This window comes from Saimiri boliviensis, chromosome 21 (assembly GCF_048565385.1).
Source record: "Saimiri boliviensis isolate mSaiBol1 chromosome 21, mSaiBol1.pri, whole genome shotgun sequence".
Classification (NCBI taxonomy): Eukaryota; Metazoa; Chordata; class Mammalia; order Primates; family Cebidae; genus Saimiri; species Saimiri boliviensis.
The window spans coordinates 4,715,908-4,785,899 of NC_133469.1; the positions used below are offsets into that span (position 1 = coordinate 4,715,908).

Here is a 69,992-nt window from a genome sequence, read left to right on the forward strand (position 1 = left end):
TGTTCGTTAGGTAGCACTAATTAACTGTAACAGGTGAGAAGATCAGAACCTCCTGGTACTTAAAGGCAGCCACACAGCCCCTCGAAGCAAGGTTGTCCCAACCTGCAAGTCAGTCCCAAGAGCGGTTGTCCCCACTGCCCTCTGCATCCCCCAGCCCAGCCTGGCCCGTAAGCAGTGCCTGGGACGTGAAGTCGCTGGAGCACTCCCAAGCCACTCCCCACACCGGGGAGGAGCCTCCCCTCCCCAGGGTCACAGCGGGCTTTGCAGCTTGGATGACTGTGGACCCAGAAGCTCTGGGGAGTGATCCAGGTTCTCTGTGTCATGACTATCCCTCTGTGCCTCAGTTTCCCTACCCATGGACTAGGGCACAAAACTCATAATCTCTCTGACCCCTCTCAGCTCCTACCCCGCTTCCCGGAGGCCTTGCCCATTCTCACATGTGTCTCCTCCACGTCCTCTTACTCACATGACTCTGCCTGCCATGAAAGCAGGAGTCATGACTGCAATCTCACCGCTGAATGTTCCGAACCTGGCACCCAGCCTAGGCTGAAGGACGGATGCCACTGGTGTTTTCTGAATGGATCAGTGAGTCAGTCGATAAATGGAGTGAATGAATGAGCGAAAGAAAGAGCTCTTTCTTTACTCACTTGAGCCATTTATTTCCCCACCCATACAATAAAGATTCCCTTATTGCAGCCCCAAGAGTCTCCCCTTGCATGCCTCACATGACGGGGAACTCACCACCTTTCAAGATAGCCTATTTCCTGTTAGGGCAACTCTGATCAGAGAGTACTTCCCTGAGCTGGCCTTGTCCCTGGCCCCTCCCCAGGAGAGAGGAAAGAAGAGGGAAGCAGAGGAAGGAGCCCTCAGTGCCCATGGTCCGCAGAGCTTGCACCTGGTGAGTTCTGAGGGCAGTTGGAGGGGCTCCAGAGCTCCAGAAACCCCTTGACTCTCTCTGTGCCGGGCCCAGCTAAAGTCCCAGGGTGGGCGGGGGCAAGGCACTGTCCTGCTCTGCCCAGGGCCCAGCTGGGGCAGGGCCAGCGCACCAGGAGGTCCACAGGGGCAGAGAAAGCAACCGGGCGGGAGCGGAGCTGGGGCAGGACAGGTGGTCTGTGCTGTTTCCATGGCTCTGGGGCCTCTGCCTGCCTCACTGGCCGGGGAAAAACAAGCCAGGCACTGAGCAAACAGCGCCTGTGACTGCCCCGGACAAAGGCTGGGCTGTTTAGGCAACCCGGCGGCCAAATGGGCCTCCCTGGCGGAACATCGGTTTAGACTAGGCCCGTCGGGGCTGAGCTGCCAGGCCCCACAGCCTGTCCCTTGGGTCTCTGGGGAACAAGCTAGGGCTGGCAGGGCGGGGGGGGGTGGGGGGGACAAGGAGTGCAGGGGAGGGGCTGAGAGGGCCGGGCCAGGCACTACCCCCATTCTGCCCCCTGGGCACGCAGCTCCCTTGCCCAGCCACTCAGGAGAATGAAACAGCACAAGCTCAGTAGATAAAGGACGCAGGTGTCTCTGTCCAGCCACGGTGACTGGAGCTCAGTGGCCACATACCCCGTGGGCCTCCCATCCTCCCAAGGGGCTCCCCTAAAGAGTGGCCAGTCCTGTGCCCACGTGTGAAGGATATTTTTACTGCTACTGTGGACAGATGCTGTCTTTGGCCCCGAGCCAGGCAAACCCAGAATGCCAGAGTGCAGTGCGGGAGGCGGTCCTCCCTGGGAGGGAAGGGGCTGGGCACAAAAGCCCTCTACAGGGGCAACTCAGAGGGCTGCCCTCCTGGCTCTGGCTCCTGAGACAGAGCACAGGCCCAGGTGGTGGCTGGCTCCACTAGCAGAGTTCACTGGACTGGCCGAGGCCCCCCCGCCCCCCCGCCCCCCACGTGAGTGCCGTGGCGCTGACATGAATCTTTGCTCTAGGCTGTCTTCTGGGGAGACCCAGAGTGGAACAGGCCTCTCCCAGTACATGGCTCACAATGGCGTCTGCCGTCCTGGAACTCAGAGGCAGAGAAGACGGGGACCCTGTCATCCCAATCATTGTGACTCTGCAGCGTGGGAAGCCGAGGGGCACGGAGGGTACAAGGACCCGGAGCTGAGGGACTGGGCTGGCCTGCAGGGGAGAGGCTGTGATTTTAAGGAGAAAGGAGATAGAGAAGGGGGCCCAGGGCAAGAGGTGCTGTCTACAGAGCAGCCCCTGGGGCCTGCAGAAGCCCCTTGTCTGTGTCTCCATGGGCTCCCAGGCAGCGGGGTTCCCAGCACCCTTCCCCCTGCCCCCTCCCCACTTGAGGCTGGATATACTCGCCCGCCTGCAGGGGAATTCGTGGGGTCTCAGCCCCGCAGCCCAGGGGCAGCAGCGTGCTCTGCTGAGCTGGCAGCCACGTGGGCCCCCAGAAGCTCGATCCAGCAGGAAGTCAGTTAGCACTGTCCTAGAGTCAACGCTGGGGACGGAGGGGAAGGACACAGGGGTGGGCAGGGGCAGCAGTTGGACCCTGTGCGTGCTCTGCCGCTCGAAGGGACAGAGCTGGTCTGAGTTAAGAATGGGCCGGGCCTTGTGCTCGGGATCGGACGGGGCTGACCCAGGGGAGCCAGGACCTTCGGGCCAACCCTGAAGGGGCCACAGGTGAGGGCTGTGTGCCCAGGAGGGAGTTCCGGGATGCCGGGCGGAAGCCGGGAACCCCACAGGTGGGCACTGCCTCAGGGCCTCCCCCTTGTCCATGGCCCCGGGTGCCCTGCACCCCACACTCGGCCTCCTTCTGGAGGTCTGTGCCCATCCCCACCGCCCTGCCCTCATCTGCCCCAACCCGCCACGCCTTGGGGCATTCTCTTGGGGCTTCCTAGCTCCACCGCGCTGCGCCCACCTCTGCCCTCATCACCCAGGAGGCCTTCCCCCGGCCTCAGGCTCCACAGCCTTTCACCAGCCTCCTGGCCGCTGGCAGTGAAATTTACAGGGGCTCCCTCCGGGCCAGGGGTGCTTCTGTCTCCTCCAAGGCAGCGTCCCCGGCCCTGCGCGGGGCCCTGGGTGAACAAACACATGGCCTGAATGAATGAAGGAATGAATGAGTGCGTGAGGGACACATGAACACATGAATGAGGGACTGGCACTGGGGGTCCGCGAACAGCTTTCCGGCTCGCACTGAAGCTGGTGAAGGCGTTTCGTCCCGGTCCAAGCGTGGAGGCCTCTCCGGAAACCGCCCCTGCCAGCCCCACGAGGGCGGACCGCCGAGCTCCGAGGCCACGGGACCCGAGCAGAAAAAGGCGCTGAAGTCACGGGGGAGGAACGAACGGGCCCCGCCCGGGAAGGAGAAGAGCCGCTCGGGAGCGCTCCCAGGAGAGGTCGCTGGGGGGCGGCCCCGAGCGCCTCCGGCCCGAGATCCCCCGAAGCGCGGCCCGCGGTGAGTCGGAACCCGGACCTCCCCCAGGACGCCCTCCAGGCGCCGCCGGGCCCAGCGGATCGTCGCCGTCCAGGTGCGGGGCGGGCTGTGCGAACGGTGTGCCAACGTCAGGCCCGGAGCCCGGGCCGGCCGCCGCGGTGCCCCCTGGCTTCCCGGGGCGCATGCCTCACCTCCGCGCCCCCAAACGCGCCGCGTTCCGGCCCCCGCCGCGCTCCCGCCCGCCCCCTCGGCCCTCTGGGGATCCTCCCTCCGTCCCCGCGTCTCCCGCCGCCCCCTTCCCTGCGGCGGCTCCGGCTCGGGCTGCGCGGGGAACCCCGCCCTTGGCGCCACGCCCGCCCCACCCGCGGCCACCTTCCCGCGCGCCCTCCCACGCCGCGCCTTCCGCAGGGCCTCCACCCCGGCCGGCCCCCGGCACAGGCCTCGGCCCCTCCACGCGGGGTTCGTCGCCACCCTCCACCGACATGGCGGCAGCCAGCTCCGCGCCTGGCGGCCCCGCCCACCCCGCGTCCCGCGTCCCGCGTCCCGCGGGGCACCCACGGCGCGGTTCCTGTCCCGCCTCTCTTCTCGTGACCTCCCCCGGCTCCAGACTCTCACATGTTTACGCCTTCAGCCCTGCCCAGCCCCGGCCCCACGTCCCCTCCAATATTTCTTTCTTCTTTCCTTTTTTCTTTTTTTTTTTTTTTTTTTTTTTTTTTTTTTTTTTTTTTTTTTTTTTTTGAGACGCTGTCTCACTCTTGTCGCCCAGGCTGCCTGGCAGTGGCGTGATCTCGGCTCACCGCAACCTTCGCCTCCCGGCTTCAAGCGATTCTGTTGCCTCAGCCTCCCAAGTAGCTGGGATAACACGCACGAGCCGCCACGCCCAGCCAACTTTGTGTTTTTAGTAGAGACCCGGTTTCAGCGTGTTGGTCAGCCTGGTCTCAAACTCCTGATCTCAAGTGATCCACCCGACTCACCCTCCCAAAGTGCTGGATTACAGGCGGGCCGTGTGGGGTCTGGGGGTGGGGGGGGGGGGTGGTCCTCTCCAGTATTTCTGAGGCCAGCTGCCCAGAGAGGAGGACTGGGTGGAGAGGATGGGGCCAGAAGCAGCAGGCCTGGACTACGGGACTGGCACCAGGCACGCGCCTCCGCTGGCTCTGGCTAGCCTACGTCCACCCAGCTGCAGGACCTCCACCCCCAGCCTCCTGCAGCAGCCCCACGTCTCCATGGGGTCACCCTGCTGGGATCAAGAACACCTCTCCCAGTGTCCCGACCCATGGGAGCTGAGCCGCAGCACCGGCCACTTCTGGACAGAGGCTGCCTCATGACTTCTGACCTCTGTCTCTTGGGTTGGCATGAGAGAGACTGGACTCCTGCAGGCCTCAGGACAGAGGCAGATGTCAGCCTCCAGAGATGTCACTGCCAGAACCCCAGATGCCCCAAGCCATCTGCACTCCCCCATGCAGTTTCTCTGCTGCAATAACACATACCCAGGTCTGAGCCCTCTCACCTGGGCCACCGCCAACGTCCCCTAAGGCCCTACACCCCGCCCCCAGGAGCCCCGAAGATCTTTCCTTTTAAAGATATTCAGACCTCACAGATAAGGCTGCCCAGGCCAGCCCCTCCCCAGTTCCCAGGCCCTACCCTGACAATGGCCACAGCTTCAGAGCAGCTGAAACCTGCTGTGAGTGAAAAATGAGAAACTGTTGTTTTAATTTTACTTTCTCTGATGACTAATGAGGTTATTTCTTCTCTGTGTAAAAACTTCACTGGTGTTTAATTGGATTTTTGTCTTTTTTGTTCATGTACGGCAGCTCCTTTTGGTTTTTGCCTGTCTTTTTTTTCCCCCTTGGAGATGGAGTCTTGCTCTGTTGCTCAGGCTAGAGTCTAGTGTCGTGATCTCGGCTCACCACAACCTCCACCTCTCAGGTTCAAGCGATTCTCCTGCCTCAGCCTCCTGAGTAGCTGCAATTACAGGCACCTGCTAGCACACCTGGCCAATTTTTGTATTTTTAGTAGAGTTAGGGTTTCACCATCTTGGGCAGGCTGGTCTCAAACTCCTGACCTCGTGACCTACCCGCCTCAGCCTCCCAAAGTGCTGGGATTCCAGGCATGAGCCGCCCAACCTGGCCAGGAGTTCTTTTTGTGCTTACATGTATTATGAATTCAAATTCTCATAGATAAAAATTAATGTTTAGAAGCAAAATCATGATTCTCATGCAAATGAAAATTGAACACACCTAAGATTTTATTTAATTCATTAGTAAGGAAACCAGTAAGATGTTAAAACCAGTTCAAAGGAGAATTGGAAAGACAGACATGTAGGCAGCAAAGAAAGCTGGAACTTACTTGCTTATTAGTGCTAACTGCTTACTATTGTACAGGGCAGTATAGCCTGGGATTATCTTTTCTACGGGACAGAATTCAATTCACTCTCTATGGAGCAAAATTCATTTGCATTCTACGGGCAGGCTCATTGGCCTTATAATTGGTTTTCGATAACTTAACTTCTCCCCGATAGAGCTGTAAAATAGCTTAGTCTGGCCAGGTGCTGTGGCTCGCGCCTGTAATCCCAGCACTTTGGGAAGCTGAGGAGGGCAGATCACGAAGTCAAAAGATCGAGACCATCCTGGCCAACGTGGTGAAACCCCATCTCTACTAAAAAAAATACAAAAATTAGGTGGGCGTGGTGGCGGTGCCTGTAGTCCCAGCTACTCGGGAGACTGAGGCAGGAGAATTGCTTGAACCCGGGAGGTGGAGGTTGCAGTGAGCCAGGGTCTCGCCACTGCATTCCAGCCTGGCTCCCGGTGACGGAGCAAGACTGTCTCAAGAAAAAAAAAAATAGCTTAGTCCATAGCGTAGCAGTTGAAGAAGGACCCCATAGAATCAGATCATTCCAGTGGGGTCACTAGACAGATGCCACTCAGCACACTACTGAAAGGACACCCACGCTCCCGTAAGCCCATTTCCAAGTCTATGACACTTTTCTCCTCTGTGTCACATCTTTTCACTTTGTTGGCTGTTGTCATGAAGTGATGTTATCATTGATCAGTGGTTTCATCTGTGATTTGTGCTGTTTGCTTCTCATTTGCAACCCGTATAGAAACACTCAATTTTTTGCAAGTTCACTTAAAGTATTGCTTTTCTTTCTTTATTTCCTTTCTCTTTCTCTCTCTCTCTCTTCCTCTCTCTCTCTCTCTCTCTCTCTCTCTCTCTCTCTCTCTGTTTGTTGAGATGGAGTCACCCAGGCTACAGTGCAATGGTGTGATCTCAGCTCACTGCAACCTCCACCTCCCAGGTTCTAGTGATTCTCCTGCCTCAGCCTCCTGAGTCCTGAGTAGCTGGAATTACAGGTGTGTGCCACCATGCCGAGCTAATTTTTGTATTTTTAGTACATACGAGGTTTCACCATATTGGCCAGGCTGGTCTGGAACTCTGACCTCAGGTGATCCGCCTGCCTCAGGCTCCCAAAGTGCTGGGATTATAGTGAGCCACCATGCCTGGCCTAATTCCTGTATACATCTTATAATTTGGTAGGGCAAGTTCTCACCATCTTGTTCTTCTGCTTCCAAATAGTCCCGGCTATTCTTGGACATTTTCATTCCCATATGAATTATAGAAATCCCATCTCGCTCTCTCTTTTAAAAAAGTATATTCCTGGCCGGGCTCAGTGGCTCAAGCCTGTAATCCCAGCACTTTGGGAGGCCGAGGCGGGTGGATCACGAAGTCAAGAGATCGAGACCATCCTGGTCAACATGGTGAAACCCCGTCTCTACTAAAAATACAAAAAATTAGCTGAGCATGGTGGCACGTGCCTGTAATCCCAGCTACTCAGGAGGCTGAGGCAGGAGAATTGCCTGAACCCAGGAGGCGGAGGTTGCGGTGAGCCGAGATCGCGCCATTGCACTCCAGCCTGGGTAACAAGAGCGAAACTCCGTCTCAAAAAAAAAAAAAAAAAAAAAAAAAGTATATTCCTGAGAGATTTAGCGTCAAGGTTCTTGTATATTTTAGCATTACCATAAATGGGAGATTTCAGTTTTGTTACATCTCCTAACTTGCAATTACTGGTAAATAGGAATACTGCTTATGACTGATCAGGATCTGATGTCAATCTGAGGAATTTTCTCTAGAAGCAGTAGCTTTTACTTATTTGTAGATTTATGGATTTTTTTTTTTTTTTAACTAGTAGCTTTAGATACTTTTTCCCTCTTTCCTAGATATTCGGAAAGTCCATTATGACTTACCTTCTAGTGGAATGTTGAGATTTTAATTTTCATTCTTTTATTTGTCCTAGTTGGCATTCACTGAGCACTCCCAATCTGAAGACTCACCTCTTCCTTCAGTTCTAGGGAATTCCTATTTAATATATCGCTAAATGTTAAATCTTTCCTTCTCACTAATATAAAGTCTTGGGCCTCTGATTGGATAAGTGAGGCAGCCTCTGGATTTGCACTCTGTCTTTTTTTAAGAAGCTATTCGCGTTCTGTCATAATTCCCCTTATTGGGCAAGTCATTTTTTTTCTTCCAAACCTTTCAAAATTTTTTCTTAGCCCTTGACTTTTAGAAATTTGACTGTGATTTGCCTAGGAATTATTTTACTCTGCCTGGGGTTCGTTGAGCTTTTTGGATCTCCAAGTTAATGCTTTCCATTAATACTGAGAAGTTTTCTTTTTCTTTTTTTTTTTTTTTTTTTTTAGAAAGAGAAAAAGAATAATAAGAAAAAGAATAAAGAAGAGGAAGAAAGAGAAAGAGGAAGAGGGAGAGAGAATGGGGGTATTGCTTTGTTGCCCGGGCTAGAATGCAGTCTAAATATGGGTATACCTATAATTGTCCTTAATAATGGAGACATGAAAGAAAATGAGGGAAGAGAGTAACAAACAAGGAGCCGATCAACATTTCGTTTAAACTTCTAAGTTGATATGATGTGGTACTACTGATAAGAGTGTATATTTTGTGTAAAGTGGAGAGTTCTATAAATGTTAATTACGTTTACTTGTTCCAGATCTGAGTTCAAGTCCTGGATATCGTTGTTAATTTTCTGTCTCATTGATCTGTCTAATATTAATGTTGAAGTCTCCCACTATTATTGTGTGGGAGTCTAAGTCTCTTTATAAGTCTTGTATGTCTGGGTATTCCTGTATTGGGTGTGTGTATATTTAGGACCTTTAACTCTTCTTGTTGTTGCATTGATTCTTTTATCATCATATAATGTCCTTCTTTGCTTCTTTTGATCTTTGTTGCTTTAAATACTATTTTATCAGAGGCAAAAATTGTAACTTCTGCTTTTTATTTATTTATTTTTGCTCTCTGTTTGGTTGGTAAATCTTTCTCCATCCCTTGTTTTGAGTCTTTGTGTTTCCTTGAATGTGAGATGGGTCTGGATGCAGCATACCGATGGGTTTTAGTTTTTTGTCCAAATTGCCTGTCTGTCTTTGAATTGGGGAATTTAGTCAATTTAAATTTAGAATTAATAATGATATATGTGAGTTTAATACTGCCATTTGCCCATTAGTTGATGTAAATTCTTCATTATATTGATGTTCTTTACTTTTTGGTATTTTTTAGAAAGGCTGATACTGTTTGTTCCTTTCATATGTGTAGTGGTTCTTTCAGAAGCTCTTGTAAAGCAGGCCTGGTGGTGATGAATTCTCTGAGTGCTTGCTTGTTCACAAAAAACTTTATTTTTCCTTCACTTATGAAGCTTAGTTTGGCTGGATGTGAAATTCTGGGTTGAAAGTTCTTTTCTTTAAGGATGTTGAATATTGGTCCCCACTCTCTTCTGGCTTGTAGGGTTTCTGCTGAGAGATCTGCTGTAAGTCTGATATGCTTCCCTCTGTGGGTAACCTGACCTTTCTCTCTGGCTGCCCTTAGTATTTTCTCCTTCATTTCAACCCTGTTGAATCTGACGATTATGTGCCTTGGAGTTGCTCTTCTTGAGGAATATCTCTGTGGTGTTCTCTGTATTACCTGGAGTTGAATATTATCCTGTCTTACTAAGTTGGGAAAATTTTCCTGAATAATATCCTGAAGCGTATTTTCCAGCTTGGATTCATTCTCTTCGTCACATTCAGGTACACCTATCAAGCGTAGATTAGGTCTTTTCACATAGTCCCATATTTCTTGGAGACTTTGCTCGTTCCTTTTTATCCTTTTTTCTCTAATCTTGTCTTCTTGTTTTATTTCATTGAGTTGGTCTTCGACCTCTGATATCCTTTCTTCTGCTTGATCAATTCGGCTGTTAAAACTTGTGCATACTTCACGTAGTTCTCCTATTGTGTTTTTCAGCTCCATCAATTCACTTATTTTCCTCTCTAAATTTTGTATTCTTGTTGACATTTCGTCAAACCTTTTTTCAAAGTTCTTAGTTTCTTTAGATTGTGTTAGAACAAGTTCTTTTAATTCACAGAAGTTTCTCATTATCCACGTTTTGAAGCCTGCTTCTGTAATTGGAACACACTCGTTCTCCATCAGGCCTTGTTTCATTGCTGATGAGGAACTGGGATCCCCTGCTGAGGAAGAGGCGTTCTGATCTTGGGTATTCTCAGCCTTTTTTGGCTGTTTTCTTCCCTTCGTTGTAGATTTATCCATCTGTGGTCTTTATTATTACCGTCTTTGTAATTGGGTTTCTGAGTGGACGTCCAACTTACTGATTCTCAGCGCCGAAATCTGAGCAACCCACTGCGCCGACTCAATCAGCGGCGTTAAGATTGACGGTGCTTTTCTGACTCTGCACCGAGAACCGACGCTCTGAGGCACCAGCAAAACCGCCTCGCCGGTCACAAGAGTTGCGCTGGCGACCCGTGGGGCTCCTCCGCTGGGAATCTCCTGGTGCGCGAGCAACAAGAATTCATGTGAAGATGTGGCGTCCTCTCGTTCTTTGCATTTTCACTGGGAGCTACAATCCCGAGCTGCTAGTGATCAGCCATCTTGGATCTCTCTCTCAATACTGAGAAGTTTTCAACCATTATTTCCTCAAATTTATTTTGCCCCTATGTCTCTCTCCTCTCCTTCTGGGACTCCAATTACACGTATTTGTGCTGCTTGATACTGTCCAAGAGAACACGGAATTTCTCTTCTTTTTTCTCCTTTTTTTTTTTTTTTTCTGAGATGGAGTCTTGCTCTGTCACCCAGGCTGAAGTGCAATGGCACAATCTCGGCTCACTGCAACCTCCATCTCCCAAGTTCAAGCAATTCTCCTGCCTCAGCCTTCCAAGTAGTGGGATAACAGGTGCCTGCCACCACGCCTGGCTCATTTTTGTATTTTTAGTAGAGACGGAGTTTCACCATGTTGGCCAGGCTGGTCTCGAACTCCTGACCTCAGGTGATCCACCTGCCTTGGCCTCCCAAAGTGCTGGAATTACAGGCGTGAGCCACTGCACCCAGCCTTTTTACTCCAATTCTATTTCCCTCTTTTCTTTGAGTTAAATATTTTCTGCTGATTCATCTTCAAGGTTACTGATCCTTTGTTTTCCTGCCATTTCCAGAACTGGGGCCCATCTAGAAATTTTTTAAATTGCATTATTGTTCGTTTCAGCTCTAGAATTCTCATTAATGTTTCCATTTGTCTGTGCAAATTCTCTGTTCGCTCATTGATATCATATTTTCCTATAATTCCTTGAACTTATTTTCCTATGAACCTTTTTTTTTTTTTTTTTAATTCTTCAAACGTATTTATAACAGAGACTTTGAAGTCTGTACCCGCTAAATCTAAATTCTGGCTCAGAGATTACACTGTTAGCTTCCTTTATGAAACACATTTTCCTGTTTCTTTGTCTAGTAATTTTTGGTTGAAAACTGGGTATTGTAGCTAATATATCATAGCAGCTTTGGAATCAGTAGTGGAATCATGGAAAATCAGCCAGGGCCAGGGACTCCAGGAATGACAGATGTGGTAGAGTAGGGAGCTGAAGCGTCCCAGAGCTCATCAGAGCTTTCACACTGCCACTTCCTCTGCCCAGTTTCCCTCACTATTCTCGTCCCCAAATTTGTTTCATCGTGCTAGACTTGGCTTAAGAATCACCCCCTTAGGGTAGTCTTTCCAATAATCCTGACCAGGTTAGGACCCCTTGTTAAACACATTTACAAGTACTATCTGCAACGGCAGCAATTATGAATTTGTTTGTATACTTTCTTCTTTCACGTCTATCTACTGTACTACACTGGAAGGGAAATGAGAACAAGGACATTGTGCGTTGTTACCACATGCCTGAGGCACAGAGGAGCTCAGGAAATATTTGTTTAGTGAATTCATGTTGCCCACTTTGCCACGAGGACGCTTTCAGAATTTGCTGTCTCACGAGAACACATAAGAATGTTCGTTCCCCGAACACTTACTGGTACTTAAAATCTTTTATAAGTATTTTCGATGATCTTTTTATACGCTTTTCCAATCTAATAGCTGAAAATTTTATCTTAGTCTAATTTGGATCCTTTTGAAATTGAACATTTTTCACATTTGTATTGGCAATTTGAAGTTTCTCTTCTGTAAGTTTCCTTCCCATGTCATTTGCAAATATTTTGTCTTATTTAGTAACAAAGAGACTTTCATATGTTACTGATATGGTCTGGTTCTGTGTCTCCACCCAAATCTCATCTTGAATTGTTATCTAAACTGTAATCCCCACGTGGTGGGGCAGGAATCTCATGGGAGGTAATTGGATTATGGGGGTGGTTCTCCTATGCTGTTCTCATATTGAGTGAGTTTTCACGATATCTGATGGTTTTATAAGGGGTTCTTCTCCCTTTGCTTTGCACCTCTCCCCTGCTGCCTCGTGAAGGAGGTGCCTGCTTTCCCTTCGCCTTCCACCATGATCGTAAGTTTCCTGAGGCCTCCCCAGCAATGTGGAACTTGAGTCCATTAAACCTCTTTCCTTTGTAAATTACCTAGCACTGGGCAGGCACAGTGGCTCACACCTGTAATCCCAGCACTTTGGAAGGCCAAGGCGGGTGGATCACTTGAAGTCAGGAGTTCAAGGCCAGCCCGGCCAACATGGTGAAACCCTGTCTCTACTAAAAATACAAAAATGAGCCAGGCGTGGTGGCGCATGCGCCTGTGGTCTCAGCTACTCTGGAGTCTGAGGCAGGAGAATCACTTGAACCTGGGAGGTGGAGTTTGCAGTGACCCGAGTCTGCACCACTGCACTCCAGCCTGGGCAACAGAGTGAGACTTCATCTCAAATAAAATAAGTAGATAAATAAATGAAGAAATTACCTGGCGTTGGATGTTTCTTTGTAGCAGTGTGAAAACGGACAAATGCAGTTATATTAGAACGATTTTGTCCAGCACACAGTCTTTCCCAATTTGATGTCTGCCTTTTCACTCTGATGATACTGTTTCCTCCTGCACATGGAGACAAACCGTATGCCCTGATGTGAGTCTCACTGCTTACAAAGAGATTTCTCAACCTCAAATTAGGTCAATATCTATGTTTACTTTCTCCTAGTGTATTTATGGTTTCTTTTCTTTTCTTTTTCTTTTTTTTTTTTTTGAGACAGAGTCTTGCTCTGTTGCCAGGCGCCAGGCTGGAGTGCAGTGGTGCAATCTCGGCTCACTGCAACCTCCGTCTCCCGGGTTCAAGCAATTCTCCTGCCTCAGCCTCCCGAGTAGCTGCGACCACAGGTGTGCATCACCACGCCCAGCTAATTTTTGTATTTTTTAGTAGAGATGGGGTTTCACCATGGTCTCGATCTCTTGACCTCGTAATCTGCCCACCTCGGCCTCCTAAAGTGCTGGGATTACAGGCATGAGCCACCGTGTCCGGCCTCATATTTTTTTACCTTAAGATTCTTAACCCATCTCAAATTTATGTTGGTACAAGAAGAGAGACATGGATCTCATTTCATTTCATCTTTTTCAATGGTTGCCTGCTGCTCCATCGATTCCTTGTTTAAAAATCTCTGTATATCCAAACAAGCTGGGCACAGCAGTACATGCCTGTAGTCCCAGCCGTGCAGGAAGCCAAGGTGGGAGGATCACTTGAGTCCAGAAATTCGAGACCAGCCTGGGCAACACAGCAAGAGCCCATCTCTAAAACGTATCTATCCCATACCTTTACCTCTTTCTAGACTTTCTATTCTATTGATCTACTTACTCCAGTGACAGCCCTGTAAGTTTTTGAAAATGTTTGCTTTATAATTCATTTGACTATCTGATATAAAATCTCACTAGAAATTATATACTTAGCTACTATTTATTGAGTCATTAATTTGAGCCCAACACTGTTTAGGTGCTGAGAGTACAGTGGTGAATGAGGCAGGCACAAGAATTCTGTTTTCGTGGAACTGTGTTCAGACACCTATTGCTCATTCCTTCAAAAGCTGGTGAACAGGCAGGGCACGGTGGCTCACGCCTGTAATCCCAGCACTTTGAGGGGCCGAGGTGGGTGGATCCCGAGGTCAAAAGACCAAGACCATCCTGGCCAACAAGGTGAAACCTTGTCTCTACTAAAAATGTATAAATTAGCTGGGTGCGGTGGCGTGCACCTACAGTCCCAGCTACTCGGGAGGCTGAGGCAGGCGAATCACCTGAACGCAGGAGGCGGAGGTTGCAGTGAGCCAAGATCGTGCCACTGTACTCCAGCCTGGTGACAGAGCGAGATTCCATCTCAAAAAAACAAAACAAAACAAAACAAACAAACAAACAAAACCAGAATCTGGTGAACAGTACGTGGCCAGTGCTCTTCAATGCCAAAGGGTGGGAGATCAACCCTGGTGTGCGGCACTGTGTCCCCCACGCTAAGAATCCGAAGGTCCAGGAACCAAGGGAAGGCTTAGGTCCAGGAGATGAGACTGACTTCTGTTACGTTTAGGGTCCCAGTTCCCACAGGGAGATTCTGCCAGCAGGTGACAAACTGCAGGTCTTGAGCCTGCAATGACCCTTTGGTCATTTCGGCTTCTTCATGCCAGTGGACCAACAGGCAAAGAAAGGAGTCACCATCCCGGTGGAGTCGTTGGCCCTGACTTTAAGAGAAGCCCCACTCAGAGCCAGATAATTCACTGCAGTGCCTCTTGGCCCTTCCAAGATGGTCACAGCAGGGACCTGGCAATGGCAGCAGCCACAACCAGCAAAGGCAAATGCAACTGAGGGCTCAGACCCCCACAAAGAGAAAGGCGAGGACCCCACAACAGCCACGCAACCTAGGCCCATGAAAGTGCTCGTCTGGAAGGGTGGCGGAGGATCCAGATGAGGTGACCCATCACGACCTCAGACCGGCTGCAGCAGTGGAGACTGCAGCTCCTCCCACTAATCATCTTGTCTTCAAACTTACAGAGCTTGCTGTGGCCGCCACCTTGAAGAGAACTCTGTGGCAGACTAGACGTCACCAAGGGCATACGCAGCACGAGGGAGGCACCAGCCACTTCAAGGTCTTCTCAACCCCAGCTCCTCCATCCCTGCCAGAGACGGTCTTCGGTGGCTTCGTCCAGCTTCGCGTGGGTGCCAGCAGCCACACAGTGCCTGGCCTTGGGCCCGTGCTGGAGATCTCTTGCATCCTGTCCGGGTGCTTCTCTGAACATGCGACTCAGGGCTCCTGGTGGAACCCACTCATGCAACCTGGGAATGCTGGAAAGTTCACGTCTACAGAGCCGCCCTGACTGAGGACAAGTTGAGCCGATGCAGAAATCTTTTCAGCTCCCGAGTGAACGGTTCTGAGACACATTTTGTGAGATCCCCCAGAAACCCCCACAGGAGCAGATATGGGGTCTCCTGCAGCCGTGACTGACTTGATGAAACGTCCTGGTATCGTGTCGCTGAGATCTCATTTCCAGCCGAAATGTCTGCAGGCAAGTCTCTGTCTCAAGCTTTGCTTCCAAGGAAACCACACTAAGGTACGTGCCATTGTGGAAAGACTGCGTACAAATAATGAACTCACAAATTTAAATAAGTATAGTAAGTGTTATGGAGAAATAATACGGGGTGGTGTGATGGGATTGTAACTCTGGATCTGTGCCATCTAATATGGTAGCCACTAGCCATATGTGACTATTTAAATATAAATGCAGGCCGGGCGCAGGGTGGTGGCTCATGCCTGTAATCCCAGCCCTGTGGGAGGCCGAGGCTGGTGGATCATTTGAAGTCAGGAGTTCAAGACCAGCCTGGGCAACATGATGAAACCCCATCTCTACTAAAAATACCAAAAATTAGCTGGGCGATAATCCCAGCTACTTGGGAGGCTGAGGCAGGAGAATCACTTGAGCCTGCAAGGCGGAGGTTGTGGTGAGCCGAGATCACGCCACTGCACTCCAGTCTGGGAGACAGAGACTCTGTCTCAAAAATAAATAAACAGGCCAGGCGCAGTGGCTCACACCTGTAATCTCAGCACTGTGGGAGACCAAGGCGGGCGGATCACCTGAGGTTGGGAGTTTGAGACCAGCCTGGTCAACATGGCAAAACCCTGTCTCTACTAAAAATACAAAAAATTAGCTGCGTGTGGTGGCGGATGCCTGTAGTCTCAGCTACTCAGGAGGCTGAGGCAGGAGAATCACTTGAACCTGGGAGGCGAAGGTGGCAGTGAGCTGAGGTAGCGCCACTGCCTGCCAGCCTGGATGACAGAACAAAACTCAATCTCAGAAATAAATAAATAAACAAACACATTAAATGCTAATTAGTTAAAATTAAATGAAATTTAATATTTAGCTCCGGGGTCACACTAGCCACATTTCGAGTGTCCAACAGTCCCATGCGTCTGGTAGCTGCCTGACTGCACAGTCCAGATCCAGAACATTTCAAGCCTCACGGCAGGGTCTGCTGCTCAGTGCTGCTGTGAGTCATCTGGCCCAGGCCTGCTGCTTTGGACTAGATTCTAAGCACAGAGTCACAGCGTCGAGATCTGGCTAATTTTACTTTCTGTCTGTAGAAAGTAGCACAGAGACCAGCACAGCAGCAGACAGTAATCAAGTTTACGGAAAGCAGGCAGGAAGGAAAAGAGGAAGAGAGACAGAGGAGACGCAGAAGCAGGAGAAAGGAGGAAGGGAGGGAGGGAGGGAGGGAGGGAATAAGGAGAAAGGAGGCTCCCAGCCCATCCACATGGAGCAGTTTGCAGTTGGGCCTCGGGCCTGGCAGGTCAAAACCGCCAGGGTGTGGAGGCGGGCAGAGTCTAGGATGCTAGCGTTTACTAAGCACTTACTATGTGCCCGGCACCATCCTAATTCTTAATTCCCTGCAGTTTTCACATTGTACCCTATAGTTGTTATTCCATTTCACAGAGGAGGAGACTGAGGCCGGAGAGGTGACACAACTTGTTCAGCGATATGGGACCCTGAGTAGCGAGCCAGGGTCAAGCCAGGCAGGCGGCTCCAGGCCTGGTTCCTTCCCCTCACACCACTGAGGTCAAAGGTGGGAGGATGCGGTGAAACAGGAGCCGAGTGTCCGCATTCCCTTCCTTCCCTCCTGGGCCCAGAAACCTCTAAGACCTTGCCAATACTCTCTGGCCAGCCCCCATCAGCCCTGCCAGCTGTCCACTGAGCCAGCCCCTCTGCCCAGTGCCCAGCCCCGGGACGGTGGCAGCCAAAGGGGGCAGGTCACACTGCTGCCAGCTGGAGCCCAGGCGGCCGAACCACGCAGGAGCCCTGCCTCTCATGTCAGCACCACCAAAGCATCCTCATTAACTGCCCCCCGGGTGACACAGCCCAGCTCTTCTGCATGCGATGTGTGGGGGACTCACCGAGCCCCAGGTGTTCGCAAGCAGCCGGGATGGAAAGTCTGACTCGCTCCTTCCCAAGCGTGGGATGGCTTTTCCATTGCTAATTTCTGAGGAATCCGGTGAAGTAGTGGAAAGATCGAGAAGGCGGGAGACTGGGTCTCACCCTGGCCCATCCTGGCTTTAGACAAGAAGCACAGAGCCTCAGTCTCCCCTTCTGTTCACCAGAAACCAGGGCTCTGTCCAGCTCCGACTCTCCGAAGTGCCCAGGCGTGAGTGAGGCTGACGACGTGACAGTCGCCTTGGGGCTGCAGCCTTTAAAGCTTCTGTTTGTTTTCCAAACACGTCTTTGGGAGTGAGGATCCGTCAGTCATGACTTACACATTTCGTTTCAGAAGTTATATTTCACTAGCAGGAGTACAAAGACTTGCGAACTGGATCTCCCTCCCCAGTCGCCCTCAGGATGTCCCAGCCTTGCCCCTGAAGCAGTCAGACGTCCAGTAAAGTGAGGGCTCGGGCGCTGGTCTGTGGACTGAGTGTGCGTCAGGTCTGCTGTCCTCCCTGGGAAACTCGCACTGTTACTATTCCCATTTTATAGTGATTCTACCTCCCTGCCAGAATTAGAGCAACCTTTCACCATCACTTCCTCTAGGAAGCCTTCCCTGACTCCCAGGTCTGAGCCAAGCTCCTTCCCAGGTGTCCTGCAGACCCTGGAGTGCACTGGCCAGTGTGTCCGGCCACGTGGAGGCTCCCCTTCCTCTTGGTTTTGCCCACGCTGAGAGCGGCAGCCCTGCCATGTAGGGCCCAGCTGCCACTCAGCCGGCCCCCGATGGCTGCACCCTGTATGCTTCCCACCCTGATATTAGGGCCCTTGGCGAGGACCCGATGCCATGCAGCTCACAGGCCTCTGGCTTTTGGGGCCAGAATCAAACTGCCCATCTCTTGTGCAACCAGCTGCTCCTTAAAGGCACTCAAATCTTGGGACTGAGAAATTAGTGGACTCCTAGCCTGCAGCTCCTCAGGAGTTCAAGGCAGGCCTTTTTTTTTTTTTTTTTTTTTTTGAGACGGAGTTTCGCCCTTGCTACCCAGGCTGGAGTGCAATGGCACCATCTCGGCTCACCGCAACCTCCGCCTCCTGGGTTCAGGCAATTCTCCTGCCTCAACCTCCCAAGTAGCTGGGATTACAGGCACGCGCCACCATGCCCAGCTAATTTTTAGTATTTTTAGTAGAGACGGGGTTTCACCATGTTGACCAGGATGGTCTCGATCTCTTGACCTTGTGATCCACCCACCTCGGCCTCCCAAAGTGCTGGGATTACAGGCTTGAGCCACCGCGCCCGGCCAAGGCAGGCATTTTTAAAAAAACTCAACTTACCTTCTTCCCCCATCTCATTTTCCCACCCTGACATTTCCTTTAGCTGGACTGACTTCTATGTTTTATTTTAATGTTGGTGTTTCTAGTCCTGCTGGCCACCCGTGAGGCAGAATGTCTATGAATGCAAAAAAAAATAGGACAATTTGCCCAAGGAAGAGATTTCTTTAAAGTGAATTCTGAGTGTCCTTCCTCTTTCAGAATGTTCCTTCTCCCTGAGTGCTCCCTACCCTGGGATGCTCCCTCTGCCTGAGTGCTCCCTCTCTCTGAGTGCTCCCTCTCTCTGAGTGCTCCCTCTCTCTGAGTGCACCCTGTACTCTCTCCTTTGGATGTTCCCTCTCCCTGCAGTGCTCCCTCTTGTTTGAGTGCTCCCTCTCCATGAGTGTTCCCTCTCTGAGTACACCCTCTCTCTGAGTGCACCCTGCTCCCTCTCCCTGCATTGCTCCCTCTCGTTTGAGTGCTCCCTCTCCCTGAGCACGCCCTGTCCCTGTAGTGCTCTCTCTCCCTGGAGTGCTCCCTGCACCCTTTTGCTCCCTGTCTCTGGAGTGCTCTCTCTCCCTGAGCACACCCTCTCCCTCACTGCTCCCTCTTCCTCAGTGCTCTCTCTCTCTGCAGTGCTCCCTCTCCTTTAGTGCTCCCTCTGCCTGAATGTTCCTTCTCCCTGAGTGCTCCCTCTCCCTGCAGTGCTCCCTGCACCCTCTTGCTCCCTTTCCCTGGAGTGTTCTCTCTCCCTGAGCATGCCCTCTCCCTGAGTGCTCCCTCTCCCTGAGTGCTCCCTCTCCCTGCGGTGCTCCCTCTCCCTGCGGTGCTCCCTCTCCCTGCAGTGCTCCCTCTCCCTGCAGTGCTCCGTCTCCCTGCAGTGCTCCCTGCACCCTTTTGCTCCCTGTCTCTGGAGTGTTCTCTCTCCCTGAGCACGCCCTCTCCCTCACTGCTCCCTCTTCCTCAGTGCTCCCTCTCTCTGCAGTGCTCCGTCTCTCTGCAGTGCTCCCTGTCTCTGCAGTGCTCCCTCTCCCTTCAGTGCTCCCTCTGCCTGAATGTTCCTTCTCCCTCAGTGCTCCCTCTCCCTGCAGTGCTCCTTCTGCCTGGAGTGCTCCCTCTGCCTGCAACTTGGCCTGAAGTGCTCTCCACTGTCTTCTCCTGATGAGAAGCTACTCATCCTCCTTGAGGCTCAACTCAGGCAGCCGCCTCCCAGGAAGCCTTCCTGGCCTCCACTGCCTCCTCTGTTCTCCCACACACCACACCCACCCCTCGTGCCTCCTTTCTCACCACACTCACCACTGTGTTTTTATCTTCCATCCCCACCTCTCCTGCCTCTAGCCAGGCTCTGAGCCCCCAAATGGCAGACGAGGGTCTCATGCCTTTGGGGAGGCAGGGCCGTGTACCAGTGTGTAGCCCAAAGGAGGCCTCTGGGAGTCAGCTGCTGAAAGCCAGTAATGCCAGCCACCCTGGCTGGGAAGGATCCAGCCCTGTACCCCATCCCCATCCTTGAAGGAGTGATCTTATTCATTTATATCTGGGGAAGCTAGAAGGATCTTAGAGAGCGTTTCCACAACCTCCTCTTTTAACTAAGGCCCAGGCAGGGAACGTCGTGCCCAATGTCACTGTCTCTAAACCTCTTCCTCCTGTCCTGAGCCCTTGCCATGGCAGAGCTGAGCTCCCCAGCACCTTGGCAGAAATGAAGCTGAGTGCATGCTCCCCACCCACACAGGTGTGCGCAGCCGCAGGAACCCTCACTGCCTCCGCAAGATGGGCAGGCAGTGCTCACGGACCCCTGGTCACGTGAGGATACCGAGTCTCCGGAGGACAAGTGATGAGCCTCTAGTCAGCTGCGAGGCTGGGACATCAGACTGTGGGTTGTGGCTGTCTCCTGTCACAAATGTACCCAATCCAGGTTCACAGAAGGTGCTGGAATCGCCTGCCTACCTGGCATGTGTGCTTTTTCTGTCTTGTCTGTTCAGACCATGTTTAAGCAGGTGGGGATGGATGCCGCAGGGCCCACATGTGGGCCTGGCACCTTTCTGGGCTAGTTTAGCAGCTCTTGGTGATGTCCTTTCCCTTTGCCAATCCACTGACGGGCCCCGGAAGACCCTGTTGACAAGCTGTTGTCCCTGTGACTGAGACATCCAGCAGCAGAGACTGTGGCACAGCTCAGGAGAACAGTACCATGCAGCTTTTATTTATTTATTTATTTATTTATTTTGAGGTGGAGTATCACTCTGTCACCCAGGCTGGAGTGCAGTGGTGTGATCTTGGTTCGCTGCAACCTCCGCATCCCTGATTCAAGTAATTCTCCTGCCTCAGCCTCCTGAGTTGCTGGGATTACAGGTGCATGCCACAGCGCCCAGCTAATTGTTGTATTTTTAGTAGAGACAGGGTTTGTTGGCCAGGCTGGTCTCGAACTTCTGACCTCGTGGTCTGCCTGCCTCTGCTTCCCAAAGTGCTGGGACTACAGGTGTGAGTCGGCCATCCAGCTTTTAAAAGGGACGTTGGTAAGCAGTGGATGACAAATGTTATTTTCCAGGAAAAAGTCAAGACGCTGAATTAAAAGTTCATCCCGAGCTGTGAGGAAGAATTTGCCCCACGCACGGAGAGAGAGGAGGCCAGGGAGCCCGTCTCCAGGTAACAGAGCTCTCCCTGGGTGGGATGGTTGTTGGTGGCAGCCTTTATTTCCTTACTGATCATTTACAGGATTTTAAAAAATCAATCTAATAAAAGAAAAATAAGAAGGGGCAGGAAGGAGAGAGAGGCAGTCACCTACAAGAGTCTAAGACCTTTTGGACCTGCTCACAAAGGGACGCCCTCCAGGAGGGTCGCCAGGGCCGCGGGGTCCGGGGCTAGGCCGGGGGTCGAGCTCAGCCCAGGCCAACACGCGGACACACGCGCACACCCGGACACACCCGCACACGCACGCTCCCGTGGGCCGCGCCGGGGGCCGCATTGGCGTTCCCAGCCCGCGGCGACGCGCGGGGACAGTGGCGCATTGTTCCCTGGACACGCCGGGCGGTGCAGCGCCCTTGGGGCTTGGCGCGGCCCCGCCGCGATTTGCATGCGCTCCAGTCACAAAGGTTCAAGGTCAGGAGCACCGGGCGGCCCAGCCCCGCCTGGCCCAGGCGCTATTCTTCGTCCCGGCGGCGGGAATTCCTCGCCGCCCGCGCCCGGGCCGCCCCTGCGCGTGAATGGCCGAGCGCCGCCACCGTCTGAGGCGCTTTGTGTCTTGGCCCGACCAGCTGGGCCCGCGAGGGACGTGCCAGCTCGGCCGGCGGCGCCCCCGCGCCAGCGCCCCTGCGCCAGCGCCCCTCGCCCATGCTAATCAGCCTGGCAGCGCGTCTGGGCGGGCCGCCCGGCCCGGCCTGGGAGCCCCTCACCTTCCCTGTCGGGAGCCCCCTCCTGCCAGGCCTCTTCCCCCAGCTCCCCCTGATACCAGGAGACCCCACTTACTCTGCCAGGGTCCCCCCACAACCCTAGCTGCCAGGTGCTTCCACCCCACCCCACCTCCACCCCTCCTGCCAGGAGAGTCCCTCTCCAGCTGCAGGGAGTGCCCTCTGCCCTGCCAGAAAGGTGGGCACATCTTGCAGGAATGGCTGGCTGGGGAGCCTGGAGCCTACCACCCTGCTGGGGCTCTGACAGGACTCTCAGTGGGGCCTGGGGCATCTTCTCTCAGCCTCAGTTTCCCCTGAACAAGGCAGGTTGCCTTCTGTGATCTCTAGAGGCACTTCCTGAGCTGGGGTCTCTCAGCAGGTGCCAGGAGGGTGGTGGTAAAGACGGCACTCCCCCAGATCCCGCCTGCTCTGCCGTTATCCAGCCTGCTGGCCTGGGAACAGTCAACCGCAAGCGCTGAATCTGGGGTTGCCATCTCCCATCTCCAGAGATGCCTTGAGGACTAACGGAGCTGAGCGTTCCAAGTTGGGGTTGGCCGGATTGGCCCGCCGAGAGTGCTGCTCTCATCCTCCTTCCCACAGCGAGGCCCTGCTCAGGCAATATTATCATCCGCCCACTAGACGGGGAGCTTCTGGTGGGCAGGGACTCCTGAATTCCCACAGCACAGCAGTACCCAGGACGCATTGAATGACCTCACAGTTGGATAGGTGAATGCCCATCAGTGTGGGTTACTCTGCTCGGTGGCGGATGGCCACAGGCCACCGTATTTGGCATTTCCAGTACTTGAAAAGAGGCTCGGAGCCTTTCTTGGGAGGTGGGAGCAGGCTTCTCCTGGAAGATCCCCACTGGGTGTCTGGGCTCCATCTTCCAACAGGAACATCCCCACCCCCAGGCCTCTGGGGAAGCAAGGAAGCTGTCTTTCTGCAGAAAGCTGTGCGCAGGTGCCCAGAGCCTGGCCAGCATGCCCATCAGCAGGTCTAGAGGCTGGGGCTGCAGACGTGGGGCCTCTCGGCATGAGGCTGCCAAGGACCCGTAACTTCCTGTAGCATCTGGTCTCCTGGCACGTGTGAAGTCAGCAGCCCCACCTGATACCAGAGACAGTCCCCGGTGTTGGGGGCATCATACTCTGGGGCGCATTCCACTCAGAGCACAAGGCGCTGGCCCCATAGGCGGGCAGCCCCAGCCAGTCTCAGGCCCAAGAAGGAGGGACCAGGTGAGGCTGTGAAATGGGGCACCGGAGGAGGGCAGCCAGCCTCAGACAGACGCTCAGACAGCAGAAAATCCAGCCTGGGGGTTCGAGGTCTTTCCCCCGTCCTCTCTCAGAGTGCAACACAGGTTCTAAACAGGGAGTAGTGACCCGGCAACTCTGCCTGGTGGGTCTCCCTTTCCCTCCAAACCTTAAATATGAAGTAGACATAATTACATGTACCTTACTGCTCTAAGAATCTCTTAGGGCCAAACGCAGTCCATCACGCCTGTAATCCCAGCACTTTGGGAGGCTGAGACAGGCAGATCACTTGAGCTCAGAACTTCCAGACCAGCCTGGGCAACATTAGTATGAGGCCTTGCCTCTACAAAAATAATAATAACAGTAATGAGGCCAGGCGCGGTGGCTCACGCCTGTAATCCCAGCACTTTGGGAGGCTGAGGTGGGCGGATGACCTGAGGTCAGGAGTTTGAGACCAGCCTGGCCAACATGGTGAAACCCTGTCTCTACTAAAAATACAAAATTAGCCGGGCGTGGTGGTGCACGGCTGTAGTCCCAGCTACTTGGGAGGCTGAGGAGGGAGGATTGCTTGGGCCCAGGAGGTTGAGGCTGCAGTAAGCCATGATGCAGCCCCTGCACTCAGCCTGAACAAGACCCTGTCTCAAAAAAAAAAAAGACTCACTTAGAACCCTGGATGTCACCCTCGCTAGCAGTGTGTTGCTGGCTTCAGTTTCCTCTGCGTCCCTAACCCAGTCCCTGCCTGGCTGGCCACATACCACCCCAGCTGGTTTCCAGCCACCTCAGCTTTGTCCTGCACGAGGAATGCCTTCTCTGCCTACCCCTCCCTTCTCCGCCTACCCCCCCCCCTTCTCCAGTCACCCCTTGCCAGGAAGCTCATACTGCAAGGCTTGTTTCAGATACCACCTCCTCCAGGAAGCTGCCCCTGATCCTCTCCTCCTCCCTTTCCCACCTGCCTAGGTTTTTGATGCCATGATAAGGAATTGGCTGCAGATCCTACGGCAATAGGGAGCCACTGCAGGTTCTAAACAGGGAGCAGTGATCCGGTGACGCTCCCTGGTGGCCTCAGCAGGGAGCATGCACACAGGGGTTCTCAGACATCCGGAATTCATAGGCTGGTCAAATTTCAAAGGAGTATTGCAGACCTGCTGAAGATTGCCAACTTTCTATTTTTCCATGTTAGAGCCTTTAGAAAAATAATTATAATTTCCCTTTTTGAAAGAATATCTTTAAACCAAAAAAACAAAGTAGGAAGACAATCTCAGGACAAAGGCCATTCCTTTGTGCTGGATAAACAGAGCCTCATGGAAAACTTGCCACGTGGCCCTCATATTTGATGGTTGGAAAACAGCTAGCCGTGGTATCCGACCTTACGGTTGGAGCCATGATCAGGGCTGGGCCTCCATATAGGTAGAGGAGTCTCAGCGTCCCTTCCTGTCCAGACCACAGGTTTCCTGAACCCGCCTAGACCAGGTGGTCTCCTTCCTGGTCCCCTGGCTGCTCTGGGGCCCTCTAACCTGGCGGTTCTCAGAGGTCAACCCAGATGAGTATCGGGCTGGCCAGTGTGATGAGCGCCCACCATGGGGAGACCCCTGGGGCAGCCTGGAGGCTCACTGCAGCCTCGACCTCCTGGGCCCAAGCCATCCTGACTCCAAGACGCAAGGACGTTTATGAGAGTAGATGAGAGGGGGCAAGGCACAGATGCCCCCTGTCTGTCCCCACACGTGAGGCCGAGAACGAATGTGTGTGTGCTCACAAGCCTGGGGCCACCCTCGGAGGAGGGACTGCATGGTGCGTGAGCAGCCCAACTGGAACGTCTGCACTGAGCCTTGCGGAGTGTTCTAGAAGGAGACTCGTCCTCCCTTCCCAGGGCAGGCTGCACTGTGGATGTTCTGCTGATCAGGCGGTGGGTACCATCCGTAATTAGCACTGAAATCCTGGGCTCAGCATCAGCGCTGCGAGGCTCAGGGCAAGGACTGAGGATCAGCACTGAAGAGAGGCCTGAGGCTGATTCGAGGCAGGTTACAGGACCTACACCCGCTCTATTAGGTGACAGTAGACGCGACACTGTCATCCTGTTTCCAGCTTTCCTTTGCCCTTTAATCCTTCTTTGTCAAGAACAAATTGCAAGCCATCCTGTTTCCGAAGGATCACGTTTGAAAGGGGATGGTCTGGATGAACCTCCGCCCAGCGCTGGTCCCCGTATCAGGGTTGGCCGCTCGCGTTAACCAGGCTGTGTTAGCCCGGACTTGCTCTTCCAAACATGATGTGACTCAGCACTCACATCAGGCCCTGGGCTAGGCACTGAGGACACTCAAGACACAGTCCCTGCTGTCTTGTAACCATAGGCAAGAAGAGCCTATTCCCCAGGAATGGCTTGTCATAGCAAAGGGATCCCTCCCGGAAAGCTTCCCGGAGGAGGTGGTAGCTGAGTGGAGACTTGCACACGGTAAATGCTCATTAGTGTCAGCTGCTGTTGTTATTCCCAGTAGGAATAAGAGGGGAGAAGCTCTTATCACCATGAGGGTGGGAAGCGCATCCCCTTCAGATGGAACAGCGTTTGAGAAAAGGCAAGGAGTTGTCTCCTAGCCAAGTGGGGCGTGGGGCAGGGAGTCGTGATCAGTGATCAGGAAGTGGGGGAGGGGGTGGCAAGGCTGGAGAGAGGAGCAGGGGGCCAACCATGCTTTGGTTCTTAAAAGAGTTTTGTTTTGTTTTTAAGGTGGGGACAGGAGCTGCGGATTTGAGAAACCACTCTGGCAGCGGCTGGGGGGAGGGAAAGTGTGGCCACGGAGAGGGGAGGGGTGCAGGCTGACTCACGGGGGGTTTTAGGAAGGACAGCCAGGACTTGTACATCTAGTGGCCTTAGGGCCCTGGCTTATGCTCAGGAGGGACAGATGCAGAAGGGGTGCCCCAGCTCAGCCTTGGTTTGGGGCTGAGGCCCTGTGTGACTGGGCTGGGTGGGGTGGCCACCGGTGTATCCTGCAGGACACCCCCATGCTGCCGTGACGGAGGGGCCTGACGGTGGGAGGCTGCAGGCGGATCCTGATAGTGGCCGCTTCATACGGGGTCCTGCTTCCCCTCAAAGATGCATGGAGGACCGTGGAGCCTGTAACTGTGGAGCCACTCTCCACGCCAGAGTGAAGAGGCGGGGCACCTGGTGAAAATGTGCAGGGCATGTCACACCCACACCTGAGAAAAATGTCCCAGTCCTGGCGGCACCAGCAAACAAGCAGTTAAAAGGATTCCGTGGCTACCAGGGTCACAGAGTGGAGCCTTCCCCAGAGTCAGGAGCCTGTGTCCAGGGTCACTGCCCCTGCAGAGCTCAGAGCCCGACCCCCCTGCCCACTCCCTTTGGGAGTGATTGCTCAGCAAAGACAAAAAAGCAGCGACCCACCGTGGACCAAAGCCCCGGAGCCAGGGCCTTCCCCTGACAGTGGTGGTCCTGCTATACCAGGTCCCCCCACGAGGTAGGATAAGACACCTCTGTATAAAACACACGCCCACACACTCCTGCGACGTCAGTGCAAAAACAGTCCGTTCGCTGTTCCTGAAGTGCTGATTGAAACGCCTTTGAAAAGCGAATCCTTGGTGACGTTACAGTTATTCCCCTGGGAGTACCCCCGGGCATTATTAGACATATACCATGAAGCCGTTCACAGCAGCAGATCTGTAAATCACCTCGACAGCCAAGCATCAAGAGTGAGGTAGAGAAGTTACATATGGGACATCTGAACAGTGGATTCTTCTGCAATCATTAAACTGTGACCTAGAAACATTGTGAGTTGTTTGCTGCATATTAGAGAAAGTGCAGAGAATAAAACGTGACGTACGACCGCAATGATTTTGAGTATGTATTAGGGACACACAAGAAAGGCCGAACGAAGATACACCTGGATGTCAGCTGGGTTTCTCTGAGTTGGGGTTCTATCTGTTATGTTCTCAGGGGTGCTTTCCCATGTTTGCAAATTTGCTGACGATGAATATGTATCACCCATGTTTGCAAAGGGAGTCAGTTGTGTGTGTGTGTGTGTGGGTGTGTGTGTGTGTGTCTCAATGGCACAGAAATAAAACGGCAAGTTAAAGATTCACAGTGGGGCCGGGCGCGGTGGCTCACGCCTGTAATCCCAGCACTTTGGGAGGCCGAGGCGGGTGGATCACGAGGTCGAGAGATCGAGAATATCCTGGTCAACATGGTGAAACCCCGTCTCTACTAAAAATACAAAAAATTAGCTGGGCGTGGTGGCGCGTGCCTGTAATCCCAGCTACTCAGGAGGCTGAGGCAGGAGAATTGCCTGAACCCAGGAGGCGAAGGTTGCGGTGAGCCGAGATCGCGCCATTGCACTCCAGCCTGGGTAACAAGAACGAAACTCCGTCTCAAAAAAAAAAAAAAAAAGATTCACAGTGACTCATTGCTTCCACAAAGCAAGTTTCTCTCTCCCAGCTTGGAAATTATGATGGAAAATGCCGGATGTGTGAGGCCTGGCTTCAGCCCTGTTTGTCCAGAGCTGTGCTCCCCAGAAGGGCCATCCCCAACCACCTGGGCAGGGTCATCCAGGGGGTGCTGGTTATGTGTGCAGGCCTGGTTCCATGCAAGATTCTTGGGACCAGAATCTAAGAAATATCTTTTCTTTCCCCCCGGCTAGAAATGTCTTTGTGTGTGTGTCATAAAATATACATAACAAAATTTGTCATTTCAGTGCATTAAGTACATTCACATTGCTGGACAACCATCACCCTGGTCCGTCTGCACACCTTCATCATTCCAAACTGAGCCACCGTCCTTGGTCTTGAGCTCTTGAGCTCAAGCAATTCTCCTGCCTTGGCTTCCTAAGGTGTTGGAACTACAGGGGTGAACCACCACGCCCAGCCAGGAGTTCTTTATATATTCTGCAAATGAGAGATCTTTCTTGTATGTAGAGTACTCGAGTTTAAACCAATTGTTAAAATACTGATTGATTACTTTTTAACTTTGGAAAACATAAAAAGGGACGTACAAGAAGCATTCGTGTTTATATGCTTTGACTCAGCAATTCCACATCTAGGGACTGGACATGCACAAAGATTTAGCTGAAAGAATGCTTATCATAAAGAAGGAAGGAAGAGATGGAATTGGAAACAACATCAATATCCAATAATCTCATATGGGTTAAATAAAATACAGCCCGCTGTGTATGATCGCAAACGCTGTGGACGAACAGTAAATCGTGTGACATTTAGGATATAGCCATGGTTAAAAAGACAAAGTTGTAAAGTAGTATTTACAGCATGATCCATTATTTGTCTCAACAAAAGCATAATTGTGTAAAAAGAAAGAATGTCAACTGTTAACAATGGTGATTTCGTGTGAGGGAATCTCGGGCTACTTTTTTTCTTTGTAATTTTTTCCCATTTCCCAAATTCCATGTAGTAAACGTGTGGTCTTGCAATTAGAAAAAAAAAATGTTATTTTTAAAGGTAGCCGCATGCGTGTATACAAGGTTATCCTGATTACCTAAAAATTCGTATAGTTAGATAAAAAGATACTCCAGTATTTTGCTTGGTGACTCGGAAAGGTTTCTTCTTTTCTTACTTTGCACTCGCCTAGGCTTTACAAATTTTCCACTGTCTGGTTGTTTTATCTGCCTTAGGGAGGGGAGAAAAAACAGCAAAAGTTTTTTAATTTCAAAGCGGAGACCTAATTTGCGCGAAAGCTCGGAATCAGCCCCACCGCCCACCACGCAGGCCCCGCCCATGCCCCGCCCCTGCCCAGCCAGGCCCCGCCCCATGGCCACCGCCCTCCGAGTCTTCCCCAGAGCTTTCCGAGAGGGCCACCCAGAGGCCCCGCCCAGGCCCCGCCCACTCGACTGCGTCGCAACGTCCGCACAGCCTTCGGGACGACCACCCAGAGGCCCCGCCCCCTGCACGTAGAGACCCGGCCCCCAGACTTTGCCCCGCCTCCTCAGCTGCGGCGCTACGTCCGCACGGCCCGTCGCATTCTCGCTTGGGCTTCCGGAACGGGCCGCGCCGAGGCCCCGCCCCCCGGCCGCCCCAGGCCCCGCCCTTTCGGCTACGGCTGCTGCGTCCGCGCCGCGCGTCGCGTCCTCGTCCCGGCTTCCGGGGCGGGACGGAAGAGGGGGCGGGCCCGGCCGGTCCGAGGCTCCGCGGCTTCCGCCCGGGAGGGGCGCTGGTGCCGGGCGAGGTCGTGCGCGCTTCCTGCGACGGTTTTGTGCTGTCGCCGCCCGCCCCCAGGTGCGCGGGACGGAGAGGCCGGGCAGCCGGGAGGCGGAGGTGAAAGGGGCCGGCGGCGGGGCCCCGGGGGCGCGCGTGCCAGGCCCTGCCGCAGCCCCCGAGAGGTCAGAGGCGCGGAACGCACCGCTGGGGCGGAAACGTGACCCCAGAACCCCGGGCCCCGTTGTCAGCCAGGGTTACTGATGTCACCCCTCCGCGCGGGGAGGAAGGTGCGGCCCAGTGAGGCGTCCTCCCTCCTGGTCAGGGTCTGCCCTGGGTGGGAGGGATCGCGGGACCCGGCTCCGCGGGCTGTGACGGCCTAAGCCGAGGAGCTGCTTCGGGCCAGGTCGCCCCTTCGGTGAAGTCGGAAGCCCCGACGTGCGTGACGATGGCAGCTGCCGTGTGTTGGAAAGCACGAGCCAGGCCGTCCTGGACCGAACACGTACACGTGTTATCTCGGCCGGGCGCGGTGGCTCACGCCTGTCATCCCAGCACTTCGGGAGGCCGAGGCGGGTGGATCACGAGGTCAAGAGATCGAGACCATCCTGGCCAACATGGTGAAACCCCGTCTCTACTAAAAATACAAAACATTAGCTGGGCACGGTGGTGCGTGCCTGTAATCCCAGCTACTCGGGAGGCTGAGGCAGGAGAATTGCTTGAACCCAGGAGGCGGAGGTTGCGGTGAGCCGAGATCGCGCCATTGCACTCCAGCCTGGGCAACAAGAGCGAAACTCCGTCCCAAAAAAAACAAAACGAAACAAAACAAAAGTGTCATCTCAGTACTCCTGGCAGCTGTATTAACGTGCTGGTCTCACATGCCACCCCCTTTCAGAGGTGAGGGGCCGAGGTCAGACGCAGCTTGCCGCAGGCCCTGGAGGGCAAGGGGGCACAGCCTAAATGTGGACCCGGATCCCCGATTCTCAGTCTCAGTGGTTAGCCTGTGTGCTGACCCGGCATCCTGTGATGAGAATTTCCCTTCATAGGTGTAGCTGGCTGCCAGCTCTGTTGATTACCTTAGCTCACTGCTGCTTCATCTCCAGCCGGAAGATCCCCTTACCCAGAGCTAAGCCCCTCTCCCAACTCGCAAGCTGCTCAGCATCCCTGAGCTTGACCCAAGTTGCCTGAAGATCCCCACCTACCTCCATCTGAATACTGGCTGCCTCCCTTTGCTTGAGATGGGAAAGGATGCCCTCTGCCCAGCATCTGAAGAAGGGGCATGAAGAAGTAGGTGAGCCCCGGATGGCCCATGTGTGGGCACGGCAGAACCCCCCAGTGTGCCCGCACACAGTGGCAAGCCAGCCCCCAGGACACAGGCTGCCTCGCCCATCTGTACCCCATCCTTCCTGGCAATGCGGAGGGGCAGTCTGGTTTTTTCCTTGGCTTTCGAGGTTGGTATATGCTGGATGTTGGCAGCAGACAGGACACCCCACCACAATGAGCCACAGCAATCCAGACTTCCTAGCCTCCAAGTGTACCTCAGAGCGGAAGCTCCACATTTGATTTTTTTTTTTTTTTTTTTTTGGCTCCATATTAAAGAACAAAGCATAGGAACTGGACAGGCCCCTCTGTAAACAGAAAACACATGTTTTCTGAGAGAATGGGCCCTTCCTTTCCTTGTTTCATCTCCCATGGACAGAGGCCTCCTCAGGCCCGCTGACTTCAAGACCAGGGAGGCTGTGGACCAAGGGCTGAGTGGAGGTGATTCTTTACTCAACTCAGGGGCTGACACCTTCTTGAAAGGGGGCAAGGACAAATGTTAGGGGTCTGCTCAGCAGTGGGGTGTGGTCTGAGGAGGGAGCCTCCTCAGGGACCTGAACAGGAAGTGGGGGGCCTGGACCATTTGTCTCTTCCGAGCACATAAGAATTGTTTAGGGTTCTACCGGAGCTAAGATGAACATGTGTTCTTTAGAGCCTGCTAGCCACAACCGGGCAGAGACCTCTAACTCAGAAGAGAAGCCTGATGTCTGCAAAGAACAGGCATTCTGGGACTGAGTACCCACTGCTGTGTGGCCTTGGGCAAGTTTCTTAACCTCTCTGGGCCTCGTGTTTCTCATCTGTAAAAGTGGGATAACAATACTTGTTTAGGATTAAATGAGATTATGGGAATAACTCCATCAGACACATAATTAGAAGCTAATTAATAAGTGAGCAACATCAAACATTGTCTCAGTTTCAATGCTGAGCTATTGTAGAGTGGCCCAAGAATCGCCTACAGACACCCAGGATCCCTGTACTCCAAGGAGTACCTCCTCTCCCACTGCCTTCTGTTGGGCACAGCCACTCACAGGCTGGCTGTGACACCTGTTTGGAAGCAGCCATCTTGGGGACAGATTTCCTTTGAATCCTCCCAGCAGCCTGAACTTTGTCCTGTAGGGGAGATGTGATTTTGGGAAATAATCAGACATCCCTTAAGACAAGTCTGCTGAATGGATGCTCAGAAGCCAAGCCAGGGCCTCGTGTGCAGCGCCAGCTCGTGCCACGACTATAAAGTCAGTAGCCACGGCCTCACGCTCCAAAGGCAGTGTAGAGCCACCGATGGATCATTGCCACTGGTGGAGTGTGTGTGTGTGTGTGTGTGTGTTTGTGTGTCTGACAACACAGAGATATTCACACACACCCGTGAGCTCGTGGAGGGACCAAGCCAAAGCCTGCGCGACGAACACGAGGCTGCCTTTCATCTCAGCCACAACTTGATTTTCATGGGAATTTCTCTGCGTGGGAAAATTACAAGCATTTCTGATACAGGCAGGTGTGAGAGTGTGGCGGCATGCTGTCCTGGGATACTGGGGTTTAGAGTGGGTTGCCCAGCCCGTTCCTCAGCAGCTGTGTGGCCTCTGGCCCCTTTCTTCATCCCCCAGCCTTGGCTTCCCCGTCTCGGGTCCTCCAGGGAGGACACACAGGCTATGCCCACATGCGTGGGCATTCACAGCCTGTGCTGGTGACATTGCTCATTAAAACACTGTAAAAATTGGCATTCACAAAGTTCTAGTCACAATAGCAAACATTTTTTAAAATCAGAAACAGGCCAGGCACAGTAGCTCATGCCTGTAATCCCAGCGCTTCGGGAGGTTGAGGTGGATCACTTGAGCCTGGGAAACAGAGGTTGTGGTTAGCCAGATTGTGCCACTGAACCCCAGCCTGGGCGACAGTGAGACCGTGTCTCAAAAAAAAAAAAAAAATTTAATTGTCCATCAGTAGATAAAAAATAGGTAAACAAACATCAGTAGGCATATGATAAAATATCACAATGCAGTAAAAAGGAATGAGCTCTTGACTCAGCAATGTAGACACGTCAGGATCCCAAGCAAGAGTTCGTACTCCATGAGTTTTAACGTTTTTTCAAATAAATTAAAAGTGATCTACAGTGATAGGATTCAGGTTAGTGGCTGCCAGGGAGTCAGAGGCTGCCTGCAAGGAGCCCTAGGGAACCCTGTGGTGACAGCCATTGTCTTTCTTGATCGTGGTGGTTATACGTATCACCCTTGCATACACTTGAAAAAACTCATTGAACGGTAGAGGTGAAAGGGATTTTGCTGCATGGAACTTTTACCTCAGTAAGATTGATTTCAAGGGGAGGTGGGAAGAGATAGCATGGGGAGAAATGACAGATACAGGTGAGGGGACGGAAGGCAGCAAAGCACACTGCCATGTGTGTACCTATGCAACAATCTTGCATGTTCATCACATGTACCCCAAAACCTAAAATGCAATAAAAAAAAAAAAATTAACTGGTATTTATATTTTATTTTCCAAATCTTGTAGAGAATAATAATGACGTAAAATGCTCACAACCTATTCAACAAAGTGTAAAATAACGTACAGTATGATACAATGATTATATAGACACATGAATGTATGTTTGCATTTATAACTTATGGTATGGTCCATTCACATAGGGATGAACACAAATATGCAGGTGCACATACACACACACAGTTTGGAAAATATAGCAGGACTTTCCACCAAATGCACTCAGTAATTACCTCATGGGAAATTGTTTTCTTTTAATTTTTTTATTCTAAATACGTTTATCCTCTTAGTAGTTTTTTTTTTCTGGACTTTTCTGTAATGATCACTTTTGTGTGTGTGGAAGAGGAGTCTTTTTGTTTGCTATATTACTAATTTTATTGTTAATTGACTAATAATTGTATATACTTAGGAGGTTTAATATGTTATATACATAACACTTTTTGTAAACAAAAACATTTCTCTTTATTTGCAGCTGTAGCAGGCCACAGACATGGGGCTGGGCTCCAGGGCGGGGTATTGAGGACATCCCCGTTCCCACGCAAGGCAACTGCCTGGCGAGGCTGGAGCAGATGGAGAGGGAGTGAGGAGGTGTGGCTCGGTCCCCAGGCTCTTTGGCTCAGCTTCAGTGCTGGGTCATTCTTAGGGACTGCTATGCCCACTGGGCACTGCAGAACCTCTGGTGCTCATGGCGAAGGGCAGCCGGGAGGAGCCCTGTGCCCGGGGCCAGACCTTCCTGTTTGGAGTACTGGGACTCAGTGGTCCCATGCACCTTTCCTGAAGCTTCTGGGCCCCAAGTGGTTGAATGCAGTGTGGGCTGGGGAGTCACAGACCGTGCCTCCTGCGTGTGTCCTCCATTCCAGGTTCCCGTGTGTGCCGTGGGCCCATCCACCTGTCTGGGCTTGGCGAGGCTGTGACCTCCTCTGAGGACAGGGCCCTGCCTGCATTTGGAGCGGCCGGGACCTCAATGTCACCCCCTAACTCTCGCCAGCTGGCCTCACAAAGGTGCCCAGGAGGGGACCTGATTGCCGGCTCCTTTCCCCTCCCTGGCTGAGCAGATTCTGCGACAGCCTGTGGAAGTTAAAATAAGAGCCTAAAACTGTCAAAAAAAAATTTTTTTTTAAACCAAGTCACAAATGGGAAAGCTGAGGCAGCAGCAGGTTAAGGACACTGTGATGTAGTGTTCTCTCCCAGTGCCTTCGTACCGTAAACATCACAGTCCACGGCCCCTGCACACAGGCAGCCACAGAGCCGGGGTTTAGATTTGCCGGTGAAGTCTGCATTGGAAGTAAGGCAGGCACAGAACTCTTCCACCACATGGGGAGTTATTAGCTCCGCTCAGTTCTGTGAGGCCTCACTCCTGTTTCCATTTAAAAATAAGTCAAGGTAAAAGAAAAACAGGTTTTAAAATGTAACAGTTGTGTATCTATTTCTCTAATTGTAAGGAAATACACTGTCCTGTGAGGGGCTGGAGGCTCTGGAGCAGCAGGCCTAGGAGGGAAGGTTTTCTTTCCTTTTTTTTTTTTTTTTTTTTTTTTTTTCCTGAATTCTCCAAACTGCCTTTAGCAGTGTGTATTGCTTTTATAGTGGGAAGCAATAAAATATACGTACATTGAAAGTAATCAAACTGCACCTGAGCCTACATGTCAAATGATAAATGTGACAATCAAGGGCACTATTTATCGAATTCTCGGTTTGTACCACATCTCCAGCTAGGCTCTTCCGCTGGTTCCTCAAAACACCCTGCAGGTGGGAGCCAGCACCAGGGGCCCCGAGGCAGCACTCAGCATCCCTGCGGCAGAGCCAGAGATGGACAGGGATTGTACTGTGCTCATAACGACTTCCTGCCTTTGTTTTTAAGACAAGGTCTTTAGCTGTGGCCTAAACCTCCCAAGCTTGAGCAATCCTCCCACCTCAGCGTCTGGAGGAGCTGGGAGTTACAGGTGTACACCACCGTACCTGGCTACTTTTTGTATATTTTGCAGAGACAAGGTTTCACCGTGTTGCCCAGGTTGGTCTGGAATTCCTGGGCTCAAGCAATCCACCGGCCTCGGCCTCCCAAAGTGTTGGGATTACAGGCGTGAGCCCCAACGCCCGGCCCTCGTCTCTTAAGGGTGAACATTTTCCCTGAATACAATGATCTTCAGTTAAAATACTTGTATCTTATTTACACAGAATCTGAAATTATTTCTGTAAACAGAATGTGGTAAAAGAAATAATAAAATCATAGGTTTTTACCTTTTTACTTATGACACAGTTGACCAACAGCCGAAGTCAGGATCAGTGATGTAACTCTCGGAGCCTAGAACAAAATGAAAATGTGGGTTCCCTTGATCAAGAATGACTAAGAATTTAAGATCAGGGACAGCCAAGCATTGAGTGTGGGGCCCTTCTGCACACGGGGTCCTCTGCCGTCAGGCAGGCCACACGCCCACAAAGCCCTGGTATGACAGAACTAGAGTGACAGCTTCCTTTGGGACACACTCCAATCACCAGTGACCACTAGTTAGAAAAGAAATGAGCTCAAGCTTCAGGAAGATGAGACATTCCCAGTGCATTTTCCAATCCTAAAAACAGTGGTCGCAGCCCAGGAATGGAGTTCCCAGTGAGGACGAAGTCAGAGACAGTCAGGCTTTCCTTCCCAGGAAAGAGCCAGGGCCCGCATGGGAGCTTTCATTAAGAACCAGGAAGCTAGGCCGGGCGCGGTGGCTCAAGCCTGTCATCCCAGCACTTTGGGAGGCCGAGACGGGTGGATCACGAGGTCAAGAGATCGAGACCATCCTGGTCAACATGGTGAAACCCCGTCTCTACTAAAAATACTAAAAAAATTAGCTGGGCATGGTGGCGTGTGCCTGTGATCCCAGCTACTCAGGAGGCTGAGGCAGGAGAATTGCCTGAACCCAGGAGGCGGAGGTTGCGGTGAGCCGAGATCGCGCCATTGCACTCCAGCCTGGGTAACAAGAGCGAAACTCCGTCTCAAAAAAAAAAAAAAAAAAAAAAAAAAAGAACCAGGAAGCTGCAGATTCTCTTGAAATGTCAGCACGTTGGGAGGCTGAGGCAGGAGAATCGCTTGAACCCGGGAGGTGGAGGTTGCAGTGAGCCAAGATCGTGCCACTGCGCTCAGCTAGGCAACAGAGCGAGACTCTGTCTCAAAAAAGAAAAGGAACAAGAAAAAGAAATGTCAGCCTGTGGCCCACACCCTGACGGAGCTTCAGTCACACTGCTGTGGAGGGGGCGAGGCTGACCCTCGGCCTTGGGGAGATTCCATGACCACTGATGCCGAGGCTTGTTACTGTGAAAACGCCCTAAGAAACTTCAGTTACAACTACTGTGTACCCACAAACATTTGGAAAAAGATTTAGTGTGAAAACAGAAAGTTATCTCATTAATCTTCATCTTGATCATATTGAACTGATTATATTTTGGACATACTGGTTTAAATAAAATATATTATTAAAAATTTTTCCCCCTCACCCCCTCCTAAAATTTTTTTTGAAAGAAAAGGAAAACTTCATCCCACCGCCTGAGGAAAAGGATCTTGGGTTTCTTTGGCAGGTAAATTTCCCCCTAAGGAGGTCCCCTGTGGATGCTGGAAACCAACCATCAGCTGACAGTCATCTGCAGCTCCGAAAACAAGGGCTCCACACGCTATCCCAGCCAGTGCCTCACCAGCCCACCTCCACCATCTCTATGTCCTCAGCCCCACGTCAGGTTCTGGAAGGTTCCAGGGGGAGTAGGCGGTACCCTCAGGGGCTCTTGGGGCTGAGGCCTTTTCATGAATCATGTGTGGAAGCCCGGGACCAATCTCAGAGAGGAGCACGTCTGAGAAGTCGTTTGAGGGGAGAATACCCACTTAAGAGAGAGCTTCTCCACCCCTTCGGGGCACCACACACATTTGTGGGACGAAAGACAAACATTCTTCCCACCCCAGTCCCCAACCAGGCTCCCATAGCCCCTTGTTCATTTTTCTTTGAAAAGGCAGAAAAAATATCCCCACTCTCCTCGGCCTGCAATGGCGCTCTGGAGGAGCTGGCCTGGCCCCGAGTGCCTTCTCCATAAACACGTCTGGTGAGGAAGGAGCACAAACGGAGGCCTCAGGCCCAGCTGGCAGCCGGAAGCTCTGTGCCTCCCAGCGCCTGCAGGACCCTTGCAGTCTCGAGGCATGATGCTTGGCCACTTTTGCAGATTCCTAGACCTGGGGGCCCGTCGGTTGCCTCCCCCAGCCCAGGTGTGTCCTCAGAACCCTGGCCTGGGAGGGTTTGAAGCCAGGGAGGGAGAAGAGGGTAGAAGACGGTGGTGCCAGGGAGCTGGGCTGTGGGAGCCGGGTCAGGCCAGCGAATCATCCCCGAAGGCGGAGAACTGACTGCGGCCTGAAGGCAGGGTAGGTCCGGGCCCAGAACCCAGCATGGAACCCCTTCTCCTGGAGCACGAGGGGTCACAGGAGTCCCTCCACTCTAGGGATCATGGGCGACCGACAGCCGGGTGCGTCGGGACGAGACAAAGACAGCGTGTTCCTCCAAGCCCCTGCCTGCTGCTCCCTCACTGGGGACATGGGCTGCGTGCCAACAACCTTTTAGGAAGCATCTCGTGCCCACCCTCACCACCCCGCAAAAAAAAAAAAAAACCTTTCTCCAAAACACTTGGCAGTGGGTTTAAAACACTCAGGTGCCGAGGATTCGCGCAGAGATGAGCCCAGCGCGCTGGCTGGAGAAAGCCCCGGCAGGACTGGGGCGTGGGACTTGCTTGTTTACCTCTTAAGAAAAAAACACAACGAAAAAAGCGCCTGGGTCGAACTGGAAGTTCTGGGGCTCTGCGCGCCGCGGCCTCCGCGCGCTCCTCTTCCTCCCCTCCCCGGCCGGCTTTTCCTCCTTCTTTCCCTCTTTGTTGCCAACCTCAGAGCCGAAGCTGAAACCCAGCCCAGCGTCCGCGGAGCCCGGAAACTTCCAGCTCCACCACTGTGCAGAAAGTTGCGGGGCGCGGCCGGGGTGACAGCAGCGCCTCGGGGGCGGCCACAGCGGCCACCCGGGACCTCGGCCTTCCGCGCCTCCCGCTGCCCCGGCCGCGCCCGGGGACCTCGGGCAGCCCGCGGGCCGGACGTGAACTTGACCCAGCGCTGCGCCCGCCTGGACCGCGCTCGGCGCGCTCGGGACGATCTGGTAAGCGCTGCCCCTCCCGCCCTCGCCCGGCGGCGCTGGGGTCCGGGTCGGGGTCGGAGCTCGACCGCGAGGACGTGCCCGGGGTGGCGGGCGCCAGGGCGCCTCGGCCGCTGCACCCGAGCGCACGGCTGAGCCCGCGGCCTGGCCTGGCGAAGTCAGCCCCCGGCCTCCCAAACAAAGACTCGGAAAGTTCGGACGGGAATCTTTCCGGACATTTTCCCTCCCCTCGGGCTCAGGGCTGGGGCCATCAGGGCTCTTAAAAGGGAAAGGAGAGCTCTCTGGTTTTCTCCTGGTGTTTTCTTCCCTGGGCTTTGCTCCCCACCTTTGGCTGGAGAGAAGGAGGAGGGGCCTTGGATGACCCTCTGAGGCCAGGCTACCCAGGGGCAGCACAGGAGGTGAGGGCCTGTGGGATGAGGGACCCCCTACAGCACAGGGAGGCCGGCCCCTGGCCGCTGCAATGCTCGCTTCTTGGGGCTCAAGTAGAAGCTGCTCCTGATCCCCGCCAGGCACCATCCTGAGTGGCTTCCCTTGGTTGTCCTGGGTGACCCTCCTGAGCAAGACCCCCCTGGCCACTGATTGCCCTGTCGGCTCTGCTTGGGGCAGCCACAGTGCCAGGTGAGCCTGGCCGGTGCTGGGGCACGGGAAAGCCATGGACAGGACCCAGGGAGGAGGAGAAACTGGAACCCTGCAGGGCCTGTGCCTTGGGGGACAGGTGGGGGACCCTGCTGCCTCCCCCATTCCTGCCTGCAAAAGGCTGGGCCCACACCTCCAGCCAGCTTCTCTGTATGCCCCTCTCTCTGCCTGAGACAAGGTCCCTGTCCCTGTGAGTGGTCTGATCAGGGCACTCACGGGGTAGAAACCTTCCCTACCCATGGGTGGTGGCAAAGCCCTGGGAACTCCCAGAGCTGTCCTGGGCCTGGGCCTCCACAATCCTCCCAGTTTGATCAGGTGCTCGCAACCACAGCAGGGACCTCGTGTCAGGTCTTGATCCCAGTGGTGGCCAGGTCCCCAGCATTTAAGAGACTTGCCTCCATCCCTGGGGACCACCCAAGCTGAGAGGTCTGGGCGGCCAGAGTCTGAGGGGTCACCCCATCACGTCCCTGAACTCTGTGGCAGGGCTGTCACAGGGCAGCCTACAGGCGTCATTTGGGGCACAGGGGGGGTTTGCAGCGACGGCCGGGGAACGGAGTGCCCCGTGGGTCTAGCCTGCTGCTGCCATGAGGGTAAGGGCTGGGACTGTCAGAGCTTCTGCCTTCAGAAGAAATTCACATTTGTACATGAAATGTCCAAAATTTGAACACATTACAGGACAGAGGAAACACTCTCGGGTTGAACCCAACCAATGCCCCCCCCAAAGCCCGAGGTTGCAACCCCTGTGTACACATGAACTGGCTAGTGTTCAAAGGAAGGCAGATTTCTTAGTGACCATGGCCCCAGCCCAAGATTTGAGCAGGAGGCCCTGTGGATCTGGGGAGCAGGGAGGGAGGAGAGTTTGTATCTCACGAACCCAGCACCGCAGGGAGGGTTAGCCTCGACAGGCATGAGCTGTCCAGGTAACTAACACTTGCTTGAGCCCATTTGAAGTTAAAAATCTCCCTAAAATGAGGAACCTGACCTGCCGCATCCCCAAACCTTCTAGGGGAGTTTCTATGCCCGTTCATTCAGGGAATAATAAAGGAAAGACAGGATGCAGAAAGTGAACTTGAACTTGAACTTTCATGTCCCAGGCGGTAGAGTGCAGGACACCGACAGCCTGGGCTTCTAGGGCAGTTCTGCATGGGGGCAGGCCTGTCTTCACCTGCCAGCTACCTCATTCCAGCTGGGTAGCCTCACCTCTCTGGTCCTCAGTTTCCACACTCATAAAAGGGGCTTAATATGACTTCTGCCGGCCAGACATGGTGGCTCATGCCTATAATCCCAGCACTTTGGGAGGCGGAGGTGGACAGCTCACGGGGTCAGAAGTCCGGGACCAGCCTGGCCAACATGGTGAAACCCCGTCTCTACTAAAAATACAAAAATTAGCCAGGTGTGGTGGCACACGCCTGTAGTCCCAGCTACTCAGGAAGCTGAGGCATAAGAATTGCTTGAACCTGGGAGGCAGAGGTTGCAGTGAGCTGAGATCACGTCATTGCACTCCAGCCTGGGTGACAGAGCAAGACTACGTCTCAAAAAAAAAAAAAAAAAAAAAAAGAGTTCTGCCTCAGTTGCATTGTTAGGAGAAGAGTGATAATCCCTGTGAACACCCAGCGCTCCACTAGCACGCAGCAGGCACGCGGTGGCTGGCTCCAGGAGGCCTGTGGCTTCTGGCTTCTCTCGCACCTCACCTGCTTCAGGGCAGCTTAGGAATTTCTCTCCGGCATCTCGTGTCAATTTTGCATCACTTGCCTCACCCCACCTTCTGGTGTTTGTTCCCTTATCCTGAAGGAAATAGTCGCTGAGGCCCACCACCAAGAGGGCTGGGCGGCCAGAGTCTGAGTGGGTCAGACCTATACTCCTGTATGGAGTATGGAGTGCAGACAGGTGAGACGACGAGTCCTGCCTTAGGAGCTGCCAGGTGCCCTGTGCAATGACATCCTCAGGTGAGGTTCTCTAGGCTAATGCCAGGGAAGGTGTTTCCTGTGCGGCCTTTGTTGAATGCCTCCGGAGACAGGCAGCTCACCGCCTATCTGGCAGTGTGGCCACAGAAGCTGTAGAACAGAGTCACCCAGGCATCTTTGAGCTTTACCTGGTGGAAACACATGTGGGGCAGGCCCATAGGCGGTGGCCCTGAGTCAGAGGCACCTGGTTTTACTGGAGAAAACACGTATCTTGTAAGAAACTTCTGAAAATGTGGTGAGGTGTACAGAAGGAGTTCAGTCTCCAGAAAAGGCCCTGCGAATGATGGATGCGAGTTTTCACAGACTAGACCCCTGTTTCTTCTTTTTGCCGACAGCCCATTTAGCAATGCCAGGCTGTGCTGGTGACCCCACCCGCCTCCTAACAAGGCAGCCACTGTCCCAGGGGACAGCCAATATAGGCTGTGATTTTCCAAGGTGAGTGTCCTTGGGACTGTAATTTTGGAAAACCAGGAAAAAATATAAGGAGTCACTGCAGGGAAAAGAAACCTACTCCAGAAAGCTGGCTGCTGCTTTCAGGAAGCTGGAGAGGAAGGTCAAGGCGTTCAGGCCCAGGGTGCTTCACCAGGGTCAGCTACAGAGTTTGCTGGGTCCAGGGCAAGATGAAAATGCGGCGCCCTGGTTTGAAAATGCCTGAGAATTACAAGATGGTGATGGTGGTGAGCATTAAACAGAGCTTGGGACCCTTCTGAGTGCAGGGCCTTTCTAAGCTCAGCGCCCCGTGTGGTGATATGCATGGGTCCCAAACCCACAAAGCTGGCCCCCTGCCTCACGTGTGTTCGTGCCGCATCCTGGCATCTGGGGAAGGACTAGAGGCAGCTTCGCTGAAGGAGTACAGCTCCTCGTCTTTGGCATTCATTTTTTATTTTTTATTTTTGCCGCTATCATTGATGTTCCATGCTAACTTTAGAACATTTTGAGTCCTCACAAAAGAAAACCATTTTTCAATCACCTGTGACACCACTCAGAGATAGGCACTGGGAAGGCCTCCTCACCCAGCTTCTGTCAAAACATTTTTTTTTTTTTTTTTTTTTGGAAGATGGAGTCTTATGCTGTCACCAAGGCTGGAGTGCAGTGGCGTGATGTCTGTTCACTGCAACTTCCACTTCCCTGGTTCAAGCGATTCTCCTGCCTCAGCCTCCTGAGTAGCTGGGACTGCAGGTGCACACCACCACATCTGGCTAATCTTTGTATTTTTAGTAAAGGGGGGTTTCACCTTGTTGGCCAGGCTGGTCTCGAACTCCTGACGTCAGGTGATCCACCCGCCTTGGCTTTCCACAGTGCTGGGATTACAGGCAGGCACCACCACGCCCAGCCTGTCAAAGCCTACTTTAAGCAAAATTAGCATCTTAGCATCTTATTAGGTGTATCGTTTTTTTTTTTTTTTTTTTTTTTTGAGACGGAGTTTCGCTCTTGTTACCCAGGCTGGAGTGCAATGGCGCGATCTCGGCTCACCGCAACCTCCGCCTCCTGGGGTCAGGCAATTCTCCTGCCTCAGCCTCCTGAGTAGCTGGGATTACAGGCACGTGCCACCATGCCCAGCTAATTTTTTTGCACTTTTAGTAGAGACGGGGTTTCACCATGTTGACCAGGATGGTCTCGATCTCTCAACCTTGTGATCCACCCGCCTCGGCCTCCCAAAGTGCTGGGATTACAGGCTTGAGCCACCGCACCCGGCCAGGTGTATCGTTTTATCTTCTGCTTGTTTCATTACTATTTTATCACAATATTTTCCTAAGTCAGAAGATACTGTCCTGCAAATGGACTTTAATGGCTATTTGGTATCCCACTGGACAGATGTCTTAAACTAACCCCTAATTATCAGGCACTTGGGTTCTTCCCAGTTATTTCCAATTTTCCCCATTAAAGATAACACTTCCAGGAACATTTGTTTGCATTTTCCTGATTACTTCCCGGGGCGGGGGCGGGGGCGGGGGCGGGGGTGGGGGCGGAGAACGGTGAAACCATGCTTTAGCAGTAGGGCTCCCAGTTAGATCGTTAGGGGTGACATTTTAGCTCCAGCAGCCTCTTGGGGTGGTCTCTGAAAAACCACCTTGCCCAAGTGTCTCAGCCCCCGCGCCTTGTGCAGTGACACCCCAGCCCCCACATTTGACTTTCATTTTAAGAGAAAAACCCAACTCTTCCCACAGCTGACTTGACTGGTAGCGAAGCCAAAGACTTGAAGCCAGTCTTTGTTTTTTGAGATGGAGTCTCCCTCTTGTCGCCCAGGCTGGAGTGCAATGGCGCGATCTCGGCTCACAGCAACCTCTGCCTCCCAGATTCAAGCGATTCTCCTGCTTCAGCCTCCTGAGTAGCTAGGATTACAGGCATGTGCCACCATGCCTGGCTAATTTTGTATTTTTACTGGAGACAGGGTTTCTCCATGTTGGTCAGGCTGGTCTCGAACTCCCGACCTCAGGTGATCCGCCCGCGTCGACCTCCCGAAGTGCTGAGATTACAAGCGTGAGCCACCTCGCCCAGCCTTGAAGCCAGTCTTGAGAACTGATGGCCCGCCCTGCACTGGCTGTGTTTATAGCTATCTGTGAGGTGCTACCTTCGTCCCCCATACAGACGAGGACTGGGGACCTCCGTGCCACTCTTATTGTGAGGAGGACACACTAGTGACAATGAAGCAGAAAAGACCCTTTGTCCTGCCAAACCGTGGGCAGGATTCGGGGGTCCAGTGTGGCTGCTCGGGTGGCCGGACTTCTGAGCCTGCCAGGCCGGGGCTGGGAGGAGGCACTGGTGCCTGCTCACAGGGAGCACTCAACAAACGGCGGCAGGAGGAGGAGGAGAGGGCGGGGCGGTAGGAGGAGGGAGGCTCTGCGGGGCGTCTCCCAGCCGGCGAAGGCTCCTGAGGGCAGGGATCAGGTCTGCGGCCCCCGTGCCAGCCCAGCGCAGGAGAGCAAGGCGTGTGAACACTTTGATGAGGTCTGTGCCCGAACTGTCCTTCTTCCCCTTCACAGGCAGCTGGGCCTGTTAGTTTCCTGTGGCCGCTGTGTAACAACTTATGGCTGACTTAGCAGCTTAAGCAAGGCACCTTTATACCTTACAGTCAAGGGGGGGGTCAGACGTCTGACGTGGGGGTCCCAGGGCTAAAATCCAGGTGTTGGCAGAGTTGGTTCCCCCTGGAACTCCAGGGGAAAAATCCACACCTTGCCTTTTCTGGCCTCTGGCGGCACCTGCTCGCCTTGGCTTCTGGTTCCTTCTTCTATCTTTCAAGCCAGCAGCATCGCCTCATCCTGTCTCTGACCGTGGCTGGGAAGGAGTCTCGGCTTTTCAGGCTCCGTGTGATTGCATTGGGCGCACCTGACTAACCCAGGCTGCCCACCCACTGCAGATCTTTCACTCAATCTCACCTGCAAAGTCCCTTTGGTCTGGTGAGGTAGCACCTTCCCAGGTTGCAGGGATTAGGGCTTGGACATCTTGGGGACATTATTCCGCCCAGCGAAGATGGTATCGGGGAGTCTGAGCATCTGAACTTCTCCAAGGGACTGAAGAAATGCCTCCTTCCCTCTTTTTCCCCCTCAGTAGCTGTGAGTCCAGAATAGCGGCCATCTACAAGGTCACACCTGGAAGGATCTGGGGAAACCGAGGCCACAGAGGCCTTGCCCAGGACCCCAGGCCAGGCCCTGTGTTGTCCTCCACAGGTGTCCCTTCCACACCTGTGATGCGCTGCCTCGGGGGTGGAAGCGTTTCAGCCTGGAAGGACACCAGCTTGAGGACTCTGTAGAGTTCTGGGCCTAGGAGAAAGGGAGGGATCGGGGGGTATGTCATCTATTGGGTGGCGTCCCCACACTCGAGGCCGCTTTATGGAGGTTACCTTTTCATCCCCCCAAGCCCAGTGGGAAGTGAAGATCTGTTTTGTCATCTCATAGGTAAGGAAGCTGAGGCCCTCAAAGGGGCTGTGTTTTGTCCGTGGAGAAGAGTCTCCTCCTCCCAAGAAGCCTTCCGCTGGTGGAAACTCGGGTGTGAATGGGCTGTTGCATGAGCAGGAGGGCGGGTGTGCGGCCATCTCAGCCTGGCCCCCGCAGAGCCCGGGACACAGGCCTGCGCATCCGCTGACAGGCAGCCCAGAAGGCCTGCGCTCACACCTCTGATGGTAAGGCTGTCGCAACAGGCCCAGAGAGGCGTGTCGGTTTTCCCAGAGACACACAGCTCTCTGGAGGAGTGCAGGCCTCTTAGCTCCATCGCCTGGTGCCATGCATTCCTTGCCCAATGGGCGCGAGGGAGCAGAGTTCCCCAGGGTTTGATCTGAGGGGTGGTTTGTGAGGGGGACTGTGCCTCCCATTGCGAAGTGCGCTCAGCTGCCTCTCTGTAACACATTTTTGCCTGATGTGAATTCTCTCCCTTGACTGGGGCCAGCACAGTGCCTAGTAGGGTGGTTAAGAGCCCTGGGTTTGGGCTGAGCATGGTAGTTCATACCTGTAATCCCAGCCCACTGGGAGAGAAAGGCAGTAAGATTGCGTGAACCCAGGAGTTTGAAGCCAACCTGAGCAACAAAGGTAAATACACACACACACAATACAAAAATTAGCCTGGCATGGTGGCACACGCCTGTAGTCCCAGCTACTTGGGTGGCTGAGGCAGGAGGATAACTTGAGCCTGGGAGGTCGAGGCTGCAGTGAGCCATGATCACGCCACTGCACTCCAGCCAGGGCAACAGAGCAAGACCCTGTCTCAAAAAAAGCAAAGCAAAGCTTTGGGGTAGGAGTTGGGGTGCTCGGACTTTAAATCCCAGGTGCCCCACTTTGGTGTGATCACGGGCATGCTCCTGACCTCTCTGCGCCTGACTTCCCCCGGCTGCAAAGCGCGCTGATAATAATGCTGCCCAGACCCCAGAGGCCCCCTAGGAGGCTCTTGCTGGGCATCTGGTCCTGCCACAGAGCCCTCCTACTCCAGGCACCCCCACATACACTCAAGAGCAGACGGGCCCCCCACAACCAAGCCAGGCCTGGTGGCCCTAGGACACTCTTGGCCACAAGAATTCAGATTATTTTCTCAGCAAATTTCTGACCTCTGTCCTGGGGCCTCGACAGGGGCAGGGCTGCATGGTCCTGGGGGTCTGACTGAAACCTCAGCCCCCCACAAGGACAACGGGTCTGGGAACTCAGGCAGGTTCTCTGCCAACCAGGAGCGGCTCCTGCTTGCCTGGCCCCCACGGGGCAGGAAGAGTGGGCTTTCATATCATTCCCATTTTGCAGCCAGGCAGACTGAGGCCCAGAGAGGCCAGATAACTTGCCTCAGGCCACACAGTTGGCAAAGGATAGGGCCAAACCTTGGTTATGGCCAGACCCTAAATCCAGGTCTCCACGAGGCCACCTCTTGCTTTAGGAATATAGCCTTCCCTGGCACTTACATAGCCAAGAATCTTTCTAGAAGGGCGGCAGGCCTTCCTGCCCCATAACCGGAACAGGCCAGCTGCTCTCGGGGCCAGAAGAGCCAGGGAACAGCTCTTTGGAGGAGGGGGCTTGTGAGAGTGCAGAGGGCAGCGCTGCAGCTTGCACATGGCAGGGGTGTGGGGTCAAGGTGTGCAGGGCAAAGGACAAATCAGTCCCCGCCAAAAGTGCGCCGCCGAGGGGCCTAGGTGTGTCCCTTTCCCCAGCACTGGCATGGCACATTCTGACCTGAGCGATGGTGAGCTGTCCGGAATAAGAACCGGAGGAAGAGAACCTTCCCCGGGCGGCGTGTGAGGCTGGGGTGGCACTCGACACAGGACGGTGGGCAAGGGCACGCCCCCTCCAGGCCAAGGGTCTCGGGAGCCTCCCCTCCTGCTCCGGCTGTGGCCTCCCCCTCAGGCCTGGCATGGGAGGAGTTAAGCTGCCTCGGGCACCTTGGCACATAACAGTGCCCAGAGTGTCCAGCTCCCCGCCCCCACTGCTTTTCTTCCTTTTTGCCTTTTTCCTTCTTAATTAATCATATGCTGCTGTCCAATTTAAATATGGAAATGCCCAGGCCGAGGCGATGCAATTATTCATGAGGGTCGCGGCGGTCCGGGGCTCTCGGGCTGCGGGGAGAACCGTGGCATCGCCTCCGTTCTGATGTGTGTGAAATTATGTGCACAAAAGCCGCCTCCTTATCTGGGTGTGTGAACTAAATAAATAAATAAGGGCTTTTGTTTGTTAGCCGGCTCCTGCACATGGCTGCTGGGACTCAAGCTCGGGAGTCGGGAGGCAGGGGAGGCCCCCGCAGGCTGGCCAGGGGCTGGGGGCTGGGGGCCGGCCGCCGGGCACCTGGGGCCCTCTCCCTCCCCTGGCACCACCCTCACCCTGCAGCCCCCCCCCTCCCATACACACCCTCATTGGAAAGTTTGCCCTGCCCGGGCTGGGCTCCCAGGCAGTCTGGCACCATGCCAGGCTCGCCGCCGAGCTCGGGCAGCAGGGTGGGGCGAACGCAGAGCACGGAGGACGGGGCCTGGCGACCTGGGCACCAGCAGAACCCGAGGCCAGGGGCCGGGGGCCCAGAAGGTGAGGGCACCTTGGGTGGGCACAGGGTGGGCACTCGGTGGGCAACAAGCCATGCAGCCAGGCCCAGGAGCAGGCCTCATGGGTGGGGGGGGGGAGCGGAGGCTGGCAGAGGAGGCAGGCACAAAGGAGGGCAGTGCCAGGCAGCTGCGGCCGACACGGGCATCGCTGCCCGCCTGCCCCCGGCCGGCCTCCCCGCCGACTGGGGCTGGCTGGGACTCCGAGGGGAAGATTCGTGTGCAGGGGCCCGGGCAGCAGCGACAGCAGGAACGGCAGACACCGAGCCCGAGCCGTGGCCACAGGGCTCGGAGGAAGGGCCGGAGCCAGGCGGGGCCCGGGCTGTCAAGGAGAAAAACATCCCAAGGCCTGCAAATTGCTGCTCTCAGCTCCCCCCCCACCGCCCCGCCCTGCTTCAGGGGGGGAAAAAAAAAAGCAGCGCTTCCTCTGGAGGCGGATGCAGAATTTTAACCATCTCCTGCACCGGCCGTCCTTCCTGAGCAGGGTTTGGGCCTGGGCCTGGCGCCTTGGCACCCTGAGAAGGGAAAGGCCAGAGCAGCCGATGCTGGTGCTGGAGGACCCGGAAAGCCCAGCCTCCTCGGCGCCTCCATGTAGAATCTGGGGCCCCGTGGCGCCCATGCACCGGGGTGGAGGGTGGGAGGCAGGGGGCCTGGTGCCCTCGGAGGCTGCACCTCACGGTACCAGTCACTGCCCAGTCTGCTGGCCTCCTCTTGCTGTTAAACATGGTGTCCAGGCCCCCAGTTGGCGACCCCAGCCCTGTACTGTGTGGGGTCTTCGTTCCGCTGACCTGGGGCCTGCAGCCACACTGGCATCCCGGGCCTGCCTTCTGATTTCTGCTGTAAAAATAATGTGGGAGTCAAGGGCTTCACACTGTAGATTCAGGGCAGGACTGCAGGAAGGAGCTCAGAAGGTGACTGATCACTGGGCAGACGGCAGGCAAGACCCAAGTGCCCCTCGCTGGGCGAGACGCAGGGGCATGGGTTCAGGCACAGGAACTCAGAGGGATGGTCTGGGCCGACGCGCCGACAAGGCACAGAGCCTAGGACTCATGACATGCTTTCATTTTAATCTCTTTTAAAATCAGAAGAAAAAATGACTTTAAAAATAATGAATAGATGATCATGAATTCAACCTGGTTATGCTGGTCTTTAATCCGATGCAGTCATAAAATACGATTTTTAGTATTTATGGAGAAAGGGGCCCAGGAAGCCAAAAGTGCCCCAGCCCAGAAAAGGCAGGCGTGTCCTGGCTTGGTCCTGTCTGTCCCAGGACAAAGGGTCAGCCGTCTGGCTCCCAGGGAGGTTGGCGAACCTGGGTGCCCAGTGAATCTGGCTTCCACGAAGGCTAGCTGGGACAGGCTGCTCCAGCCTGCGGTTGACGGGAGCCAGGGCTGTGTGTGCGTCCGTGCGTGTCCGTGTAGGTGCATATGGTGTGCAGGCGTCCTTGTGTGCACACGAGTGTTTGACAGAGGACTCCCAGACACCAGCATGTGTAAGTCCCAATTCTCAAAACGGGACTGCAAGGCCAGGGTCAGGAGACAGTGTGGCCGTGAGGGCCTGGTAGTCCTGACAATGATGGGTGGGGAGTGCCATTGTCTCCCTAGAAGAACGCAGCCTTCAAGGTCCCCGCACCCCCAAACCCACGAGCTTACCCAAAACAACGTGAGCCACAGATGCGAGCCACGTCTGTGGTTTAGCATCTTCTAATAGCCACACTTTCGGAAAGTGAAAATAAGCAGGTGAGATTCGCTTTAGCACCGAAATTCACTGTAATCTAATATACATTTCCCAAATCCTATTTCAGTGTGTTGCTTAGATGAAACTATGAACGGGGTATTCTGCCATTTTTTCCACATTCGATTCGGCCTCTCCCCACGTCAAGGGCTCAGTTGCTGCATGTGGAGGAGGGGCTACCTGGGTGGGCATGCAGGTTTACCGGGTCCCTGTGCCCCCCCACTCCCCCAGCCAGAGTAGTGGAGACTGGTGTTCTGCTGCTTTTTTGCTGGTGGCCCTTCCTGGCCGGGGAGAGGGATGCTTCCACTGGTTCATCGGCCCCCAGCAACGCTGAGAGCTGAAAGAATGGGTGTTGGGGCTGCAGGTTGCAGAACGAGGGGGGCTGCTGGAAAGGCTTCTTCGGCTGTGCTCCCAGACACCAGGGGACAGCACAAAGGGCTGACTTCAGACTCACAATAGTGGGGCGGTTAGTCACAGTGCCAGGGCAGCGGGCAGGCAGACAGAGCCCCCTGTGTCTGTGCCTGGTCGGGCTGGGCCCTGCAGCCCCCATTTCCCCAGCTGGCTTCCCACCCCACCCCTGCCCGCTCCCCACATTAACCCCCTGCCGCCTGCTGCCTACCTGGCAGCCTGGCCAGGGCTCCCTTGACCAGGCTCTGGTTTTCACCAGCCACCCTGGCCAGAGGCACACTGCTTCTAGAAGCCGGGCTCAGGCCTGCAGGATTTCACGGGCCGTCTCGGGAAGCAGGCATTGGAACGGCTCCGTCACTGTGGCCGGGCAGCGTCCATGCAGACGGAGAGGAGAATTTCAGATTAGCGAGAGAACCCAGTGTTCAGGGCTCCCCACTTAAAGATTTCATCAGCGTTTGCAAGCATTCGCCATTCAAGGACTGTGCATTTCTGGAAACAATGAAAAGCCAAAACTGTGAAAAATTAAGGAGTGGCCCTGGAGCTGGTGTCTGGAGCTGCACATTTTAAAGTGAACAGACTGATATAAATATTTTAATCCTGTGCATAGATAGATGGATAAGATAAAATAAATTAGTCATGTTCTGGCACAGTCTGGAGACTCTCTGAAAGCAAGACTCATGTCAGCATTTGCTGTTTAGAGGTTACAATTAAAATCTCTCTTTCTCGATGAAGATTCTAGAGCCTGGGAGATGGAATTCGATGTTTTGCTGTGATTTGGCATTAAATTACTGACCCATGGGGAGGAGGGTAACTTCCCCTTAAAAGGTATAAAATGAAGTTCTGAGTCTCACTTATTAATTAAAAAACAAAACTCAACTCTGCAAAGATTGCGCATTCTGGCTTTTCTTTGCTAAATTAAAGTGGCATGTGTTTTTATTTTAGAAGGCAGAGATGTTTTGCTGTGCCCAGTGTGAGGAAGGGGAGGAAAAGAAAGGTCTTTTGAAAATGTGCACATCTACTTACAGCTCAAAAATCCCACGTGCCAGACATTTTTTCTTGGAGGAAATAAATGTCTTCAACATATTAATCTTACCTGTTGATTATATTCTGTAATGATTTATTTCAGAATTTAATCGTTGTCTAGAACCGAGGCTGTCTTTGGGAAGTGAAAGACCTGGTTCTCTTTGTCCAGGCGACACTGTGCCTCTGGGTTAAAATCACTGACCGTGGGGATCTGGACTCAGGCAGCTGTCGGACAGAACCGGTCTGTGCTAGGCAGCTCGGCCCACTCGGCCTTCAAAAAACGAGGGATGGGAGACATATGCTCGGCTCACATCATTTTGTTCTGATTTATTTTAAACTGCTTAAGATGATTTTAGCACAAAGAGTGGTGTATCTTACTTGCATTCTGAGAGCCACTGGATTTTCAAGCTGGAGTACAATTTTTTTTTTTTTTTTAATCCAAATTTAGAAATTGCCTTACAGAGAAGACAACAGTATGCTAGCTTGCCTTTTAACTCACTTTTAAAGAAAGATACTTAAGATCAAGTACATTGAATTTGGAGATTGGTTCCCCCTCCATTATTAGGGGCTGGAAATGGCCCATTTATCAAAACTAAGGTCAGAAAAGGGGTGTTTCTGGCAAAGGAGTTCTTCCACGCTGGGCTCGCACCACAGAGATTCTTCCACACACGTGTCCCTAGTCCTCGTCCTACACACAGTTTTTACTTCCAGGGAGGAGTGTGGCATTCAGTTCCAATGTCATTGTGTGGAAATCAGTCCCCGCCTGCCTAAGTAACTATCACAGGCAGTCGGGCCACTTCCCAGCATGACCCACAAGCTAGATGGTGCCCCTCGTGTGGTGAAGAGATCCGTGCAAATATTATTCTTTTAAAGAAGCCAACGCAATCTTCACAAATTGCAGTCTCAGCCTGGCTGCTGGTACTACCTCTAATAATGGGAAAAAAAAAATTAATATACTGGGCACAACAGGAAACGCGCTGGATCCCCAGGGGAAGCAGCCTGGAAGCTACAGTAGGGGATGGGGGACCCCAGGGCTCTGTTCAAGTCCTGGGGCTGTTCCCTTTATTCCTCCAAACCCCAGCTCCCCGGGTTTAAAATGAGAACAGCACCCAGCCCAGCCCACTGTCAAGGGCTGTTGCGGGAATCTGACAACGGCCACCAATATTTGCATAGCCGAGCTGCCCAGTTTCATTTTCTGTTTGAAAGTTTCTCTGAAGGGTGACGTGCTGGAGACGTGAGAACAACTGCTATCATCTTAATAACTTTTCTGGCAAAACACGGCGATGCTTGTTTATGTTAATCTCGCAACTGTTAACGCTAATTCATTTCATTCTCATCATGAACGTTATCGATTTGACTTACAATAAATATGATCGTATCAGCCATATAGTCCTTTTCCTGATCATGAAAGCAACATATGCTCACTATAGAAAATTTGGAAAATATAGAAAAACGCACATAAGGGAAAAAGTATTCATCCTTTCTCCCACGCAGAGGCAAGCTCTGGTCACATTTTCCTGTGTTTCCTTCCAGGCTCTGCTCTCTGCTGAGTGGCTTTCATCCATTCTCGTAGCATCTATCTTCAGATAACTCCATGGGCTTTTACGATTGGTCCTCCTTGTCGCCCTGGCCCTTCTGGCCCTCAGTGGCCGTTCCTTCTCTCTGGCTGCCTCCTTCCGGGGGGCCCGGCTCAGGGTCTGGGTGCTCAGGGAGAAGACCTCAGGCTCCCCAGCACCCACGCTCCTTGTCCCGCCATGCTGGGAGCCCGGCTGGGGCAGCCCAGACACACGGCCAGCACAGCCCCATGGCAAAGCCAGGACGGCAGGCGGGCTCAGGACGTCAGGGAACGGGAGCAAGTGGCATGAAACCCAGTTTCTCGCAGGGCCCGGGCCGTGGAGGTGAGCACGCTAGGCCTTCCCATGCCGGAGCGGGCTGGGAGGTGGGAAGAGGCGGGCAGGCCATCCCTGACAGAAAATCCAGGGACACTGCAACGTGGGGGGAGGCAGGAAAAGCAGCCTCCATGCTTGAATTCTCAGCAAAGAAAGACGCGCGGGGCCAGGCATGGTGGTTTGCTCCTGTAATCCCAGCACTTTGGGAGGCCAAGGCGGGTGGATCGCCGGAGGTCAGGAGTTCCAGACTAGCCTGACCAATATGGTGAAACCCTGTCTTTACTAAAAATACAAAAATTAGCCAGGTGTGGTGGCGTGTGCCTGCAGTCTCAGTTACTCAGAAAGCTGAGGCAGGAGATTGCTTGAACCTGGGAAGTGGAGGTTGCAGTGAGCCGAGATTGCACCACGGTACTTAGCCTGAGCAACAGAGCAACACTCGGTCTCAAAAAAGAAAGAAAGAGAGAGAGAGAGAGAGAGAGAGAAAGAAAGAAAGAAAGAAAGAAAGAAAGAAAGAAAGAAAGAAAGAAAGATAGATGCTTGGGCCAAATCAAACAAACCACTTCTTAGACGTGCAAAGTTTCATTGGAACTGTTCAGATAATGTTTCCAAGGTGTTCAGCATTATGGCCCTGGCTTACACCCGCCGCGTGAGGGCGAAATGGCTTGGTAGGCAGAAATCCACCAGAGCTTCAAAGCAAGGGCACAATCCCCCAATACCATGTCACAATCATGCACATGCCTTGGCTGGTCCCACGAGTCCATCAGGAAAACGTTCCACAGACCCAGGCCTCTGGAGAGGAACCACACAGACCTCCCTATTGCCTTCCGAGTAACTGATCCAAAGGCATTTTTAGAATAGACGGTACATTCGTGATAGGAGAAATGGAGTCTGTGAGGTCCGCCTTAACCCCTTTAGAATAATGCAGTGGCCTCAACGTCTTAACAACAGATCATTCCAGATTTATTAAAAACTTAAGTTGCAGACAAACTTCATAGGCGAGATCATAGTTTGCAGTGTTAGTTACAGTACAGAAATAGCAAGACATGACATAGGGAATCACAGGGGACATGACAGTAAATTATCCCACAGCTAAATAATGGAACACTGTGTCACCCTTAAAACGGCATTGACACTTTGGTCGGCCAAAGCAGGTGGATCACCTGAGGTCAGGAATTTGAGACCAGCCTGGCCAACATGGTGAAACCCTGCCTCTACTAAAAACACAAAAAATTAGCTGAATGTGGTTGTTCGTTCCTGTAATCCCAGCTAGTCTGGAGGCTGAGGCAGGAGCGCCGCTTTAACTCTGGAGGTGGAGGTTGTAGTGAGCCGAGATCGTACCATTGCTCTAGCCTGGGGGAGAAGAGCAAAACTCCATCTCAAGAAATAAAAAAATAAATAAAAATAAAAATATGGTGTTGGCAAGGAGTTTGCAATGGCATGGGTGTGTATGGGATCCGACACTTTCCTACAGTACATACATGTGTGAAGCATGTCGGTGTCTGCATGTGTGCATGGAACAGTAGTTGGGAGGGAAATACAACAGGATGTTATTTCTGGATAATGGCATGTAGGTGAATTTTCCTTTTTTGTGTGTATTTTATACTTAACACATATTTTTTATTTACTACTGAAATGATCTATGTCTTATCTATCTTTGTATTTTACTCTAAAATTGCATATACTTCATGCTTCCCTGTGCCTTCCTTAAACACAAGGTATTTTTATAATCAGGGAAAAACCGTTTTTGAAGGCTCGTGATAGACACAGAGAGAAATAGAGACAAATGGCACGTTTTCTTTCAGTCACTGGGGACGAATGCTACCTACAGCAGAAGTATTCGTTGGGCCAACCAATAGGAATAGTAAGTCAATATATTCCTTCTTTCATAAGAGACTTGTATGTTGGTAGCTTACTAATCAAATACTACGTGAGTGTTCTAACCAAACACATACAGTTGTACAGCAAGGCAGAAAAATCTCAGTGCAGATTTTATGTGGACTCGGGAAGTGATTTTGTTCCCTAACGATAGCATTAAGAAGGGGGGAAAGGACGGTCGTCTTCTTGGATCTTTGGTTGGATGACAACCCTCCCATGGTGAGCCATGCTGCCTGATTTTCAGTTTGGGCTTTCTGCTTCCCCCGTTTGGGTTTTAAAGACAATTTCAAAGATTCTGCAAGTTGATTACTGAAGAAGTCCATAGATCCTGGATTCCTAGTGTCAGATAATACACTGTGGTCTTTGAGTGGGAATCCTAGTGGTTTATTTAGACTCATCAGTTGCCTGATTTAAAAAAAAAAAGAAAAGAAAAGAAAACGAAAGAAAACAATTATTTTCTTAAGCTTGTATTGCCCTTAAAATAGTTCTCTGCACTCTGAAGTCACCTGCCTGCTCACGACAGGAGCGCACCGCTTGCCTTAAGAGACAAGAATTTTCTTTCTTAACCATAATGTGCCAGGATTTTTGTTATGTGGAAAAATCTGTCCATGTTTCCAACTAATATTTCTCAGCCCTCAGGCAAGTGCGACTTGCTTCCCTGTCAAATGGATTCCCAGGACCTGCGGTACCGGGATGGGCAGAATTCTTTAAAACGCAGGGCCCGGGGCAACCCCACCGCGTCCCGTTGGCTCCGGGCGGTCGCCGGGGCTGCCCGCCGGCCGCAGAGCTCCCGCTCCCCGGGCCTCAGTTTCCCTGGCAGAGAGGGGCGGAGACGAGGCAGCGGGCGCCTGGGCGGCGGGGCCGGGGCCGGGCTGGGAGGTCCCGCGGGCCCTGGAGCCGCCCGCAGCCCGCCCGGGCCTCCGGGGCGCGACCCCCTAATCCGCTTTAGTCAATATATTGTGAGCTCCGCTTGGGCAAAGTAAACAGGCGCCGAACAAAGCGGCGGTCGCCGCCCGCGACTCCTGACCCCGGGGTCGCGCCCTTTGTTCGCCCTCAATGGGGCAGCCCCGCCGCCCGGCCCGCGGCTAATTGGGGCGCGTGCCGCCGCCTCTGCTCCGACCGACCGCACCCCGGACTCCGGCTGGGACGCGCCCTCGGACTCAGGCCCCGGACCCGCCCGCCAACTACGACCCGACCCCTGCCCGGGACCCCGGCTCGAACCCTCGGCCCTGCCCCGGCGGACCAGGTGCCCCGCTCGGACTTGCACTCGGACCCCGGCCCCAGACTCCGACTTTGGGCCTCGGTTCGAACCCCGAGGGCCCGCCCCGCCCCGCTGCAGACCGGACTCCCTGCCCGCTGGGGACCCCGAGTCCCAGGCCTGGTGCCGGACTGGGCCCTGCCTCGCGCTCGAACCCTGGGACTGCCTGGAGGAGGCGCACCGAGGCCTCCCGGCGTAGAGAGCCGCTGCGGGCCGGGCCCGGTGCCCGCCGGGCCCGGTGCTGTCTGGCTGAGACTGGTCCGCGCAAGGTCCCCAGGCACTCTCGCGGCCATGTGGGTGCCTGTCGCCTGGGGCGGGCTGGGGGAGGCCGCGGCGACACTGTTCCCGGGGTCCCAGGGCCGGTAAGCGGCCTCTGCAGGCCCCTCGAGGACCTCAGACGGCCGGGACGCAGAGGAGGAGACGTTTCTTAGTCCTGGTTTTTCTTTTTCCGCTCTTTATTTCTGCTTGGAAGCCTGTCACATGGGAAAGAAACGACGCTCGATCTATGCGAACCCCACGTCTCCTGGTGAGGAAAGAGGGAACCCGTCAGACCCTCTGCACGTGGGCTCCCTCCCCACAACCTTCGTTTTCCTCCAAATCGCCACCTTTCCAGCACCTGGGAACGGTTCTAGGCCAGAGGAGGACGCTGAGGCCATGAACGCAGCCGTTCACACGAAACTCAGGCCTTGACCATTTCGCGTCTTTCTGTTTTGTTTTTCCTCAAATGTTGGACAAGGTTCTTATTTTTAACTCAAGAAGCTTTTGAGACTTGGTTCCTTGGCATTTTTGTAAGGATTCTGATTTTTAAAAAGGCACTTGCTTTTGTACTTAGGTGCTGAAAGGAAAGAAGAAAAAGAACTGTCTTGAGAGCCTTTGCCTCTGGAGCTGAGCGGAATGGCCTCTAGTTCCTGGCCCGGCCAGGCGGGGCCCTCTGCCTCATTCTCAATTATTTCAGTTTTGTTCCCCAGCTGCAAATATTGCTACGCTTTGCACAGGAAGCTTTTTTTTTTTTTTTTTTTTTTTTAATGTTGAGTTTGCTTTGGAGCTTCTCGATTGCAGGGTGGACTGTTCTAACGTGGAATGTGGCTTTGGGAAGACGTGTTGTTCAGGAGTTGTCGTATATGCCTTGCTGTTTGTTGTGAGGAGCTGGGTAGGGGTCCTGCTGTGGGCCGTGAGTAGGGGGAGGCAGGTGTGGTAGTCACCTTCTGGGTGTGCAGGGCAGATCTCCATCTGGGAACAAAGGCCCCTGGGAGACATGCCTTACGATTCTTGCCTTTCGTAGAACAAATGCCAAATAGCAGCCCGGTGTCTCTTTACCTGCCTTTCTTACTTCTGGGCATTCCTCCCGAGGCCACCGCTTCTACGTAGCCCTTCTCCTTCCTGAGGAGCAATGATCCAATCTGATCAGCATAAGTTTGCCTCCGTGGAATGCTGATGCCCAGGCTGGGGACCCTGCCAGCCCTCTCTCAGCCATGCTTGCAGACATGAGATGGTGAGACTTCTCCCAGGCTGTGCTCAACACTGATCAGCCTTTGATACTGAGACCATGGGGCAGGTGGCTGCAAGGTTCACAGAGGGCTGTAAGCAGGGATGAGGCTTGGGTGGGGCTTGGAACCACCCCAGGTGCCTGGCCAGGGAGGCTCTGGTTGCAGGGGCTGGCAGTCCGGCAGATGAGGATGGAGGACGAGGTTATTGATTGTGATCCTTCAGCTCAGGCAAAGCAGCTTCGTGACAGGGACTCCGGTGGGGCGATGGTGTCTGCGATTTGACACCCAAGGCCTATTTGCCCCAGTCGAGTTTTGGGGACTGATCAGGATGCACCTGCAGGGAAGGGTGGGCACCTCGGACGGTGGAAGCCACTGCAGGGAAGGTGGGGGCAGAGTTGCTAAAGCTGGACCAGCTAAGGACCTGCTTTTCAACGGGGCTCTGTTTTGCCTGGAAACTGTTCATAAAATAAGCCTATGTGTGTATGAGTGTGAAGGGGTGGATGGTGATGTTTTCCTTAAAAAAAAACAAAAATAGCAACGTGCGTGTGTGTACACAGCGGTTGGTTTCCCAAGTCTGTGCAGTATCAGGTCTAGTCACCACTCCACTCACCTGGGCCTCAGTTTCCCCAGTCTTTAAAGAGATAGGAGAGTTCTTGTTCTGTCTGCCGCACGGCCGTGAGAGTCACGAGGCGAGGTGGGAACGCGTCGTGTAAATGACGAAGTGCTTGCTCTGGACACGCGAGGGGCTGTCCTCCCTGCCTTAGAAAAGACCTCTACTCCGAGCCCGTTGTTTTAGGATTCAAATGGTTAGTGACTCACATGGTGCCTGGCACTTACGAAGTGACCCGAACCGTGGTGTCAAAACCCTCTGCATTGGCTGTGAGAAAGAGGTGGGCTGAGCACGGTGAGAAATGGAGTCAAGACAGAGAACATCCCCGGCCTCTGAAGGCCTTGAGACGTGACAACGAGAGGGCCCGCACTTTGGGGGACTGGAGTGGACGGTTTGGAGACCCTTCTGCAATATACGCCAGAGAGTCCTAAGTGTCCCGGGGTCCAAGCCTGTCACCTGCAACCCTCCTTGACCTGCCCGGCTTGGACTGGGTACATGTCTGCTAGGTCCAAACCCCAGCCCGTTCCACACACTTGGGCCTTCTCTCCCGGGGGCTGGCGTCGTGCATCCTCTAGAGCCGCCTGGCAGAGGGCACACCTTCCCGGCGCCGCTGCGCTCCGGACACCAACTTGCTGGGGTTTTGTCCTGATGATGATGAATGAGGTCAGCCTGGCTTACCATTCACAAAATAATTCGTTACTGCAGAGAAAGCTTTTCTCTATCTGAGATCTGCCCTTGTCGTCTAGAGCAGTTCTGTTTTCTCTGGCTTTCCGTGTTTGCGCACGTGTAATGAGGAAGGGAGTAACCCAGGCAGGGCCTGCTCCTTCCTCTAGGCTAGGGGCATTCCACCAGGCCCTCGATCAGCACCTAGGCCATAAAGGCCGCAAAACACTGATCACTACACACACATACAGATACACACTTACGCACACACACACATGCGTGCACGCACACGTATCCCAGGATACTCTCCTCGCGGAACTAACATTTAATATTCTAAGCATTAAAGTTTGAGGCAACAAAAAGCTGTCTTAAAAGGCTCATTCAGCCTGTCTGCCTTGGAGCTATTTTATTTATAATTCTTCTTGTCACGTCAAAGACCTCTGTGTTTCTTGCAGACCGTGTTCGGGTGGTTGAGTGTTTGGTTTTCGGCTACAGCCAGTTACTTTTTCCAAATCTGTAGGTCCAGGTGTGCGTTGACAAGGTTTTTCCCAACCCGAGAAGTTTCTCAGGGAGCCTTGGAGTCCTTCTATAAATTTCCGGCATTCTACGTGTGAGAGACTTCCAGTTTGGGAGAAGTCGCAAGAGCGAGGGAAGGAACGTGCGACTCTGTGTCCACGGCCTCCTCTCAGGCAGAAAGTCAGCGGACAAGGAGCACTTAGGAGGCAGCATCTTGCAGTAAATTTAGAATGCAGAGTTGAAAAATGGATGGATAAAATATTATTAGCAGAGGTACAAACCTTTGATGATATTAAAAAAACCCTGCCTCTGTGCAGCACTGAAAACCAAGCGCAGGAGTGAAAATACCTATCCATGTCTCTGACGATTGTGAAATCGATTTTTAAAATATAGGTTCATCCTGTAAATATCACCTAGACTTATTTTCCAGGTCAGTGTCTCTTCTTGTCCGATTGCTTTCATTACCACTTTTTTGGAATTAAAAAAAAAAAAAATGAACTTCATGTTCTTTTGAAATTAGGAGTTAAACTTGCCCTATAAAATAGCCAGAAACAAAAAGCACTGCTTTTCTTCTTTAGCTTTTTTTTTTGAGGGGGATGGCGGGGGGACGGCAGCAATTAAATATTGTCTTGTAGTGATAAGTTTAGTTAAAACGTTTCTTCTCTTTCTGTAGAAAGGGCTCATATGAAAAATCTGACCTTAACCTTGAAGTTAACCAGATCTAAAAGCTAGGATAGTTGGACATAGTCAGGAAAATGAAACTGTTTTTATATATGAATTAGTCACCCAGGGTGTGTGAAGTCACATTTGATTTTTTAAAAATAAAATGGGAGTCCTTCAATAAGTAAGACCAATGTGGTCAAATTCCAAACAACTTGTAATTGACAATCCCCCAAAACCAAATCCCAAATCCAGTATGAGTTCCATCTGCGGGCAGCTTAAGTTTGTTACAGTAATTTTAAAGAAGTAATCTGTGAAATCTTGATTTTAGTAAAAAGTTCCTGCGGTCCCTTGCAACTTAACAACAAATCATTTGAGTTCAAAATCATTTTTTCTCCTTTTTTTTCTTTATTCTAGAGGAATTTAGCCCACTGAAGACCTGTACAATAAAATATTATTAGTAGCACGGAAACTTTTCAGAAAAACGTTAACTTCCCAATTTCTGATTATTCCATTTTAGCAATTGTAGAATCAATCCACTAAAATTAATTCAGCACCCACTTCTTGAAAGGTGATATTTTTATTTTTTAAAAATTTAGTTTGCATGGTGCCTTTTCTCATTCCTCATTTAAAGCCAAGAATCTAGCTTTGGCATTTGATAGATGCATGTATAATCGGGGATACTGGCCCATTATCCTTAATTCATATTTTCAGATTTGTGTTGGTACTGCTTTGGAGTGGAAAACAATTGTAATTCCTCGTTCCTACGGGGACAGTTTTCATACTAGCATTGTGTTTATTAATATTAGATACAATATATTCGTCTATGATTGAACACACTTCTCCTGGACTTCTAGTTGTTTCCAGCACTCCTTTGAATTGAAAAGTCATCATTAATCCCTTTAGAATGCTTTCGGCGTTGTTAGACTTCTTTTTGAGATACATATGCAGGCACCACATGTGAAACGAGAATGTGTGAATTTCCAAAGCGTGTTAAAGGTGACAGAGCGCGGCTTACACAGGTTTCAATCCAGACATGTGACGGCACACGTGTGGAGCTGGCACCATCCAGGCTGGTGCTCACCACTCACAGAGGCAGGCACACTTCAGTATGGTCTTTACATGGAAAAAGAAAAGAAAGAAGATAGAAAAATGGTGCCAGCATGCGGGGCTTTTTTTGTTTGCTGTTTTTGGGTGGGGTGCACTAGGGCGGTGTCCGGCGGTACGCTTTTGTCCTCAAACAGGCTTGGTCCCTGGTCAGAGTTTCATTATTGTTGCCGGTAAACAAATGCCAAGTTTGACCAAAAAAAAAAAAAAAAAAAAAAAAAAAACCAAAAAACCAAAAACCAAAAAACAGTGAAATAAAGCAAAAGGTTTTGAAAAATGCTTCATCATGTCAGAAGGAAAGAACCCTTTTCACGGATGCCTTCACATTTCCTTACCCAGCCTGAGACCCTATCGACTCTGAATTATCTTTTGCTGTTTTATTTCTATGAAAATTATAAATGCATCTTTTTGTCCAAGGCGGACTGATGCTTAGAGGTCTTGCGTACGAATAGCTGAGAGTGGAAATAAACCCATCCTGCTGGAGGAGCCTATGTCGTAGCGAAACAGGCCCATCAAAATGGACTCTCAAACCTGCAAACTACTTTGAGACAAAGGCAAAAGAACAAAAATCATAAGCCTGGTTTGCCTTTATCCAGAGTCCCCAAAGCTGCTGAGCAGCTCCTCAAAAGGCACATTGTCTAGGATGATGGAAGTGGCATCTTATCCAGGAGCCACCGAAAACTTGCAATCTCAAGTTTATTGGGCCGGCTTTAAAAACATCATGCCTCTTGGATGTGCAGCTAAATGTTCAGAACACAAGTGAAAATGTAATTCTTCCCTCACACGTGTCGTCCTTGCTTTAATTAGATTAAATGCATCTGTTTATGAAGTCTTCATAATGCCTTGGATACTGAAAAATCTCAACTATTAAATGTCGATCCGTTGAGAAAAAAAAAAAAAGAAACGAAACCGAAGCACCCGCCATCCACCCAGCCTTCTGAGGCTGGACTGTGGGCCAGGGGCTGGCGGACAAAGCAGGGCAGCAGGAAGTAGCCGGCTGCGTTCCCATTAGGCAGATCTGGGGAGACATCGGGAAAAAAAATCACTGTATAAGGCTGATACTGTAAATATCCGATTACAGCGGCAGCCTCCCTAGACCTTATTTTCAAACTTCTGACCTCAGGGACGGCTGTGGCCCACAGGTGAAAACCAAGCTTTTCTTCCTGGAAACTTGCCCGTCATAATCCCCATCCACAATGTATATTTTCCAGGTTTTCTTGTTGATCATTTGAGCATACTTTAAAAAAATATTATTATTCGCTTTAAATAATATGATAGCAAATAGACAAAAACAATCTAACCTGAATCGTATCCGGTGGCATTACCTGAGTGCTATTATTTTCGCTGAATCCAGCAGCATTTGATTTCCAAATTTGCAATCAAATTATACGTAAATCCTTGCCAGGTACAGGGGGAATTTTTTTTTTTTAAAAGATTGTGTGTTCGTGAATATTGTTCTGACTTATCTGATTTCTTGCTTTACCAAATAAAAATTGGAAGGGGAAAAAAAGCCATTAAATTAACTTATTACGGTGTGAGAGCCAGAAAAAAAAAAAAATCAGTTAATAAAAAGAAGGTTAGCAAGCCAGTATGATTATACAGTGATTTCAGGTGAAAATTACAAAGCTAATATCCTGGCATTTAGTCACTGCGTTCAGTAATGATACAGTTGTCAAATTTGTATTTGTGCCAATGGAACAAAAGTTGTAAGTGGCATAATAGAAGATAATCTCTTTTTCTTTGTGGCTTTTTTAATTCAGTGTTTTAATCCACTCATTTAATCACAAAACATATATCACATTAGTTATAATATTTATAGTGTTTAGGAAAGTGATTATAAATAGATTATAGTGCGGTTATTGGGATGCAGCCTTTTCTTCTTTTTTTGCTTGAATGTCTCTCTCAGAGGTGTGCATCTTTTCTAGAGTTTGCCCTTGAGAACAGTTTTATTGAGAATAGTAACCATATATTTATGTGCAGAATCCCCATTTGGTAGTTACCGGCGTGCTCATGATTTTGGAAAAACGAGATTCCATATTAAAAGGCCGGGTGCTGATGATGTTTAGATCTCTGCCTTCAGCCCAGTTTCTAAAGCATTTTTGTTTCTCTGGAGTCCCTAAACTTGCTAAACCACAAAGTATCTGTAGTATGTTTTTTAAAGTAGTTGAACCATATAGTAATGATGGGGTACAGGAGGAGTTTATAGAGCAGTTAGTGGTTGAATTCTGCCTTGGTGTGGCCGGGTTGAGGGGGGGGGCTGCAGGGGCATGTGTGGGGCTTTGGGCACTGCTGGGCACAGACTCATCCTGTGGGAATGTGTGCTCTTACCCCACACTTCCTATTTGGGGCTGAAAATTTTAATAGTGAAGAAAGAAAATTATAAAGCACCAAGCTAGCCAGGATTGACTTCCCCTGCTGTATCGCTAGAAGGTGGCATGTCTGAGTCTCCGCCTGCGGGAGGGCTGTGCCCTTTTCTGGGGAAGCACAGAGCTCCTGAGCTTCCAGCTTGGGCCCTACAGCCCTTGGAGCTGGGAGATGACAGGGAGACATAGGCCTTTCCTCAGGAAAAGAGGGCAACCCCCTCCATAGTGAAGCCACCAGGCAGCTGTGGAAAGTGAAAGTTGGTCCGGATTCCAATGAAAAGATTAACTGGAAAACATTTCTACTCCATTTTCTAAAACTGAGTCTTCCCATGGGGAGGGGGGGGGGGGGAAATAGTAATAATAAAGCTATCCTTAGAATTCTTTTAGCTTCTAGAAAGAAGATGCTATAGTAATATTCCAGCCCCCAACCCCAAACCTCAGGGAAGCAATTGGGAAGGTTTCTTAACATACCCTGAGTTCTTCCTTCCCTCCCCACAAATTCTGGGTGTCATGGGGTGAAAGCAGTGGTGTGTGTATCGGGGTGACTGGCACAATTCAAAGCCACGATCATGGGGGTCTAGGGAGCTGTGGAAGGCAGCTTAGTGGGCAGCGAGGCCCTGGCAGAGTAGACCGGCTGCCCCAGCCCAGCTTTGCCCTCCTGGGCAGTCTAATCCAACGTGAAATGAAGTTTCCTGGGAAGCAGGGCACACGAGGAACTTTTGAATTTACCAATGGCATAAAAAGTATATATATTTTTATGACAACGAGCAAGTTTCAATTGGTTGGCAGAAATGGCGAGATGTGACGTCAAGGGACACTAGTTAGAATGCCAAGGCCGGCGGCGAGGGGGGGTGTTGGGGGGAGACAGGCACAGAGAGACATTGGGATGGGACTCGGGAGGCCTTGTTTCTCTCGGGCCCTGGCCGCCAACGAGCCGTCGCAGGCGTCTGGGGACAGTCAGATCCATGCAGCTTGGAGCCAGGGCATGCCCGGGCAGGGGAACGGGGTCTGCGAACAGTGACTCTCTGTCCGCGTGCGTCCCCGAGAGCCAGAGGCCCAGATCTGCCCCCTCTGCGGTTTGGGAACCACTCGGGCGCCTCCGTGGAGCGGGCGGGAAAAGACGCCGCGGCCTCCTTGGCATTTTAACCCGTGCCAGGACCCTAGAGGCCGGCCGGTCCCCACCGCCGGGAGGGCCTGGGAAGGAACCGTGTGGCCTGGGGGCAGCAGTGTCGCCATCGGGCTCCAAGAGAGCAAAGCTGGGGCCTTGAACTTCGCCCCGAAGCTGCTGTGCCCTGAGTCGGGGGCGGGGGCAGGAAGTTGTTTCCACCGGGAAGGAAGAGAGCGCGCTCGGAGCTGGGCAGCAGCTCCGGGCATGGTGCCCCCGCCCACCCCACGCCTCCCTGGGCACCTTCAACGACCCCCCGACTGCTCCAGGCACCTTGCGCGCCCCTCTTACATCTCCAGGCACTGTGCGCTGACCCCTGCCTTCGCCGGCCCGCTCCCGTGGCCCGGGTCCCGACTCCCACCCCTCTGGGCACCCTTCGCTCTGGAGGTGTCCGGAAAGCCGCCGCGGGGTCGCCCGTGCGCGCACTCCGCCCTGGGGGAAGCCCGCTGCCACCGTCGGCCCCGAGCGCCGTCCCGGGGCCGCGTCGAGAGCTCCGCGGCGCACACTGTCCCCACGGGGACGGGTCCAGAAAGCCTGGCCACCGTCAGCGGCGCGCTCGGGGCTGCGGGCACCAGGCTGCGGGGATTGCAGGGACCGTCGGTCCGCCGGGGGTCCCCGAGCCGGGCCCGAGCGTGCGCGCGCGACCCGCTACCCGCAATCATGGCAGCCGGAGCCTTGGAGCGCAGCCGCCGAGCGCGCCCCAGCAGCCGCCTCGGTGCCAGGGCGGCGGGGGCGGGCCAGGCCGGGAGCTCGCGCCCGCCCCTACCACCACCCCCCGCCCCGCCTCAGCCGCGCGGGCACCGGGGCGCGAAACGGAAGGCCCCTGGGTCCCCGCGGCGCTGTGCCCCTGCCCGGGGCGGGCAGCGGGAGGGGCCGCAGGGCGGGGGCGCGCTGGCGGGGAGCGCCCGGGGCGGCGTGCCCGCGGGGACGCGCACGCGGGGCTGCGGGGCGAGGCGCGGGGCCCGGGCGGCGAATCCGCTGCTCGCGCCGCCCGCCCCGCCCGCGCGCGCTGTCCCGGGGTGGGGGGCGGCGGAGGGGGGAACCTAGGAGGGGCGGCGCCCGGTCCTCACCCGCAGCGGGCACGGCGGGGGCCGCGAGCGGCCTCGTTGGTATTCCGGGCGCGGTTGCAGCCCCGACCTCCCCGCAGAACAGGGGTGCCCGGGCGCGCGGGCACGGCCGCCGCTCTCGGGCGGTCTCCGCGGGCTGCGGGGCCCGCAGGCGCCTTGCTTTCCCCGTCCCCTCCTCCCTGGGTCCCCCGTACTCCCTCCCCCGCTCCGATCCGGCGGCGAAGGGGTGGGCAGGGAAACGCGCTCTCTGGGACAGGTGCCAACTCCGAGACAAAAGACATAAAATAGGCGGCAACGGGGGAAGCGCGGCCGGCGCGCTCGGGCGGGGACGGCGGCGCCGCGGGGGCCGCATCCTCGGTGCCGACCCGGGAAAGTTTGGGAAGTCGCCGCTGTCGCTTCGCAGCGGCGGGGGACGCGCGGCCCGGGTCGCCCTCCGCGCCGTGCTCGCCCTCTCCGCGCCGCTGCTGAATAATTCATGGCGCGGCCGCCGGCCATTAGCATGCACCGGGCGCGCGGCGCGTCTGTGCCAAGCCGCCGCGGCATTCGGCGCCCGGGCAGCGCCAGACGAGCGGCCTCTCGGCGGCCGGGCCCACGCTGTCCCCGCGCCCGCCCGGCGGCGCCCATTGTGCCCCGGCCCGCCCCGCCGGGCCGTCCCCGCGCCCGCCCGCAACCCGCCGCCCGCCCGACGGCCCGGCTCTGCAAGTCCTGGCCCGCGACGCCCGCTGGGAATGCACGTGAACTTGGAGAAAGTCGCGGGGCGCGCCGGCCCGGCTCTCCGCGGCAGGGCGTGGGCGCCCCCGGGCCGGCGTGCTTTCGTTTTCGTCTGGGACAAAGGTCCCTTGCGGCGCGCGCGGACGCGGTGACCGGGTCCTGCGGGCCACTCTCCGGAGCGCGGTCCGGTCGCTAAGCGCGGGGAAGCCGGAGCCCGAAGGGCAGGAGCAGCGCGGGGCTGAGGAAGTGGGGCCTGGGCCGTGCGCTTCGCCGGCGGCGGTCCAGAGCCGTCACACCCTGAGAAGAGTTGCGCAAACTGGCACTGCTCTGCCGTCCGCCGCTTCGACACGGGAAGAGGAGAAGCGTTTGGAACCCAGGACTTAGGACCGCTGGCCGAGGGCCTGTGCAGCTCCGGGCACGCGAGCGCGGCGGCGGCCAGGCGCGGTCCTCCCGCAAGGACAGGGCTGTCGACCTGTGCGCGCCCCAGGTCACCATCGGGTTCACGGCGACTCCGACTCCCGAGGACGGTAAGTGCATTTCTCACTTTCGCTACTTAGTGAGTATTTAAATATTAATGAAGGGATCTCTGAGAGAGGGACCCTTCCGTAGGGCAGGCCTTGCGCAGACCAGGGAGTGCACCGGGGAGGTTGCTCTTGAACCCGAAGCCGCACCAGCTTGCAAGAACTCCACTCGGCATTCATCTGGATCTTGGAATTTCTGAAGCACAGCTTCTAATCTCAGGTGTGCAGACTATTTGCCGGAGAGGATTTTGTCGAACACCTAGAATAAGCGTTAGCAGACATCTTAAACACAACAGAAAGAAAAAACATCTGTTTTTAGAATTTTGTGTGTCTGTGATGTGTTTGGAAAGGTGATTGGGAGGGTACAATTCTTTCTTGGAAAATTGCAATATTTCATTTACTTCCTAAACCCATGCTGCCTATTTTTTACCTCCTGGTCAGACACTTGGGGAGAGCTGATTTAAGGGGGGAACCCTCGGTTCGGCGTTGGCGGCATTTGGGCCGGTTCAGTGAAAGGCCCTTGTGTGGAAGCTGCTGTTTACGGTGGTGTAAAACAAAAAACAACTCATAACTTTTTGTAATAAATGCCCCTTTATAGGTACCTCACACACAGGCCCAGCCAGTGGCCCTGGGGAGTTTGTGGGGAGCCAGAAAGGGGTGAAGGAATGCTTGCTTGCTGTGATTATAGGGTTTTAAGGTAATGTGGAGATTTTTTTCAAAGTTGGGTTTCAAAAGCTGAGGCAGCCTGCAGGCCAGCAATAGTTTCATTTTATTTTAGTTCATCGGTTCTAGCTCTTTGGGGTTTTAAAATGCATGTTTGTCCATGTGTGTACAGAGCCAGGGTTAAAATGAAACCCCCCAAACGGTGGGGGATCGAGCCCGCTTTTTACTCTGATTGTACCACAGGTGCAGCTTCTCACCTCCTCTCTCACCTTATTGATGTGGTTTGGATAACCTTGCTGGGTGCTTTCACCACAAAATAATGGGGGGCCTGTTTCCATGACACCCCAGGGCCATGAGCTGGCTCTCGGAGGTTGTGTTTCCGGGACATGGACAGAGGCCCGGATAGTCCACGCTTGCCTCACACGTCCCTCCCTTTCGGCTGCCTAGTCCCCCCCCCCCACAAGAACCCCAAGGACTGGGGGGACCTTTTCAGTCCAGTCCAGCCAGCCACAGCCAGAGGCGGAAAGTTTACCTCCGTGCTGGAAGAACTATCCTTGGGTGTCGTTTTTGATGGGCTGCCTCCCCCACAGCCCCCTCGCCCCATTTTGAGTTTTTATTTATGCCTTTATCAGAGGCAGTTAGCAGACGTGAAACCCGGGATGGGACTTTGGGGGTGATCTCAGAATCGGGGTGCAGCTGCGGAAGTCATGCCGTGCTAGCCGGGAGCTTCTGCTTGGCGTGGCGTTGGTGGCGACGAGGTTGGTAATTAGAAGAAGCTCAAGTTCCACTAGGGCCTTGCCTGTAAAATGCTGAGGACATTTTTACCAAGGCCACAGGAGACTGGGAGCACAGCATGGAGGGCAGGCATGGTGTGGCGCTCCGCCGAGGCTGCGGGATGTCCCCCGAAACAAGCAGTGTCCGGCTCTCCTGCTCAGCAGGCCAGACCCAGGGCGAGCCAGGGAAAGGCCTGAGCGTTGGAGGACGCAGTCTCCAGGGCCGCCGAGCGAGGGCTGCTATTCGCCAAAGCTCCGAAGCCCTGTAGCCCCGTCTCCTGCCACACACAGTGTGCCCCCGGTCCATGAAATGGGATGAGGTCAAGATTCTGCAGCCACCAGTGGGGCCGGCGCCGGGCACGGAGGCCCCGGCGAGGCCCCGTCCTGCCTTTGCCCACGTTCCTCAGGGCCAGCTCAGCCTGATGGGGTCTCAGGGTCCCACCAGGGGCTCCCGTGCGGTGTTGGCTCTCCCGTCCTGGCACTATTCATTTTTTGAGGGCACACACACAAAAGAGAAGGCTCTGAAAATGAAACTGGCGCTTGTCTGCTTTTATCGCTTCTGGATTTCACATCAAGAACGTAGGAAGCAGGGGGCCGGGGCCACGGGACTGCGGTGTGGGCTGGTGGAAGGACAGGCCTTGGTTTTTCTGGTTTTGTTTTAAACCGGGGCCCACCCCAGGATGGTCCCTCGCCTGCGCTGGCGCCTCACTGGGCCCCAGACGCTCCTGGGTGAGAAGGGTCTCCAGGGTGCTGGCGGGGACGTGCGGGTCTCTGCCTGGGCAGCGCCCCTCTGCATTGGTGAGGTCTCATGCACAGCGCCTGAGCGGGTGCAGGCCGGCAGCTTGCCTTGCTCCCCAGGAACACGTGGGGCTCTGCAGCAGGGTTACTTTTTGTTGTGTGGGTTACCCCTGGCCGGGTCAGGCTCTCTGTGTGAAACTGTCTCGATCCCTCCGGCCCCCTAAAGGGCACTGGGGGACTGTCCCGGACCAGCATGGACCGGGCCTGACCAGAAGGTAGACCGTGTGGCCTGGGAGGGACTGGGAAGGGCTCTGCCCACCCAGATGGGCACGCTGCCTGGCCGGGTGTCCAGGGGAACCTCTCGTGCAGCGTAGATGCGTGCCTGTGCTGAAGGACGATCTCTAGGAAGGGAGGGGTCCTTTCAGGCCAGGCAAGAAACATGGTAAAGCCACCATGCTTCCTTGGGGTGTTGTCGTTGGGTTTTGAAGGTTCTTTGAATGTTTTGGGACAGAGGAGAAGACTCCAGCAAGCTGGAGTCTGAGACCCTGGGCTGTGGTCTGCCCCTGCCCCTCCCTGGGTGAACCTGGCACATCTGAGTTCCTCCCTGAGCCTGGACTCTGAGCTCTAAAGCGGGAAGAGTATGAACCCACCTCGGAGGCTTCAGACACGATTGCGATAAAGCACCCTCCCAGCACGCTGTCGGGAGTGGGGCATACATGGCTCCTGCCATTGTTATTCTTACTGTTGTCAACAACCATCACTGTTTTTGTGTAGTTATTATTTATTTTGCTTACCACTACTATTATTTTATGTATTATATTATGTTCTATTCGAAGTAACAGAGAACCCAACTTTGGTCTCACCAGAAAACGAACCAAGAAGTTTACTCTCCCGGCCCCACAGGTGGGGGTAAAGGTGGACCTTGATGTTACCTCCCAGGTAGACTGGCAGGAACTCACAGAGCCAGCGCTTCCCTCGTCACAGGGACTTGGTGTGAGTGACATCCAGATGCATCTTACATCTCACATTGGGTACACAGGATGAGGCCAGGGTCACCTTGGGGACCTGGAAAGTGCTGACGGAGGAGGCATCCCTTCCCAGGGGCAGGACAGAAGGCACGCCTGGGTGCTCGCCCTGGGGTCTGACCTTTGCCACCCCCCCCCCCCGCCTTCAGGGGCAGGAAAGAACGGGGCAGGACGGTCCTGACAACAGGGGCCCACTGCGGCCACACCAGCCACCAGCGTCCTCGCTGGAAGTGCGGTTGGTGATTTGGTGGGAGGGCTTCACCACTCTGATGAGCAAATTGTTCTTTGCCTTGGCACGTTAACCAAAGTGCTTGCTTTGGAGAATTTTCCCTCCTAGCTGGTCATTCAGGAAGACCCAGCAAGATCGCCCTTGCTGAAAACATCTTGTTGGAATAAGAGAGAGCCCTAAATGGCGTCGGCCATGCTTTCTGATGTTACAGAACTGAGCAGGGAGAAGAAGCAACAATTGTCTCCGAGCAGAGACAATGGATCTTTCATTGGAAATATTTATTTTCGGGGCTGCCCAGCGTTCCCTGGGCTGGGACAGTCCATGTAGCTCG

General features: G+C 53.4%; 3 long non-coding RNA genes and 1 pseudogene across 4 annotated transcripts; 2 read left to right on the top strand and 2 right to left on the bottom strand.

The window, feature by feature from the left end:
- Nucleotides 1-1,386: 1,386 nt before the first annotated feature.
- On the top strand, nucleotides 1,387-26,775 carry LOC141582647 (uncharacterized). 2 transcript variants are annotated; one of them, XR_012515537.1, is made up of 4 exons: nucleotides 1,387-3,455; nucleotides 14,628-15,184; nucleotides 20,889-20,986; nucleotides 22,106-26,775. It is a non-coding gene; the product is annotated as an uncharacterized LOC141582647 (long non-coding RNA). The 2 variants fall into 2 exon arrangements; XR_012515536.1 differs by having other exon boundaries at nucleotides 1,388-3,455; nucleotides 20,889-26,775.
- A 2,325-nt stretch (nucleotides 26,776-29,100) lies between these two features.
- On the top strand, nucleotides 29,101-32,398 carry LOC141582581 (uncharacterized). Its single transcript, XR_012515449.1, has 2 exons — nucleotides 29,101-29,198; nucleotides 30,161-32,398. It is a non-coding gene; the product is annotated as an uncharacterized LOC141582581 (long non-coding RNA).
- Nucleotides 30,336-37,741, bottom strand: LOC141582582 (uncharacterized). Its single transcript, XR_012515450.1, has 3 exons — nucleotides 37,676-37,741; nucleotides 35,163-35,226; nucleotides 30,336-30,380 (listed from the first exon to the last, which is right to left on the bottom strand). It is a non-coding gene; the product is annotated as an uncharacterized LOC141582582 (long non-coding RNA).
- Nucleotides 37,742-45,060: 7,319 nt separating this feature from the next.
- On the bottom strand, nucleotides 45,061-47,346 carry LOC141582580 (proline-rich protein 34-like; annotated as a pseudogene).
- Nucleotides 47,347-69,992: the final 22,646 nt, after the last annotated feature.